The sequence below is a fragment of the Mixophyes fleayi genome, chromosome 11 (genome assembly GCF_038048845.1).
Source record: "Mixophyes fleayi isolate aMixFle1 chromosome 11, aMixFle1.hap1, whole genome shotgun sequence".
Taxonomy (NCBI): Eukaryota; Metazoa; Chordata; class Amphibia; order Anura; family Limnodynastidae; genus Mixophyes; species Mixophyes fleayi.
In genome coordinates, this window is record NC_134412.1 from 39,183,038 (window position 1) to 39,255,126 (window position 72,089).

Consider the following 72,089-nt stretch of genomic DNA (forward strand, 5'->3'; position numbering starts at 1 on the left):
CCCATCCCAACGCCCTCCCTCTAAAATTGGATAGCAAGTACTTTCTTATATTGGTTGTCCAAAAGATTGGGTATGGAGGGAAAATAGAATAAGCAGAATTTTACAAGTTCACTAAATTGTCTTATGTCCCAATCGAAGATAGGTGGTGGGGATTCAAAAACAAAAGAGGAGTCAGCAGTCTTGGCAACATAAGATGATGGGGTAACGGGAACCTTGGGGAGGGATTTGGACTGAGAACAAGGGTTGGCAGGAGACGAGTCCCTGACTGGGACGACAGGAGGACTCACTAAATTGTCCTTAGATGGAGTGAGAAAATTTGGCTCGGGCTGAGCACATATCTCTAGGGGTTCAAGCAGGATACACTCGGCAGAAGACGGCCCAGGTTGGATGCACGACTTGGAAGGAGGCTGGTATTGGGCACACAACTTTGAAGGAGGCCCGGACTGGGCACACAACTTTGAACGAGGCCCGGACTGGGCACACGACTTGGAAGGAGGCCCGGGCTGGGCACACGACTTGGACTGGACATCACTGTGAGAATCCTCAGAGCAGACAGCACTAAGTGGTAACTCCAGCTGGTCGACATGGAGTGGCAACTCGGGCTGAACCACATGGGGTGGCAATTTGGGCTGAACCGCATGGGAAGTTTCTGAAGTGGACTGGAGGGGCAGGGCCCTCTCTGGAGCAGGCTGTAAGGGCAGCGCCCCCTCTGGAGTGGGCTGTAAGGGCAGTGCCCACTCTGGAGCAGGCAATGTCCCTGGAGTGGAGGTAGAGGTTGATGCGACAGAGCTGGAAGCAGAGGCTGTCATCTTAGTTCTTGGTTAATTGAAATTTTGTACAAACATTATTAAGAAGTGCTGTTTGCACTGATTCAGCAGAATTTGAATTGGGAGAAACATAATTTGACTGTTTCCTGGGTGGATCCATTTCTGGCCAAGCGTTTCTTGATTTCCCTTTATCGCAAGATACAGTCTCTGGAGGATGCACTGTAGTAATGACTTTCTCCCTGGGAAAATGATTTGTCACTGCAGCACTGGTATTGGAGCAAGAAATACTAGTAACGGAGACAGGAAGGTGTTTAAGCACCATAATTAACAAAGAAAGGACTTAAGAACTTTGAGAGCGGAGTTGGAGAATGTCCACTAGAAGCATCTGGAAGAGGGGAATTTCAGAAGAAATGGTAGCCATGGTCTCTGGACGTTGAATTCTGAGTAATTAAACCAACACCCTGGGAATCCTGAAACAAGGGTGGAAAGCATGCAATGGCAGGTTAAATTTTATGGCCAGTTCATACTGTCAGGATTCCCAATATAAAAATCAGTAATAAAACGTAAGTGGGAAAAAATGTTTTTTATTTAACATAGGTACACAGGTACTTATAATAAATGGAAAGGCATGTAAGTTCATCAGAGTAGGGCCGTTATAGCAAGGAAATGACACAAAGTGTACAATAGTCTGTGGACTGATACACAGGAGATACTGAAGACAGGGTGCGGACTGTGAGTGCTGACATAACAAAGCCAAGTCAGGGTTCACATGAAGAGATGCCAAAACGAAGGGACACGCAGAGGTCAAAACCAAGAAGTCAAACAAGATACCACAGGAGAACCAGCAGAGGTCAAGGCAACAGATGAACTGGCAAAAGCTGCTGGGACAGGCAGATTTATATAGGCCAGGAACAGGTGCTAAGCATCCTGGAAAAATGAGCTTAGCTCTGACAGGTAGGAGAAATGTCCAAATACCACAGTGGCCCCTTTGGTACTGCAAGCTGGATACCTATAAAGTAAAAAATCCAACATAGCTCTTGGCAGACAGGAGCTGTAGGAGGCAGATCATGACACAGTCTATCGACATACTATACTTGCCAGCTATGCTGGAACTATATGATGTCATAAAGGATACCTCACAATGGAATTCTGTCATTGGTCAATCGACATAACAGAAATATAACTTTAAATTATAGTTATAGATGATACATATGCAGTCTATATAAGTATACTGTACTTGGCAACTTTGCTGGAACCATGTGATTTCATAAAAACTTATACCTCACAATAGAACTCTGTCATTGTTCATTTTAAGTGACAGAAGTCTGTGCTTCAAGTATAGTGGTAGAAGATAGTTGTTCAGTTTTTAAGTTTACTTTACTTGCCAGCTATGCTGGAACCATATTATATCTAAAGACTTATATCTCACTAGGGAAATCTGTCATTGGTCAATTTACATTACAGAAATTTGAGGTTAAATTATAGTAGTAGAAGCTAGATAATGCAGTCTTAAAGCCTACTGCATTTGCCAGCTTTACTGGAAACATATGTTACACATTGCGCCAGCTAACATGCATTTTAGGCACTGTTCTTACCTGTTACCCTTGGTTCTCACTCCATGCATTCACTTGTTAGTCTGAACTGACCATGCGCACACCTCTTTTTTTCAAAACTTCCTACATTGTCTTGATTGGCTAATTGTCTGTCAGCTCTGTCTATTTAAAGCACCTGCTTCTTTACTAAATTGCCAGATCTTCAGGTCTCCTTACCTGTTAGGACGCTGTTCTCTCTGGCTCCTTTCTGCACATCGGTATCCTGTGTTACCTGTTCCACGATTAAGACCTGTGGTATTATTACAAGAACCTTGTGCCTCATCATTGTTCCCATCCTCAAGCTATTCACTTTCCAGGGATCTCAGTGCATCAGTTCTTTGCAGTTCACCACCTCTCAGTTGGTATCCTGTGAAGCCTGTTCCACGATCAAGACCTGCGGTATTCTTGCAGGAACCTCGTGCCTCATAATCAGTCATGTTCTCAGCTATTCGCTTTCTAAAGACCTTAACACTTCGGTTCACTGCCATACACCTAAACCTCTGCATTTATCATCCAGCAGTCCTGCTCCTCTCCATGGTTCTATCTCACCCTGCTCTAATCCCCCTTAGAGGACCGCGACTTGTGGCTAGAGAGCATATTCCCTTGCGGGGATCCCTGGTGAATACCTCTCTACTGTTGGACTCCGCACCTCTCTGGGGGTAAATCTATCTAGAGCAGGGCTTCGAGGCCTATTCCAAACTCAGGCTTCATTACAGTAAGATCTGGCCAAACTAGGAATGGACCCAGATCGGGAACTGTCTGCTAAAGACATGTTGCAACATCTGGTCGGTCATAGTGAACGTCAGAATACTACTCTCTGCAAACTGCCTTATCGGTCGCCCGATTGCCCAGACACCACCGGTTTCCGAGCCCAGTGAAGTTGTCCAGACTATATCCTCCTCATCTCTACGTTTACCTACTCCTCAAAAGTTTGATGGTGACCCTAAACTTTGTGAAGGGTTTTTGAACGAATGTTCAATTCAGTTTGAGCTACCACCACAAAATTTTCCCACTGATCGCACTAAAGTGGCTTACATAATATCGCTCCTACAATTCAAAAAAGAAGAAGAAAAATTTGACCAAAAAAGCACCTAAGGTATGAGCAATTGGTTACTTTAATACAATTAACTTTATTAGTATTCATTAAAAATCATATCGCTCCTCTCTGGACAATCTCTGGCGTGGGCTTCCCCTCTGTGAGAGAGGAAAGATTCTTTATTGCAAGATTGTGCTGTATTTACTGCTACCTTTCAAAAAAATTTCGATGAGCCATGGCATGTTTCCTCAGCCACCTCAAGTCTACTCAGACTCCGACAGGGTTCCCATACTGTTACTCAATACGTTATCCAGTTCTGTACACCTTCATCTGAGCTGCAATGGAATAATGAAGCCCTCATGGAAACATTCTGGCAAGGCTGGCTGATTAAAATAAAGATATTTTAGCTTCACAGGAACTACCTACTACTCTAGACGCTCTGATCTCATTGTGCCACAGAGTTGACATCCGAGGTTGAGAGAGGGCTTCAGAGAAAGAACCTTCTCAGCAGAATCCTATGTTAACGGTCACCCAGAGCCTACCCTCTAATGCCACAGAGGAGCCTTACGGATCAGAAACCCTGGCCCACTTGAATTGTCAGCTGTGGATTTTATTACCAGGAGTTTGGGCCTGCTAGGACTTGTGCTTGGAGGTAACCTGCTGGGGACTTTGTTGGGGAGTGTTTACTTGCACTGGTGATTTTCTGACACTTGATATATTTGGTGGGGCAACAAGTTTCTCTTTGGGGAGCACTGTTGTATAATACTATAAGTGTGTGCACTTTGTTTAATAAAAGGGATTATTATTTCTTTCCTGTCTCCTTACCTGTGCAACCTGTGAACCTAGAAGACCGGTTATCTAGTGAGCTTTGGTTCCAACCCCGGTGTTCTCACAACCATTCATTGTACATGTTTTCTTGCTACATTCTCCCAGGAATTCCCCCAGGGGGGGAGTTGGTAGTTTATCTCGTGTCTGCCATATCCAAGGTCGTAGGCACAGCTTCTTGCAAACAACAAGCTAATAATGAATAACTTCTACAAACTAGCTGCATTTAAGCTGTCTTTAAGCTGTATAAGAACAAAATGGCTGAAAGGTGACAAGATTGCGTCAGCTCAGCAGAATCACATTTCTCAGAGTGTAGAAGCATGTTGTACTTGCCAGCTATGCTGTAACCATATGATGTCATAAAGACGTATAGCTCTCTAGTGAATTCTGTCATTGGTCAATTTACATGATAGTAATATGAATTTAAAGTGAAGTAGTAGAATGTAGTTGTGCGTGCTATAAGCATAGTGTACTTGCCAGTTATGCTGAAACTATATGATGATATAAGGACTTAAAACTCACTAGTTAATTCTGCCATTAGTCAGTTTACAGAACAGAAATATGAATTTAAAGGATTGTATTAGAAGATAGTTGTGGAGTCTATATGCATACTGTACTTGGAAGCTTTATTGGAACCATATGATGCCATAAAGTCTTTTACCACACAAGGTAATGCTGTGATTGGTCAATTTGCATGCAAGAACAATTAGTTTAAAGTATATTAGTAGAAGACTCTTGCGCTGTCTATAAACAAACTGGTCTTGGCTGCTTTGATGGAACCATATGATGTCATAAAGTCATATACCTCACAAGGAAAATCTGTCTTTGGTCAATTCACATTTCAGAAATATGAATTTAAAGGACTGTATTAGAAGATAGTTGTGCAGTATATATGCATACTGTACTTGGAAGCTTTCCTGGAACCATATGATGTCATAAAGTCTTGTTCTACACAAGGGATTTTTGCGATTTTCAATTTACATGGCAGAAATATGAATTTAAACTAAGGTAGTACATGATAGTTGTGCAGTCTATAAGCCTACTGTACCTTGCAGCTTTACTGGAACTTTATTATGTCATTATGACTTTTACCTCCGTAGTGATTTCTGTCATTGGTCAATTTACATGACAAATATCTGTGTTTTGGGTATAGTAGAAGAAGAGAGTTGAGCAGTCTTTAAGCAAACTGGTCTTGGCAGCTTTGCTGGAACCATATGATATCATAAAGACTTATACCTCGCAAATTAAATCTGTCTTTGTTCAATTTACAGGACAGATATATGAGTTTAAATTATAGTAGTAAACGATAGCTGTGTAGTGTATATGCATATTGTACTTGAAAGCATTCCTGGAACCATATGATATCATTAAGCCTTATTCCACGCAAGGGGTTTCTGTGATTGGTTAATTTACATGGCAAAAATATGATTTTAATATAAAGTAGTAGAAGATATGTGTGAAGTATACAAGCCTCCTGTACTTGTCAGATTTATTGGAACCATATGATATCATAAAAACTTTTACTTCACTAGAAAATTCTGTGATTGGTCAATTTACATGGCAGAAATATGAGTTTAAAGTATAGTAGTGGAAGATTCTTGTGCAGTCTATCAGCATATTGGTCTTGGCTGCTTTGCTGCAACCATATGATGTCATAAAGACTTATACCTCACTATGTAAAATCTGTAATTGGTCATTTTACATGACAGAGACCTGTGTATCAAGTATAGTATGAGATAATACTTGTGCAGTCTATAATCATAGTGTACTTGAAAGCTTTCCTGGATATGATATCATAAAGCCTTATTCCACTCAAGGGATTACTGCGATTGGTCATTTTACATGGTATAAATATGAATTTAAATTTAAGTAGTAGAAGATTGTTGGGCAGTCTATAAAAATAATGAACTTTTCAGCTATGCTGGAACTATATGATGACATAAAAAAGGATACCTTGCAATGGAATTCTGTCATTGGTCATTTTACATGACAGAAATATGAGTTTAAATTATAGCTGTAAAAGATAGGTGTGCAGGATGGACCGCAAACCGTTGGTACTGGAATACTGGGTCCAAACCTCAGAACAGGAAACGGATTAGATTTAGATCTAATCTGTAGGTCACAGGATAAAAAGCAGGGAAGAAGTTGTCAAAGCAGGATCTCGAAGCAATTGATGAGGACCAGTTCACACTAGTTTAAGGTATCAGTGATCAGAAGGTCAGATTGAACAATAATGATACATTTCAGTACAAACCAGTGCTGTTTTATACAGTTTTGGACAGAGCCTAGCAGGGGGTAAGCCAGCCCCCTGATCTCTTTGCTGGCCCCAAGAAGTCGTGAGTTCTTTTTAGTATCAGGATGCAATATATTTCCCAAAACATGGATTTAAATTTAAATTTTATACTTAACAAAATGTATATTTATCCGTGATATCCTACATCACGTGCTGCATACAATGTTCAGACAGGTTCTAACACAATGGACAAAAGACACTCAGGAACAACAGTAACGACCTTCGGTGGTGTATTTAGATTAGAAAGAACATGTTGGTTACTCATATGAATAGACTTAATTAGCCTTAATGAGGACTTCCTCTCGAAGCTACACAACGGACTTCCTCAACAAATGCTTATTGCTTATACAAAGTGCCACACAATATAGTAAAATCAGTACATTGCAATGATATAAATAAGTACCCTGCACCATTTCTTTTAAATAAATGTAAACCATAAGTTATTTATAAGTAATTCAGCCACAATATGTATGCAGTCTTTAAGTATACTGTGCTTGGCAGCTTTACTGGAACCATATGATGTTATAAAGACCTTGACCTCACAAAGTAATTCTGTGATTGGTCAACTTATATGGCAGAAATATGAGTCTAAAGTATAATAGTAGAAGACTGTTGTGCAGTCTATAAGCATAGTGGTCTTGGCCGCTTTGTTGGAAACATTTGATGTCATAAAGACATATACCTCACATGGAAAATCTGTCATTGGTCAATTTACATGGCAGAAATCTGTGTTTCTAGTATAGTATGACCTAATACTAGTGCAGTCTATACAGTGTTGGACTGGGGCATGAGGGGCTCACTGGGGGACTGCAATGGTAGGGGCCCAACAGAGGGGGTGTGGTCAATCACCATAGAGGCGAGACCAGACACTAGAGGGGAAGTGGTCAGTCCATGAAGGGCATAGCTAACATAGTCCTTAGATCAGGACAAAGTCTTGCTCCACTAGAATCAGAACAGTTGGCAGACTGTCCTGCTCTCTCCTACCTGTTCTTGCAGCGTTCACTACGTTTCGTTGGTTAAAATCTAGTCAAGCCCAGGTGTTCCAGTTGTGCATTTAGATAGATGAGAGATTATATATATATAAATATATATATATATATATATATATATATATATATATATATATATATATTAGTAATAATAATGGAACAAATAAATGTTCATTTTACGCCACACAGTAGTGCCCCAGTTCAATTTATGCCACATTGTTCAATTTATGCCACAATTCATATTATGTCACACAGTAATGCCCCCAATGCATATGCCACATAGTAATGTCCCCAAACAACTACCCCCATTTCACTTATAATAAGCACCCCTCTGCTCTCATCACATTTTGCTTATAATAAGCCCACTCTGCTCTCGCCCCATTTTGCTTATAATAAGCCCCTTGCTCTCACCCCATTTTGCTTATAATAAGCCCCCCTGCTCTCACCCCATTTTGTTTATAAGCGCCCCTGTCCTCACCCCCATTACATTGCCACAAGCACCATTGCCCGCCCACACACACACTACTTACTTACCTTGTTGTGCTTCCTGCACTGCCCACATGGGAAGGCACCTGTCACATGGTGCGTGTCCCATGTGACTCCTGGATGGAATACGCTACGCATGGGGGGGGAAGAAGGAAGTTGGCCGCTGCACGCCCGCTGGCCCCCTTGGTTGGGGGGGGATCCATCCCTCCCTCTTCATAAAGGGTGTGTGGTCTTAAAGCGTCGGGGCCCACCGGGGGGTCAGTCTGACGCTGAGTCTATAAGCATACTGTACTTGCCAGCTATGCTGTAACATATAATGTCCTAAAGACTTAGAGCTCACTAGGGAATTCTGTCATTGGTCAATTTACATGACAGAAATATGAATTTAAAGTAAAGTAGTAGATTATAGTTGTGTATTCTAGAAGCATACTGTACTTCCCAGCTATGATGGAACTGTATGATGACATAAAAACTCACTAAGGAATTCTGCCATTAGTCAGTTTACAGGACAGTAATATGAGATTAAACGATTATAGTAGAAGATAGCTGTGGAGTCTAAATGCATACTGTACGTGGAAGTTTTCCTGGAACCATATGATGTTATAAAGTCTTATTCGACACAAGGGATTTATGCGATTGGTCAAGTTACATGGCAGCAATATGAATTTAAAGTAACTTAGTACAAGATAGTTGTGGAGTCTATATGCTTACTGTACTTGGCAGCTTTACTGGAACTATCGTGAATATTGAATAATCCTCTGCAGTAGGAGAATTCCAAAATGTATATAAGTGAGATAAAATAGGTCAGCTGGATTTGGTTAAAGAACTTATATTTATCAATAATCAATTTCTAAACATACTTAATATGTGTAGTGTCAAATATCAAGTAAGGGTGCTCTCCCATTAGTACATGGTTCAATGTGTACAAAAGAGAGAAGATGACAATAAAGGTGAGTATAACTTGTTACTGTGACTAGTTTTGAAAATCAAAAAAATAAACACACATTATACAAACTAACTTTTATTAGTAATCATTTAAATTCCTAAAAAGTAAAATATAAAATAATAAAAGAAAATGTGAAAGTTTAGGGGTGTATTATCACTATCAAAATGAATTACGATTATAGGCTCAATATCGTTGTACGATACAAATAGCAATAAGAAAACCCTAATTTTACATCACTGCTCTTATAGGTATAAGGGGCACATCAGTATAAAATGTTGTAGAATTGTAACAAAGATTTATACAATTGTTGCACATATTTATCACTGATAAGTAACATTACACTGCTAAATAAAGGAGTTCTATGATAAGCGTTAGCTATTCAGCACTCGCTTCAGACTCCTATTGTGGGTGTAAATGAATGAATTTCTATCATCAATCTGATCCCATTAATGTGATGCCCTTTAAATGCAATGTATTCCTGATTGGAGCTTAGTAAGCTGCAAATTCTATGTATATATTTTGTGATCACATTTGCAGACCCTCAGAGATCCTTAAAGAGCTCCAGACAGTAAGTATCAATCTGTAATAGCAGTATTGGGCAGATGTCATAAAAAATATTGCATTGTTAGCACAGATGTATCATGACTCTTAGAAAATCGTGTTTATGTTGTAGTCAAAATATGTCTTGATATCCATCTAACACATTAACAGGCATAACCCATAGCATTCATATACATATACAAAATGCCTGATAATGCAATCAGTAAGCAAATCTATGTTGTCTGTGTATTGTTTAGACAGTTAACCCTCTGTGTGTATATATATATATATATATATATATATATATATATATATATATATATATATACTGATATTCATCAGGTGACTTTAATTATGAAAGAACATCCTCTCATTTCAAAATCACTCCCTTTTATTGTTTTAATACATGATGAGTGACTTAATCACATTCCTTTAAGTAGGCATGTGTAAAGATCACATACCCTATTGTTCAACCTCAAATATGCCGCATGCTGAGAAAAATATATTGTGTAAGGATTTCCCTGTGATTGTGAATTACAAATTCACATACACGGCAATGCTTACTACCGTCTGAGGCTAAACGGTATAGCAGCGGGTGAAAATTGAATGTGGGAGCTAATAGTCTCCCATAAATTAAATAAATTGTGCCCTTAAAATCTGAACCAGCTTCCATAGATTAAATAGCTTCTACTAATAGTATTAAAATATTGAGTATCTAAGCATCCAAAAGCTTGATATATTATTTGGCAGGATTAAGAGCAGGGCAGAATTAAATATCGGGTAGAGTGTATTCTAAGTAAATCCTCCTTAGCTGCTTGTTTCACATGTTTCTCTAAAAACCGCTAAATGCTTCATCTTAGAGGCAACCCGTTCCTCTTCCGGGCAGACTTTTTAAACTAACACTGACCAATGGGCATTAATTTCCTTAGATTGACACTTGTCAACCCCAATAAATTATTGTTCAGAGATCTCATACCGCTGTATGGTAAATGGAATTATTATAAAAGGAAAGTTGCATATTCTCTCCAATAATAATTAGATTTATTTGATGGCAATCGAATAAAATAATTTTTTTAAACATATAGAAACCGTTGTACTTCCTACACTGTTCACATGATTTGGATGTAAATACCCTCAAATTAAAGCTGAAAGTCTGCAGATAAAGCACATCTTGTTAGTTTCATTTCAAATCCATTGTGGTGGTGTATAGAGCCCAAAATATGAGAATTGTCGATGTCCTAATATTTATGGACCTGACTGTATATATATATATATATATATATATATATATATATAACGTAAGTGATTTAAAATTGTATAATCTTATTAAAAGGAATTAGGTGAAAAGTGGTGATAAAAAGTGAAAAACCTAGAAATACTAGTTCTGGATTATGATTATAACATGAAATAGTGGAATTACATAAACAAGTAAAAATAGTGAAAATATTGATAGTGCTTGTAACTAATGAAAATGTCAAGGTGATTAATAGAGTGAAATAAGATATATAGTGAGTGAACATGTAACAGGATAAACAAGTCCAAATCATAATGTAATTGATTTATTACTGAAACAAATAAATATTTCATTACGGTAAATTCTGCTAAGCAGCCAATCATTTTCAAAGAAAGAAAGAGAAATTAATATTCCCATTAATACCATTTGAAGACATGGCATTTAAGAGAAAAAGAAATGTACTTTCTTTCTTCAGCATTTCTTGCACTAAATTACCTGCTTGGTTACCTAAATTCTCATGATTCCAAATGCTTTCACTCCTTTAGGATCTGCAGCATGTGCTTTCAAGAAATGATTCACCACTGAAGTTAAAAGTTTCAGATATAGTTTGTCTCTCTTGGCCTTCTTAATATTACCTATTTGTTCCAGAATTTTTCTTTTTAAAGGCCTTGTTGTCATGCCTATGTAGTTTTATTACAAGGACAGATGAGGCAATAGATGACTTGATTAGTGTTTCAAGTAATATAATCTACAATATTCCTCTTGTGACCAAATTTGTCTTTAAAATCTGTTGAGTTGATCATATATGTACAGCATTTACAGCTCCCACATTTGTAGGATCCCTGCTTTTTATATGGGTTTGTCAATTTAGTGGTCAAGTGATTATGTACTAAAATGTCCTTCAAATTTCTAGTTCTTCTACATCTCATTGAGATATGTTCACTTAGTATGTCTTTGAGATCGCTGCCTGATTGTTAAATGTGAAAATTTCTTTGCATATATTCCGGATAGTATGCCATTGTTGGCAATAAGTTCCTACAAATCGGATCTCCCTGTTGTCCTTTATTTTTTTCTGCATATAAAGTAGACTATCCCTACTCTTATATTTTGCACTTTATATGCTTTTTTGATTAATGTGCGACAATAGCCTCTGTCTTCCAATCTTTGTGAGAGTTCATTGGCTCTTTTCTCGAATGTTGTATCATTAGAACAGTTTCTGCGCATCCTAAGGAATTCTACCTTCGGTAATGCTTTAATGGTTGAGCTTAAGTGAAAGCTCTGACTATGAAGTAAACTATTTGTTGCTGTATCCTTTTGATACTGATCTTATTGATCTTATCATCTTATCCACTGTAATTGTGATAGATAAATCAAGAAAAGTGATCGTCGTGTTACAAACTTTATAGGTAAATTTCAAATTAAAGATATTGTTATTAAGGAGGCCTATAAACTCTTCTAATAGCAGTTGGTCCATCCCAAAGCATGAAAATATCGTCTATATATCTGATCCACAATTTCACACATTCTGTGAATTTTACATTCTCATCCTTGAAGGTACTTTGGTCCTCCCACCAACCCAAATACAAATGATCATATGTGGGGGCACAAGTTGTGCCCATCGCTGTTCCTTTTATTTGCATATGAAACTGATCATTGAAAACAAAATAATTATTGTTCATGTCAGTATCATGATTTACCTTCAAAAAATGTTTCATCGCCTCTTTCCAATATTGTGTTGTATACTGGTATACAGCGTTTCTACATCGCATTTTACCAAGAGAGTTCCTGTGTTAACTGTGATTCCTTCTAATTTTTCAGAACTTCTGAAGTGTCTCTAACATAAGAGGGAAGTGCCATCACATAATCTCTTAGATACCTATCAATGAATATGCTCGCTCTTTCAGTGAGATTCCCTATCCCGGATAGGATTGGTCTTCATGGTTGATTGATTTTATTTTTGTGGAACTTGGGTAATAGATAGAAGGTGGAAATCCTTGGGTTTTTCACCCATAAAAATTCCTTTTCACCCTTTAATATGCCAGAAATATATGCCCTTTCAATTAATCTCTGGTATTTGATTAAGAGATTGCTGGTTGGATTGAAAAGACGTTTCTTATAGCATTTGGTGTCATTTAGTTGTCACATTGCTTCATTAGGTACATAGTTTTTTCCCATATGACTACATTACCACCCTTATCTGATGGTTTCACCAGCACTTCCTTAACATTTTTAATCTCTTTGATGGCTCGAGTCTCTCCTTTAGTAAGATTGTGTTTTAATATATGATATAGAGCAGGGGTTGGCAACCTTTTTCTATCAGAGTGCCGGCTAAAATCTAGTGAAGCCCAGGTGTGCCAGTTGGGTGTGATTTTATATATATATATATATATATATATATATATATATACACACACACACATACACACATACATACATACATACATACATACATACATACATACAGGGCTGCCTAGAGAAATTCATGGCCCCAGTACAGCAACTTCATGTCCCCCCCCCTTATAGTCAAGCATTGCACGGCAGCGCAACATTTTTTTACCATGCAAGTGATCGTACAATTGGGGGAGTGGCAGTGCATCATTTGGGGCGTGTCTAGCAGGTGAAAAGCACCAGGCCATCCTCTTACAGAAAAATGCATTACTCACACATGCCCCCTTGCTCAGCAGCTTTGCTCACATATGTCCCCTCTGCCTACATGCTTAAATCACACGTGCCTCCCTCTGCCCACATGCTTTAATCACACTTGCCCCCCCTCTGCCCAGCACCTTTAGTCACACATGCCCCCTCTCCAGCACACCTTCTTCTTACCTTATTCTCCATTGCACAGCATGGGAAGATATCCAGCAGCCCGCCGAGTACCATGTGACCACTGCAGTCACATGACCTGGTGTCTGAAGATACCTGAGCTGAAGGGGATTTAGCCACTACCGATCCCCCCTGCACTCAATAAAAAAAAAAAAAAAAGTACTTTTAAAATATTTTTTTTTTTTTCAAAGATAGGTCTTCAGTGGGGACTCGGGCCACCAAGCAGGCCCGGGCAATTTGTAGCCGCCCTCTTCCCTCTCGGATATATATATATATATATATATATATATATATATATATGTATATACAAGTTAACCCGTGCATGATACTCATGCATTCTAGTCAAATCAAGCTACTTAAGGTGTTAAAAAGGTTCTTGTCATGCATTTGGGCCATAGCCCAGGCCTCAACCACCAACCACTCCCCACTGTCACCCCCGGCAACCACCAACCACTCCCAACTGTCACTTCTCCTTCAAGAAATATATATATATTTTTTTTAAATCTTTATAAACACTTTTAACAATTAACAAATTAAATGAACAAATTAAAAACATCTTAGTATACCAAATTTCAGCCCTTTCTGAATTTTTTTTTCCACACACACTAAGAATTTAGTACGTCAGTGTATAACTCCGCCCAGCAGGTGGCACTGCAGCTTGGTTTTATTTTTTCCACACACAGACAGACTAACACACGCCACTAGACATTTATATTATAGATATATATATCTATATGTTTATGTCTCATTTTATGAGGCTAATATCATATTAACAGTAAGGGACCAGCAAAAGAATGTTATGCCGCACAGTAGTGCCCCAGTTCACATCATACCTCATAATTGTGTCCCCAATTCATCTTATGCCTCATAGTTGTGCCCACAATTTATACTTTGCCACAGTTGCCCCCAGAAACTCATAGTATGCCACAGTTGCCCCCAGAAACACATAGTATGCCACAGTTGCCCCCAGAAACACATAGTATGCAACAGTTGCACCCAGAAACACATAGTATGCCACAGTTGCCCTCACAAATACATAGTATGCCAGTTGCCCCCAGAAACGCATAGTATGCCACAGTTGCCCCCAGAAACACATAGTATGCCACAGTTGCCCCCACAAATACATAGTATGCCACAGTTGCCCCCAGAAATACAAAGTATGCCACAGTTGCCCCCAGAAATATATAGCATGCCACAGTTGCCCCCACAAATATATAGCATGCCACAGTTGCCCCCACAAATACATAGTATGTCAAGTATATGTGCCCCTCAATTTGCTGCTCTTACTTACCTTTGTAGACTCGTCTTTCTCCAGAAACCTGGGTGGGAGCTGCTTCAGTAAAGCAGCCGTTGATGGCCGGAACGGAGCCACGGTTGCCCCCAGAAACTCATAGTATGCCACAGTTGCCCCCAGAAACACATAGTATGCCACAGTTGCCCCCAGAAACACATAGTATGCCACAGTTGCCCCCAGAAACACATAGTATGCCACAGTTGCCCTCACAAATACATAGTATGCCAGTTGCCCCCAGAAATACAAAGTATGCCACAGTTGCCCCCAGAAATACAAAGTATGCCACAGTTGCCCCCAGAAATATATGGCATGCCACAGTTGCCTCCAGAAACACATAGTATGCCACAGTTGCCCCCAGAAATGTATAGCATGCCACAGTTGCCCCCACAAATACATAGTATGTCAAGTATATGTGCCCCTCAATTTGCTGCTCTTACTTACCTTTGTAGACTCGTCTTTATCCAGAAACCTGGGTGGGAGCTGCTTCAGAAAAGCAGCCGTTGATGGCCGAAACGGAGTTTCTGCGCATGCGCAGAAGCTCCGTTTCGGCCATCACTGGCTGCTTTGCTGACTGAAGCAGCTTCACTGTGGCATACTTCGTTAATGAAACAGCTTCAGTTAAGCAGCCGGTGATGGCCGAAACGGAGCTTCTGCGCATGCGCAGAAGCTCCGTTTCGGCCATCATCGGCTGCTTTACTGAAGCAGCTTCAGCGTCTGCGTACCAGACAAAAGTGGTCGGCGTGCCACGTCTGGCACGTGTGCCGGGGGTTGCCGACCCCTGATATAGAGGTATCATTAACAAGATCATCCAGTTCATTGGACAGTAACCAGACTTGTACTTGAGGGCTTAGACTGAAGTCTGGGAAAAAGTTAGATTTTTTCTTGCACAGTGGTCTTTGATGTAATAGTATTCCCTGAATAATGTCATCCTTAGAGTCACATTCTAATTCCTTCAGTACTATGAGGGCACATTGTTCTTCTACTGTGCTGAAGTTAATATCATTTTGAGAATCTCTAAAGGTATCAATATTATTCTCCATATTTTGACTCTTGAAAAATTTATGACGTATTAAATTCCTGGCATATAGAAAAAGATCCTTCTCCAAATCAAAACAATCAAAATTATTTGTGGGTGAGAACACAAATCCACGGCTGAGGACATGAATACATGTTCTTTGTCTGGCAGGTTGATGATCTCATGTTTAGCATTATTCATATTCTGCACCTGTAGGATCTCCTACATGTTGGGGTGAGTGATGCTGCCAGTTTCGCTAGCTACTTGCTGTCTCTCTTGCCTCTCCGTATTTTATTTTTGCTTTTTTCTGCTCCTGTACTGGGGATTTTGCTCTAAAAAAATTCTCCTTATGTCGGTTTGATGGATATTATCTATTCTGCTTCTTAAATATGATCTCATGTCCAAATCCTCCTTTTCCTAAGATTCAATGTCAGAAGTTCTATAATTCATACTTTCCCTGCCCCTCTAGACTTCAAATGTGTCCACTTGAAAACTTTATTCTGTAAATAATCTGATTTGTCTCTTTCAAACTTATTTCTTTTACATTCCATAATGGTCTTTTCTGCTTGATCCAACACGTTTCTGTATTTGTTTACTAAGCTTATCAATTTTTATGGTGTACTGTTGTAATACTATCGTATCATGCCTGATAATTATATTAATTAAATCAGTTGAGCGTTTAATCAATGTGTTCTCCCATTCTGATTTTAATTCCGGAGAAGCTAACTCAAATGCCGGATACAGTCTGGGCCTTTGACCTCTGGGAATCATATTTTGTTTCAAATAATTCAAAAAAGTTGCTTATTCCACCACATTTTGGATTGTTTAAATAAACATTGTTTTAATTTAAATCAATCATTTTGCCAGACATTAGACTTTGTCAGGTGCCGTCTCCGCGCTCTCCGCAGACACCGTAGACAGACATCTCTCCGTAATCCACGTCCTGTTGCCTAGCAGCAGAACTCTATCTCTGCTCACCTGTCTACAGCCAGCATGTCTAAACCGCCTAAATCTCCCTAACCCAATCAGGAGGCACATTAGGGTATATAAGGCAGTCTCTGACACATGTCTAATGCCAGAGTATTGGTTCTTCCAGCTCCAGCATGGTTGTTCCTGTGTTACTCCTGTGTATTGACTTCTTGGCTATTGTTTGACTTCTCTTCCGGATCATCCCTTGTTCTTTGCTGCCCGCACTGGTTTTGACCCTTGGACTGTTCCTGACTACGATTTGCCTTCTCTCCGTTGCACTGTGCTCCACTGGTTTCGACTCGGCCTGTTTGACTACTCTCCATTCACTGCACTGGTAACTATCTGGGAGAACCGCGACCTGCGCATCACATGCAGCAAAGCCCAAACCTCCTTGCAGGGGTCCCTGGCGAACACCGGTGGTGCGTTACACTCCGCGCCTCTCAGTTTAGTTGTGCTAATACCAGTCAGTGATATTCCTAGTGAAAGGTGTGACAGACTTGGGGTGTTCAGAGTCCTGACACCATTTCTCTTGCCTTTTAATTTATGTCAAAATTTAGCATTATAAATTCATAAATGTCTTGAAATCTGAATAAATAGTCGTGCAGGGTATAAGCAACAAAATGTAGGAATGTTCTGTGCTGGTGGGACAGAAAAGTGGACAGCCCAGCCCTAAAGTACTAATCGTGAATATTGAATAAACCTCCGGACTAGTAGAATTTCAAAATGTATATAAGTGAGATAAGATAGGTCAGCTGGATATTGGTTAAAGAAATTCTATTTATCAATAATACATTTCTAAACATAATAATTATGTGTAGTGTCAAATATCAAGTAAGGGTGCTCTCCTGTTAAAAACAAAACACTGGAGAGAGTGTCCTCCTATTAGTACATGGTTCAATGTGTACAAATGAGAGAAGAAAAGAAACACTAACTGATGGGGGCACACCTTGACAAATAATGAAAATATCACCGATGACAATAAAGGTGACTATAACTTGTAACTGCGCCCTAGGTATGAAAAATAAAAAAATAAACACTCATTATAAAAAATAACTTTTATTAGTATTAATTTAAAATCCTAAAAAGTGAAATATAAAATAATAAAATAAAATGTGAAGGTTCAGGGGTGTATTATCACTATCAAAATAAACTATGATTATTGGCTCAATATTGTTGTACGATACAAATAGCAATAAGTAAACCCTAATTCCTAATTTTACATCACTGCTCTTATAGGTCTAACTGCTTTCTTATTGTTACTCTGCAACAGGACAGACGTGTCCTGCCTGCTCTCCATCGGAGCCCAGCTTGGAACCCCTCTGGGCCCCGCATTCCACCACGGAGATGCCTGCCTCTTCTTCCAAGCTCCACTGCTGACGACTCAGGTACTATGCCTCACTTCCTCCGGGGACCTTTCACGTGATGCCTGAACCCAGCTGCCGCCTTCTCACGCTGCCGACTCCCGCTGCTCCTGTTCCCGCTCTACCCATCTGACTACTCGCCTGCCGCCTGACCTTCACTGCTACTTGCTGCCTCCACGTTGTGGGTCAGTGTTGGCAAGGGCTGCAAGTGCCGGATCGTATGGACCTCTATGACCGCGGCTTCCTCCCTCGACGTTGCGGACCTGAGCTGCTGCTCCACCGCCAGTCTTCCGGCTGCTGTGCCTCCTGTCCCCCTTTCCGATCCATCGCTGCTGCTCAACGCTGATCTCTCTGACTCCCTCCCGTGTGCGGTCCATGTCTCCCGCTGCTCCGTCTCCTGAGATCTCCGACTACAACTTATGACTCCCAGCTGCCGCCAACCACCACAAACCGCCGCCTTGGCCTTCAATCTACCGGGCCTCTACTTTCCAGCCTCCACTAACCGCATGGCCTCTCATCCTGAGGTGCGCTTCCTGGGCGTTCCTGGGTCTTTTTGCCTTGCCTGCCGGCCGCCGCCACTACTGCCTACTCTAGCCCGTGGCTTGGGCCTCTCAGCTGCTTCCGGTTTCCTGCTCAGTTCGGCTGTTCCTGCTTTGTCTCCGGCCAAGCTGCCACCACTGCAGGCCCGCACTTCCTACTCCTGAGGGTCGGCCCTCCATCTCCACTTACTGCTCAGCCGAATCTGTGGCCTGCTGTCTTCTGACGCCTCAGCTGCCTGCCGCCATCTCGTCTCCCGCTGCCTGCAACCTCTGCCTGTGCCCGCTGCCTCGTCTCCCGCCGCGTGATCCACGCACATTGGACTGGCACTCACTCCATGGTCTCTCACACTGCTCTGACTCACAGGCACCATCTCTGCGACCTACCGGACCTCTGCATAACCAGATCCTGATCGCTGGTCCCTCCGGACGGCTACATGGACTATCTGCTGTGACCGGCCCTGCACTCCACCTCCCTGGGCTCTGGACTCTGGTCTCTCCAACCTGGACTCTCCTACCTCGCACCTGGTACCAGCTCTCTGTAGCCCTCATTTACTTCTCCTATACTTTCATTTTGCATTTACCAGAATTCTTAATCTTTTTACTTCATTTTAATTCTATTTTTGTACTATAACCTATTTTATCTTATTGTTTTCCACTTTATTTTAATTTATTGCACTGTATCTTTATTTGCTCTTTATTTTACTTCATCTGCACCCATTTTGATTTCACTGCACTGTGTTTTATTGCATTTCACATTGTCTTTGCCTCTACCTTTGGTTCTTGCACTGTACAATGCCGCCAAGTACATTTCATATACCTATCCTCTCCCCCAGCCCCCGTCTCTTGCCCAACTCACACTACCCCGCCTCTCGCCCTCCCCCTCGCTCTACCACCCCTGATAGTTTCATCCGCATCTCCCCTGCTCCCTCCCTCCCTTTCTCATGTGCCCTCTGGAACTCCAGGTCTGTCCGCAACAAACTATCCTCCGTCTATGACCTCTTCATTTCCAACTCTCTTAATCTTCTTGCCATCACTGAAACCTGGCTTACTTCTTCTGACACTGCCTCTCCTGCTGCTCTCTCCTATGGGGGCCTCTCCTTCACCCACTCCACCAGGCCGGATGAGCGTCCTTGTGGTGGAGTGGGCCTCCTCCTGTCCACTAAATGCACTTTTCGGGTAATTCCCACCTTACCTTCCCTCTCCTTCTCCTCCTTCAAAGTTCACTCCATCCGTCTCTTCTCCCCTATCCACCTCCGTGTCTCTGTCATCTACCGTCCCCCGGGCCCCACGTCCCTCTTCCTTGACAACTTCGCTGCCTGGCTCCCCCATCACCTCGCCTCTGACCTCCCCTCCATCATACTTGGTGACTTCAATATCCCCATTGACAACCTTTCTGACCCCGCCACCATCAAACTTCTCTCCCTCTCCACCTCTCTAGGCCTCACCCAGTGGACCTCCTCCCCCACCCACTGTCTTGGTCACTCCCTTGACCTTGTATTCTCTTATCTCTGTGATCTCTCTGACTTCTCTAACTCCCCCTTCCCACTCTCTGACCACCATCTTCTCTCCTTCACTCTGTCCTCCTCCCCCACTCCCGCCTCGCCTAAAGCAACCCTCACCAGGCGCAACCTTGATGCTATTGACCCTACCGCCTTCTCCTCCTCTCTCGAAACTCTCCTTTCACCCCTCCCCTCCCTGGCCTGTCCTGACCAGGCGTCCTCTCTCTACAACCTCTCCCTCTTTACTGCCCTTGATGCAGTCGCCCCGGCCTCTGCTATCCGCCGACGTCACCTCATTCCTCAACCCTGGCACTCCAAACTCAGCCGCTTCCTCCAAAGGTGCTCTCGCACTGCTGAACGCCTCTGGAGGAAATCTCGCTCCCTGGCGGATTTCCTTTACTATAAATTCATCCTCTCCTCTTTCTGCTCCGCCCTCTCCCTCGCTAAACAATCCTTTTTCAAGTCCCTCATTTCTTCTCAATTCTCCAACCCCCGCCGCCTCTTTGCCACCTTCAACTCCCTCCTCTCTCCCCCCCCGCCTGTCCCGCCCTCCCTCTCCGCTACCGACTTTGCCACCTTTTTCTCCGACAAAATTGAGGCCATCAGACTGAACACCTCCACCTCCCCCTCTCCCGCCACTTTCACCGCCTCACCTCCCTCCAACGACCAACTCTGGTGCTCCTTTCGTCCCACAACAGGGGACGAAGTTCGCTCCCTCATCCTTTCCTCTCCTCCCTCTACCTGTCCTCTTGATCCCATCCCCTCCCACCTCCTTCGCTCTCTTTCTCCCACCGTCTGCTCTCACCTCGCACACCTCTTCAACTTATCTCTCCCCTCCGTTGTTGTCCCCTCCTCCTTCAAACATGCTCTTATCTCTCCTATCCTTAAAAAACCCAATCTTGACCCCACCTCTCTTGCTAATTATCGCCCTATCTCACTTCTCCCCTATGCCTCCAAATTACTCGAGCAGATTGTCTGCAGCCGCCTCGCCAGTCACCTCACTGACTTTTCCCTCCTTGACCCCCTCCAATCGGGCTACCGTCATCTCCACTCCACTGAAACTGCCCTGGCCAAGGTTACTGATGACCTCCTATCGGCCAAATCCAAGGTGTACTTCTCCCTACTTATCCTCCTCGATCTCTCCGCAGCCTTTGACACGGTAGACCACCCCCTCCTGCTGCAAACTCTTCTCTCTCTCGGCCTCTCTGGATCTGTCCATACCTGGTTCACCTCTTACCTCGCTAACCGCTCCTTATCTGTATCCACATCCGGATCGTCCTCCCCCCTCACCCTCCCCCTGTTGGTGTCCCGCAGGGCTCTGTTCTTGGCCCTCTATTCTTTTCACTCTATACTTCCTCCCTTGGTACTCTCATCTCCTCCTATGGTCTTCAGTATCACCTGTATGCTGACGACATTCAACTCTACATCTCTTCTCCTGACCTCTCTTCCGCCGTCCACTCTCGCGTGTCTGACTGCCTCACCGCCATCTCCTCCTGGATGTCCGCGCGCTTTCTCAAAATCAATATCTCTAAAACGGAACTCATTGTCTTTCCTCCGTCCAGACTCCCTTCCAACCACGTCCTCTCTATTGTTGTCAACAATACCACCATCTCCTCTGTCACCCAACTCCGCTGCCTGGGGGTCACCCTCGACTCCTCTCTCTCTTTTGCCCCCCACATTCATTCCCTTGCCCAAGCCTGTCGCTTCCAACTACGCAACATCGCCCGCATCCATCCCTTTCTCTCTCAGGATGCCACTAAGACCATCATACACGCACTCATCATCTCCCGTCTGGATTACTGCAACCTCCTCCTCACCGGCCTCCCCCACTCCCATCTCTCCCCCCTCCGCTCTGTACTCAATGCGGCCGCCAGACTCATCTTCCTCTCACGCCGCTCCTCATCTGCCTCTCCTCTCTGCCTCGCCTTACACTGGCTTCCCTTCCCCTACAGAATCCTTTTCAAGCTCCTCACCACCACCTACAAGGCTCTCTCCCACTCTACTGCCCCCTACATCTCTAACCTCCTCTCCACTCTGTTAGGTTTCAAGATTACCTTAGTCAGTATTTACGCCGGCCTTCCTAGGGCGCGGAGTTTAACGGCCCTCCCGGTCTTCTCCAAGAACCGCCGCAAGGCAGGGTGGGTTTTGCTGCCGGAGAACCGCAGGTCGCGGCCCCCAGGTTTAGCCTACTGACGTAAGGAAAGAGTTCTATGAGATGGACATGTAGAGGCACGGTCAGATCCACAGGGAAATTGATAAGTGGAATCACTAACCGTATATTCAGAAGGTAGTAGTCTGGAGTAGAAACTGGTGGCGTGCAGGAATCAATCCGCTGTTCAGCCCCAGGAGCAGAAGCGTAGTCCAGAATAGCCGGTTCGGTACACAGAGATCCGTCCGTTATGCAGTACCAGGGATAAGGCAGAAGAGTAGTCTGGAGTATAGCCGGTTCGGTACACAGAGATCCGTCCGTTATGCAGTACCAGGGATAAGGGAGAAGAGTAGTCTGGAGTATAGCCGGTTCGGTACACAGAGATCCGTCCGTTTGTGCAGTACCAGGGATAAAGCAGGAGAGTGGTCTTGGATATAGCCAGTTCGGTACACAGGAATCAGAAGAAACAAGGGAGAACACCAGGGAGACCAAAGCACAGGAAATGCAGCCAGATACAGGTAACACGTTGCTCTGACACAGACAGTGTGTCAGAGCAGCCCTGAAATAGGATTTTGAATTCCCCGCCCAGATCAGCTGACCTGTCGCCGGGACCTACCCGGAAGTGCGGCAGCTCGGAGCAAAGAATCGGCGCTGACATAGGTAAGTGCCGTTACAGTACCCCCCCCCCATTAAGGATGGCCACCGGACAGCCTATAAGGTTTCTGAGGAAATTTGGTATGGAACCTCTTTAACAGTACTGGAGCATGTAGATCACGTGCCGGAATCTATGAACGCTCCTCTGGTCCATAACCTTTCCAATCAACCAGAAATTGTAGAGAACCTCTGGAAATGCGAGAGTTTAGGATTTCCTTAACCTCAAATTCATGATCTTTTGTAGAGACAGCGGCAGGAGGTCTCTTGGAAGAGGCAAATTTATTAATGACAAGTGGCTTGAGGAGGGAAATGTGAAATACGTGGGGAATCTTCAAGGTAGGAGGCAATTTTAATCTAAAAGCTACTGGATTGATAATTTCCAAGATCTTGAAGGGTCCAATAAAACGGGGAGCGAATTTCCTAGAAGGAACCAACAGGCAAAGGTTCCGCGTAGATAGCCATACCTTATCGCCAGGAGAGAGTAATGGGGAAGGTCTTCTTCTCTTATCAAACGCCTTTTTGCTGATGGCAGTGGCGTGAAGCAGGTTACGTTTGATCATATCCCACCTGGACGAGAAGTTTGACCACATGGAATCTACAGCAGGAATTCCGGATGTAGGCAAATCATTAAAAGGAGGAACTCTTGGATGAAACCCTTGGAGAGCAAAAAAGGGGGAAACCGATGTAGAGTCATGAGAATTATTATTGTGAGCAAATTCTGCCGAAGGTAACAAATCAACCCAGTCATCATGTTTGGCTGAAATGAAGCATCTGAGGAATTTTTCGAGCTCTTGACTAGTCCTCTCCGTGAGACCATTACTTTGGGGGTGGTATGCAGAGGAAAAATTCAGTTTGATTCCACAAACACGCGAAAAGGCTCTCCAAAATCTTGCAACAAACTGGGTTCCACGGTCTGAAACGATAACCTCTGGACAACCATGGAGGCGGAATATTTCCCTTATAAAAAGTTGTGCCAGCACCGGAGCAGATGGGAGGCCTTTTAAAGGTACGAAATGAGCAGCCCGAAAGAAACGATCTGTGACTACCCAAACCATGGAAAAACCTCTTGAAGGGGGTAAATCAGTGATAAAGTCCATGGAGAGATGACTCCAAGGACGGTCCGGAATGGGTAAAGGCTGTAACAACCCATAGGAGGGTTGTCGAGGCACCTTATTCTGAGCACAGGTGGAACAAGCCGTAATAAAACTCCCGAACATCAGAGTGGATAGATGGCCACCAATAATTACGGGAAACGAAATCCAAAGTCTTCTTGATCCCGGCATGACCAGAAAACCGAGAGGCGTGAGCCCACTTGAGGAGTCTGGACCGAAGACGAGGAGAAACAAAGGTCTTTCCATGAGGAATCACTAGATGAGCAGGGGTGGTGGCCAGTATACATTTTGGACCCAAGATGGGTCTAGGAATATCCTCTACAGCATCCGTGGCATCAAAGGATCGCGAGAGAGCATCCGCTTTCTTATTCTTAGATCCTGGTCTAAAGGTGATGATCATATAAAAACGGGAGAAAAACAAGGACCATCTGGCTTGCAGAGGGTTTAAACAAGAAGCCGTTTGCAAATATAGAAGGTTCTTATGATCTGTAAAAACCGTGATAGGAAATCTAGCTCCTTCCAAATGATGTCTCCACGCTTCTAAGGCTAATTTGATGGCTAGGAGTTCCCTATCTCCGATGCCATAATTTTTCTCAGCAACAGAAAGTTTACGGGAAAAAAAACCACACGGAGACAATCTTCCAGAGGAGTCCTTCTGTGACAAGATAGCCCCCACTCCCACGGAGGATGCATCGACCTCAAGAAAAAAAAGGAAAGGTAGGATCCGGTTGATGAAGGATAGGAGCTGTCGTGAATGCTTCCTTTAGGGAAGAGAAGTGTTTTTCTGCCTCAGGAGGCCAAAGTTTAGTTTTGCTAGCTTTCTTAGTTAGTGCAGTAATGGGTGCGATCACTGAAGAAAAGCCTTTGATGAAATGACAATAATAATTGGCGAAGCCTATGAAACGTTGGATCGCTTTCAGACCTATCGGCTGAGGCCATTCGGAAACTGCCTTTACTTTCTCGGGATCCATGCACAGTCCAGACCCAGAGATCACGTGTCCAAGAAAGGGAAGATGACCTTTTTCGAAGATACATTTATCCAAATTACAGAACAGCTGATGTAAACAAAGCACCAAGGAAACATGATGGTGATGCAATACGATGTCAGGAGAGAATATCAGGATATCATCCAGGTAAATCACCACGAAGTGGTAGAGAAAATCTTGAAAAATTTTGTTAATGAAGTTTTGAAATACTGCGGGGGCATTACATAACCCAAAGGGCATAACTAAATATTCAAGTGTCCATCATGGGTATTGAACGCAGTTTTCCATTCATCCCCTCGTTTAACACAGATCAAATTCAGGTCCAGTTTGGAAAAAATAACAGCCCCTTTTATTCTATCAAATAGCTCTGAGATCAATGGTAACGGGTACGTGCCGTTACACACTCACACTCCCGCCCGCTCTCTGCGCTCAGCCAATGATCGCCGCCTCTCCTCCACTCTTATCACCTCTTCCCACGCCAGAATCCAAGACTTTTCCCGCGCAGCCCCCCTTCACTGGAATGACCTCCCTCGTTCCATCCGCCTCTCTCCTTCTCTGTGCTCATTCAAACGTGCACTGAAAACCCACCTCTTCCTTAAAGCCTACCAACCACCAGCATAACCCCTTCTTCTCCTCCACCTGCGCTCTCCCTCGCCTCATCTGACTCCCCTTGTGCCTGTTCTGTTTTCCCTCCCTTAGGATGTAAGCTCACATGAGCAGGGCCCTCTTCCCTCCTGTCTCCCTACCTGTTCTTCTGCTCCGTGTTTATTGCTTTACTTGTCTGGAGTTCTGAAGTACTGGTATTTTGTTTATTGTTTTGTACTGTTTCACCCTGTATAGTGTACTGTTTGTATGGTGTACGGCGCTGCGGAAATCTTGTGGCACCTAACAAATAAAAGATAATAATAATAATAATAGGTACAAGGGGCACATCAGTATAAAATTTTGTAGCATTGTAACGAAGATTGATTCAATTGTTGCACATATGTATCACTGTTATGTTACATTACACTGCTAAAGGAGTTCTATGATAAGTGTTAGTAGCAGCACTCGCTGCAGACTCCTATTGTGGGTGTAAATGAATTAATTTCTATCATCAATCTGATCCCATTAATTTGATGCCCTTTAAATGACACAAAAGAAAATCTGAAACTTTTAACTTCAGTGGCAAATCATTTCTTAAAAGCACATGATGCAAATCCTACAGGAGTGAAAGTCTTCGGAATCATGAGGATTCATTTTGATAACGGAGGAGGTAATTTAGTGCAAGAAATGCTGAAGAAAGAAAGTAAATTTCTTTTTCTCTTAAATGCCATGTCTCCTAATGGTCCTAATGATAATATTAATTTATCTTCCTTTCTTTGAAAATTATTGGCTGCTTAACATAATTTGCCATAAAGAAATATATATTTGTTTCAGTAATAAATAAATTACTTTATGATTTGGACTTTTGTTTATCCCTTTACATGTTCACTCACTATATATCTTATTTCCCTTTATTAATCACCTTGATATTTTCAATAGTTAAATTAAGAAGTGGAAGTTGCTCAATCAATTTATAGGCTATAGCAGGTGCTTGAAAGGGTGGGGTTATCCTGAAAGGAACAAACACACAGAGAGATCCCCCAGCACACTGCTATAGCCAGCAACAGATCTGCCATTTCTACTGTAGATAAAAATGCAAAAGTCTTAGTTGCACACATTTGCAAATGTATGTTAAAGCCACCCGACACTCCACGGTGCTTTTGCTAATAGGGTTGTCCTAACTCTAAACAATGAGAGTCCCATATATTTGGGCCATACATATGTGTTTTTAAATTGAGAGCTAACTTACCAAAGAGGGCCCCCAAAAGCCTCCAAATAGCAATCCAATGCCAGCACTCCCCCTCAGCTACTGACACAATTTGGATTGCTATTTGTATCGTACAACGATATTGAGCCTATAATCTTAAATATTTATGATAGTGATAATACACCCCTGAACCGTCACATTTTCTTTTATTATTTTATATTTCACCTTTTAGGATTTTAAATGAACACTAATAAAAGTTTTAATGTGTGTTTATTTTTTTTACATTTTTAGACCCTAGGGAGCAGTTACAAGTTATAGTCACCTTTATTGTCATCGGTGATAGTTTCATTATTTGTCAAGGCCTCCATCAGTTAATGTTTCTTTTCTTCTCTCTTTTGTACATGTGGAACTATATGATGTCATAAATACTTTTACCTCACTAGTGAATTCTGTCATTGATCAATTTACATGACAGAAATCTGAATTTAAAATAAAGTTGTAAAAGACCGTTGTGCAGTCTAAAAATATAGTATACTTGCCAAATATGTTGGAACCATATGATGTCATAAAGACTTATTCCACACAAGGGAAAATAAACACTTATTCCACCCTCGCCAACTCTACTGCGCCCTACATCTCCACCCTCCTCTTTATTCATGCTCCATCCCGCCCTCCCCGTTCTGCCTCTGACCGTCGCCTCTCTTCCCCCCTTATAACCTCCTCCCACGCGCGTATCCAAGACTTCGCCCGCGCTGCCCCCCTCCACTGGAACAAGCTCCCTCCCTCCATCAAAACTTCCCCTAATCTGTCCAGTTTCAAACGGGCCCTAAAAACCCACCTTTTTCTTAAAGCCTTTCTGTCTCCCACTTATCTTCTGCCTCCGTCCCCCTACTCTCCCTCTCTCCCCTGCGTCTCTCTGTCTGTCCACCTCTCCCCTTAGATTGTATGCTCCTCTGAGCAGGGCCATCTCTCCTCCTGTTTCCACCACTTCTAACTCTGCTCTCCAGCTACTTAGCCCTCCTCCTCGAGGGTCCTCAACCCCACGTCCACTCTTGCTCCCTCCTCCCCCCTGGGGGTCTCCCTGTCTTCCGCGCCCTCCTTCTTGGGCCCCGTCGTTTGCTGATCCTCCCTCCCCCTTCCCCGCCCTCTCTAGCTGTGCATTGAGCTTACTGAGTTACTGTGCTTACTGTTTACTGTACTGTGCTGTCTCCCATTGTATTGTAATTTTGTTTGTCCCTGTACGGCGCTGCGGACGCCTTGTGGCGCCTTATAAATAAAAATTTATAATAATAATAATAACAAGGGAATACCGTCTCTGGTCAATTTACATGACAGAAATCTGATTTTAAAGTAAAGTTGTAGAAGATAGTTGTGCAGTATATAAGTATTCTGTAAAAGAAAAAAAGACGCGCTTCTTTAAATTAATGAAATGTGTACAAGTGAATAAAATCATTTGAGACGGCAGCCAAGGACAAATAAGACCAATATGCAAGTGCAAATAAAAGAAAAATGTTGTCAGGCGCTCAGAAACAAATAATATATAAAGGCATCTCCTTGACGCTGGCAGGTGAGCTTAACCCCAATATAGCTATATTGTGCACACAATTTTCCTTTATGTATATGCTGACACAGTGATTTTTTTATATATTGTTTGTTTCTGAGCGCCGGACAACATTTTTCTTTTATTTGCGCTTAGAAATATACTATACTTGGCAGGTTTTCGGGAATCATATGATGTCATGAAGTCTTATATGAGTTTAAAGCATAGTAGTAGAAGATAGTTTTGCTGTCTCTAAGCATATTGTTCTTGGAAGCTTTGCTGGAACCACATGATCTCATAAATGCTTATACCTCACAGGGAACTCTGGCAATGATCAATTTACATTAAAGAAATCTGATTTAAAGTAAAGTTGTAGAAGATAGTTGTGCAGTCTATTAGTATACTGTATTTGCCAGCTATACTGGGACAATATGATGTCATAAAGACTTATAACACACAAGGCAATTCTGCCATCATTCATTATATGTGACAGAAATCTGGTTTAAAGTTTTGTATTTTGAAGCTCTCCTGAAATCATATGATGTCATAAAGACTTATTCCACAGAAGGGAATTCTATCACTGGCCAATTTACATGACAGAAAGCTGATTTTAAATTAAAGTGGTAGAAGATATTTGTGCAGTCTATATGCATACACTGTACTTGCCATTTATGCTGGAACCATGTGATGTCATAAAGACTTATACCTTAAAACGGAATACTGTCATTGGTCAACTTTCATGATATAAATACAAATTTAAAGTATAGTAGAAGAAGATAGTTGTGAAGTCTATATGCATATTATTATTATTATTATTATTACTACTATTATCATAGATTTGTAAGGTGCCACAGTGCTCTGCAGCACTGTCCAGTAGGGAAAACAGGACATGTATAAAACAAGGACATGCAAGGCAGACAAAATAAATGCAGACATGAAAACAAAGGATGTTGTATGGCCTTGGTGCAAAGAATAAAAACTAGAGGTGTACCTATGTCTTATAACCATATGACTTACAGACATGGACCTTCTGTACAATTTATTTTAACAATGCACATGTGGTGGTGTAATAGTATATAACACAGCTATAGCAATAGCAGCCTAAATAGACATTCATAAACAATATCCCATATGAGTATATATAGCATCTGATGAAGATCTTAAATAGTTCAGTACTTTTTACATGGATATATATCGGTATAGATGCAAAAAATATGGGTTGATGAAAAAGGCAAGTGGTGTATCATAAGCCTCAATGTCCCGCTGATAGTTCTGCAAATAAATACTAATTGTAGTTGAAAGATCTGTTTTCAGTGGTAGTCGAATTATATGGCATACAACATTATTTGATCACCAAAGGAAGGTTAGAACTCCTCTCCATATACCCCTTTTTCCCTCACGGCAGCATCCTCACATATTCACCTACAGGGGGCGCAGATTCTCAAAATTCCTATTGCTACTAATGAAAACAACGGGTATAGATGACCCTGCTAATTAGAGAGCTTACATTGTGAGTGGAAGAGGGCACAGTTGAAACAAGAGGGGCAAGTGTGGCTTAGAGTGGAGATTGGGACAGCTGTGAGGGTGTATTAGTGTGAATAGTACCCCAGGGATAAGATAATCTTAAAAAATACAGATGGGTTTTTAGAGAACGTCTATAAACTTAAAGGCTGTGGGAAAGCCTGATTGGGCGTGGTAGGAAATTCCAATGGGGTGGGAATAAGTGGGGAGCAGCATGGGAGAAGTCTTGAAGGCGCAAGTGAGAGGTGGTTACCAGTGACGCGACAAGACATAGGTCAGAGATAGATTTAAGAGGGCGGGAGGGAGAGTATTTTGATATGATTTGATATGTATGAAGGGGTGGTGTTGCTGGGGGCTTCGTATGTGAGGGTGAGTAATTAGAATTGGATTCTGGAGGACACAAGGAACTAGTGTAGGGATTTGCAAAGTGGTGTAGCAGATGTGGAGCGATGAGAGAGGAAGATGAGTCTTGCAGCAGCATTTAGGATGGATTGAAGTGTGGATATATGTGTGACGGGAATTCCGGATAGTAGGAGGTTGCAGTAGTCAAGGCGGGAAATGATGAGAGAATGGATAAGAGTTCTGGTCACATATTGAGTAAGAAAATGGCATATTCTGGCAATGTTTTTAAGGTGCAATTCACATGACTGGAAGAGAGTCTGGATGTGAGGAATAAAGCAGAAGGTAGAGTCAAATGGGACACCAAGGCACCGAGCTTGGGAGACTATGGAAATTCTGGTGTTATTGACAGTGAGGTAGATTTGAGGGGAGGAGGTGATTTTGGCAGAAGGGAAGATATTGAGCTCTGTTTTGGATATGTGGAGCTAAAGGTAGCATTAGGAAATGCGTGTGAGAGACAGCTGAAAGACAGTTGGTTACACAAGAAGGAGAGAGGTCAGGGGAAGAGCATCAGCATAGAGGTGGTACTAGAGGCCCAGGGGGCGAATTAGTGCTCTAAGAGAAGAGGTGTACAATGAAAAAAGTAAAGGGCCATGAACAGAGCCTTGTGGGACCCCAACAGATAGTGGGAGTGGAGTGGATGATGTGTCAAAGGTGGAAACACTAATGGAGCGATTCAAAAGGTAGAAAGAGAACCAAGAAAGAACTGTGTCAGGAAGGCCAATTGAGTGAAGGGTTTGTAGGAGAAGGAGGTGATCAACAGTGTCAAAAGCAACAGAGAGGTCCAGGAGAATGACCATTAGACTTTGCAGTAAGTAGGTCATCGATCACTTTTGTGAGAGCACTTTCAGTGGAAAGTGGGGACGGATTGTAGAGAATGGAGTGAAAAGAGAGAAAGTGAGACAGGCATTTTACACTAATCATTCAAGTAGTTTGGAGTCAAAGGGGAGAAAAGAAATAGAGTGGCAGTTGGAGAGAGAGATTAGATTGCGAGATGGTTTCTTTAGAATCGGTGTGATGAGTGCATGTTTAAAGGAGGATAGAAATGTGTCAGCGGAGAGAGACAGGTTGATGAGATAGATGAGTGTAGAGACTTCGTCTTCAGTTACTGGAGAAAATGAATTAAGAGTGGATTAGGGACAGTAGGTGAAGGTGGGTAGAGTGGGTGGAATGGGTGGAATTTGGCATGAGGACATATCTTGTTGAATGATGAAAATTTTTTCTTTGAAGTAGGTGGCAAAATTGTAGGTTGTGAGGGAGGAATGGGGAGGAGGTTCAGGTGGGCAGAGAAGTGAGTTGAAAGTGGCAAAGAGGCTACATGGGTTAGAAAAATAGGTGGATATTAGGGATTTCAAGAATGTTTGTTTAGCAATAGAAATGGCAGTGCTGTAAGATGAAAGGATGAATTTATAATGCAGGAAATCGAGATAGGAATAAGATTTCCTCCAGTGGCACTTTTGCAGATAGCGGGTCTGTTTGGTGTGCCATGGTTGGGGTTTGGATCGTTGTAGACTGTATGTGGTAGCTGGAGCTGCATTGTCTAGGGCTGAAGTGAGTATTTTGTTGTAAAAAGAGGCTGCCTGATTATGGCAGGACAATGCAGACATAGCAGAATGTAGTTGTTTTAGTGAAGATGAGAAGCGTATTTTACTTGGAAGCTTTGCTGAAACCATATGAATTCATAAAGGCTTATACCTCATAGGAGAACTCTGTAATTGTAAAACAAAATGTAACAGAATCAATAGGCGAACTGACACCTGCACCTTTGGGTAGAGTAGTGTCAAGCTAGACAGACACGAGGATCTGAATCTTACCCACGGTTTGAGATAGTAAGAACAGGCCAGAAGGATGGATCCCACTGGAGAACCTTCAGCGAAAGATATGCTCCAACACTTGGTGGGAAGAGTGGAGCAACAGGAAGCCATGCAACGTCAGTTATTGCAGTGTTTACTAGTCCTGGTGGCTCATCTAGACACCCTACAGGCTGCTCAGTCCACATCTTCTGCTCTGACTGCTGCTGAACCCAGTGTTCCGCAGGCATTTGCATCTGTTTCTTCGACTCTCAGCACCTACCAAATTCGACAGTGACCCTATGACCTGCCGCGTTTTTTTGAACCAGTGTTCAATTCCATTTGAACTCCAGCCCCACAATTTCCCTACCGACAAGCCAGAGGTCGCCTATATAATATCCTTGTTAACCGAACAAGTTTGGGCCTCCTCCTGTGGGAGAAGAATGACTCTTTACTTAGCAATATTGCTGCTTATCAGCTTTCTGAAAAGTTTTTGACGAACCTGGACGTTTCACCTAGGCAGCAGCTAGTATCCTTAGGTTCCAACAAGGTACTCATTCTGTGGCACAATACATCATTGAATTCCATACCTTCTCGTCTGAGCTACAGTGGAATAATGATACTCTAGCGGCCACATCCTGGCAGAGTCTATCCGATTGGGTGAAAGATGTTTTGGCCTCCCAGGAGTTACCATCCACCCTGGATTTCCTTATTTCCTTGTGTAGTTGGGTAGATCTCTGGTTCTGAGAAAGATCTGCTAAAAAGGAGCCCTCTCGCCGGACTACTGTCCAGTTGGCTTCCCGTTTCCAAAATGTCACCTTCTCGGACGAACCAATGCAACTTGGTTGTGTTTGTTTAACTCCTCAAGAATGAAAGAGGAGGCATAGAAGGACCTCTGCATTTATTGTGCCGAGTCGGGTCACTTCCTCAACTCATGTCCAAAAAGGTCGGGAAACGCAAAGCCCTAACCTGCTCTGGGGAGGTCAGGCTGGGAATCCTCCCCCAGTACTCGGATTTGCTCCATTCCTGTTTCATTGCGGGGTGCCTCTGCTACTTTTCACTCCTCTGCTCTCTTGGATTCTGGCGCAGTCGGGAACTTTATTTCCCACTCGTTGATAACTCAGTGGTCCCTGCCTACGTTCCCTTTGAAGACTCCTGTTGTCATCACCGTCTTTGATGGTTCCCTTCTCACCAACGGTATTGTTTACCAGCAAACCAAACTCATCATTCCTCAAATAGGCTCTACATTCTGAACAAATTTCTTTCCTTGTTCAGGCCCAAACCACTACACCACTTAGTCTGGGTCTACCCTGGCTACAGCTAAATTCCCCACAAGTGAATTGGAGCCACTCGCAAATTCTGTCCACGGTTGCTACTTGCCAATCATCAAATGACGATGATGATAATGACCGGTCAGAGCTTCTACCACCTCATTGTCCCTGGGACTGCCGTATTGACCTTCTTCCAGGCAAAACTCCTCTGAGGTGTCATGTTTATCCTCTTTCTCTACCAGAGACACAAACCATGGCTGACTACATTAAGGAGAATCTTTAACGTGGCTTTATTAGACCTTCTGTCTCTCCAGCAGGGGTCTTTTTTGTGACGAAAAAGGACGGGTCCATGTGACCCTCTATTGATTACCTTGGTTTGACTGTGCTTACTATTAAGAATCTGATTGTGGAGTCCAATTCGTCTCCAAATTATGGCGAGCTCTGTGAAAATTTTTCAACATCCAACTAAACTTCTCATCATCTTTTCATCCGCAAAGTGTTGAACATTGTGTGATATTTTTAAGTTTGATGTTGTAATAAATTGTTTTTATATAAAGTAATACTGAGCCTGCAATATATATGCTGGTTATTTTTATTTTGATATTTGACATCTGTTCAGTCCATGCTTGGTGGAAGAAAGAATGGATTTAATTATTCAAAAAACCTAGTGACTAATGTCCCAGAATCAGTGAAGAAATTGAAACTAGGATGGACAAGACAACAATTTAGCACCTTAAAATCAATGATGAATGGCCTTTACAGTGGCCAGAATTAAACATTATTGAAAATGTATCGGGAGATCTCAAACATGAAGTACATACAAGAAAACCAAAGAATTTTTCTGAGTTAGAAGAGTTCTGCCAGGAAGAGTGGATACAATTCCTAAAGCAAAAATAGAAAAGAACCAATTGGAAATTGTGATTTCTGCAAATATGGGTGCTGGCTGACAGGGTGCCAAAACCTTTGCATATGCCACATTCATTGTTTTGTTTTTAATCTGTTAAATTCAGCAAATGAATAGTAATTGTGCCTTTGCATTCTGCAAAGGTTGTATAACTATCTTTTCACTTACAAATTCCCAGACATGTGCATCTACTTTATTTAACATATCTATCTTCAATATTACTGTTAGTTGAGCTCAATCTAGGGTTTGGAGGGACATATTAAAGAAATACAAATAAAAGTAATTCAGTATCACAATCAGCTTAACATTTATTCTTCATTTTAGGACAATGTTTTTTTTTAAGAACCTACTATTGTTGGTAAACGTTAAAGGTTTTCAAGTGTTCACGTCAAATCACCCCTCTTCCTTTCACAACTCAACTTACAATATTCAGTTTGTAGTAAAAATCTGTTGCTGCACAATAAAGTGTCTACAGTACAGTCCCTAAAGCACACTTAGCTGAAAAGAGGAATGCGACTGTCTCTTTAAGGAACGAGTGGGGAGGAGTTACTGTCTGCAGATAACAAAGGCAATGCCATCCCCTTTAAGAACCCTAAGTTAAAGGGATGTTAAGGCCGCTGGAATGAAACTCTATGGGGGATGGGAAGATGCTAAAGATGGCTGAGCTTTTGCAAGCGAGGTTTACTTCAGTTGGCTGAAAGTTTGCAGGAGCGGACCGGCCTAGAGAGGACACACCGGCCTTGGTGTTGTGAGCGGCGCCGGAAGGTAAAATAATCCTTGTAACGTGGGGAGACTGGAGACCCTACACGAACGGCATGAGCTGGGGTTGCGTGACAAAGACCCCTTACGTATGGGAGGATAAGGGGACGACAATGAGCTGGTGTGATTATGGGCGGCAGTAAAGCCGGGACCCTAGGCCGTCAGGGAAACTAAGGCTGTGCAGCTCCTTGTGATGTGTGGCTGGGGAGGGAGTTGGTGAAGCTTTGTGTGATTGTTAAGAGATTCACTGTGATTGGGACTGTGTGTAAAGAAAATAAGATATTTATGTGTGAGATGTTACTGAGGCTCGGGCACTTCAAGTGGACTTGCAATATGGCAGGGTCTGGTGGCAGGGGCTGGTGTCACAGGAGTGGTAGCAGAAAGGCTGCCATAGTAGCCCAGTAATATCTATTTAAGAAAAATACTTTTTTACCAGTGCAAAACCTATAATGGTTTACATGTGTGTATGCATATGATTTTTCTTTATTATATTTTTTTTTAATGTAAATATGGTGAAAAACAGGAGTTTGTACCAAGTGGGTTGCAACCTGTAAATGGTTCCCTCATACCACAGATGTATTTGATGCATTTACCACTATTAAAACTTGGTATGCAGATTTATTAGCATTTGTATGCTGTAAGGACAGGTTATATTAGCCGTGTGGTTCCATAGTTGTCTCACATGCTGTGTTTATATGCACAAAAAATATCAATTACGGTGATTAGCACAAAATAGCAATGTCAGTGATTAAAACCATAATATTTGATGCTACAATGACATCACATGGCTAATTGAATCAGCCCCCAAAAATGAGTTGGTATGGTAGCACTAGGAACAACGTTTACAAGTGTTTAAAAAAAAATAAAAATGCATGTAATGTGCAATTGGCAAGGTGGGGGGGGTGTATGTATCTGAAAACAGCTGTATCCTCCTTGGGCAAGCTGCTTTCATGATTCAGAATTTATGTATTATACGTAATATATTTCTACATCTTTCTACTAAGTTTGGCTTGGAAATGTCACCTGTATTATTGCTATTCCATGAGCGCTGTAGTGATTACATATTTTACTTGTATAAATGTTAATCGCACTAGTGTCTTTTGCACGGTGAGAAAAATTTAGCGTGATTTTGGTGAGCAGGAAAATGAGCAGAGATTCCTTACTGTAATTGGTTATGTCCAGTGGAATATCGTTCTGAATTGAATTCCAACCTTAAAATAAATAAAAATTATACTTAATTGAAACTACATTTATTTCAGTATAAGCAAAATATTTTAACAATCTCTTTTCTTAAATTGCTTCCTAAGAAAAGCGTAGAAAGCATTTCTATAACAAGAGTGTAGTGTTCTGGTAATCTCTGTTCAGTTTGCAGTCCATTTGGTCTCTAAGAGGGAATACCACCGACTCTGACCCAGAGAGAGGCAAGACCCAGGCCAGCACAGAACCTGTCAATAAATTGGACACTTTTTTTTAAATGAATTGGCAATGAAGCATTTTTTGCAATAATGTTATAAATATATATCTCTCTAGAATGTAGGCAAATTACTAAATAAATTACTGTAAGAGGACCAACTTTATCGACACTGGAAGTGTGCACCATGGGTCTGTTCGCTAGGCTAGGGTATGACTTGGATTGTGGCCTGCTTCTCTTATTTTATCATAACCTTACCTACTTTAACTTAATCAGTCTTCTACGTTCCATATATCCTGCAGTGTCCCCTATAAATAAGACTAGCAAACTACTTTGCCTCACTAACCTTTCTTTGACAAATTTCTTAGATTGTCTAATAACAATTTAATTTATATTTGACTTAACAATTCATTGATTTGCTACTAATGCTGTATTTTACTTACAACTAACTCCCTGACCAAATGATGCAGAATATGTAACCTGATGGTATGTGGTCCAGTTGCTAGGCCCATTATATAATTTTCACCACTCTTTGGGGGGTTTGTATCCAAAGAAATGTGAAGACTCTAGTTCTTCAGTTGTGCTCTTTCTGAGCATTGTCTGATAATTTGTTTTAAAAAAGTTTTCATGCCACCTTAAGCTTCCTCCATTATGAACCTGGGATTATAAATAGATTATAAACCCTGGCTTGCATAAACTATGAAATTGAGCACAAGCTGTTCCAGTATAGCTTTCTGTGCACTTCACAAGACGTTGCATACTAGCAATGTTAAGGAAGGATTTGGTGCCCAAGCACTGCTCTTGCCGTGGCACAAAGACTGACCATTTTGATACAACATGACCTTCCTATTTAAATGAGTTCTACCTGTTCTATGCTTGATAAACTGCACAAGGAAAAAAAAAAGCATCTATATGTTGCCACATCCAGAATTGAGTGGAATTTTCACCCCAGCCAAAGGGAAGTGATGCAGGGTATTTGTAAATTGCTGCGCCCCTTTGGTGTGTCCATTTATTATTAGATGTAATTATGGCATTTACATCATTTGATCCACTGCCAATGCTGTCTGTAGAATGACACTATTGGTGGAACCTGTAGCCACAGACGCATCCACTTCTATCAGGCGATGCAAACCAGCATTTCTTTATTTTTCATTTCTTTTGTGATTCAAGATGCTATTATCCATTTTGTTTGTTCAGTGCAATGCTGTTACCAAGGCTGCAATGTAATACATTGTATAGTGGGCAGAGATACTTGGGGACACCAATTTTCTTCGTAGGCACGACCCTTTCAGGTTACCCTCTCCTGTGCTGAAGGAGAAATCGGTGCTTACATTGTGAAACTGTTTCCTTTTTTGTTTTTGTTTGTTTTAGTAGTTACAGTCATAGCAGCTATATTAAAATCTCCCCTGAAGATTGATTTTACATAGGGACCTTGAAGTTATAGGAGGTCCCTCTGGAGGAATGTCATAGGTACAAAACTTGTGGTTTAAAATAAGTATATGATATTGCTTCTTCAAACTGCTGTCTAAGTGAAGCTACCAAAAAGAAAGTAAAAAATAAAATTACTAAATTTCTCAAACCAACACGCACAAATTGATGAATTTCTTTAAATATAAACAAAACTGAACTTGTACACAATGGGGAAAAAAATGTAAGTACCATCCCTCGTTTTCACTTATGTACTCTGCAGTGGTATATAACTGATATAAAGTGGATAGAGCAAATCGCCACTGGTATCCGGTTCATCACTCATTTACTAATAGAATTTTAAATAGTTTCACAACAGCTTCTTTTTAAGCAGAAATTTGGGGGGTTGTACACCAGGAATGTGAAGCGCAGTTTTTATTTTTAAAGTTTTTTTTGTTTTTTTTTTTAATTGTGAGTATGTATGCATATGTGTGTATAAATGCATCAATACAAGATAATCATTCCAACAGCAAAAATGCACTACATGGCCGAAGGTATGTGGTCACCTCTTCTGATTAGTGTTTGGTCATTTCAGGCCCCCCAAAGCATATAGCCATACTGTATCCATAGTCAAACTTTTAAAGCAGAATGGGTCATATTGAAGAGCTTAGTGGCCGTGTCATAAGATGCCTCCTGTCCAAGTCAGTTTGTGAAATTTCTACCTTGGACAACTTTAAGTTATGTTATTGTGAAGTTCAAATGTCTAGGAGCAGCAAAAGCACAGCCACAAAGCGGTAGGACACACGAGTCCATAGAACGGGACTGATGAGCTCATAAAAATAGCCTGTCCTTGAATGCAACACTAGCTGCAGAGTTCCAAGCTGCCTCTGGAAGCAACTTAAGCACAAGAACCGTTTGTTGGTTGCTTCATGGATTGGGTTTCCATGTCAGAGCAGCCACAGACAAGCCTCAGATCACAATGCCAAATGTTGACTTTAATGGTGTAAGGCACACTGCCATAGGACTTTGTTGGTGTGGAAATGCGTTCTCTGGAGTGATTTACCATGTGTCGCCATCGAGCAGTCTAACAAATGAATCTAGGTTTGGTGGATGCCATGACAATGCTTCCTACCCGAATGCGTACTGCCAGCTGTAACGTTTGGAGGAGAAATAGTGGTCTGGGGCTATTTTTCATGGTTTGGCCTGGGCCCCTTCATTCCGTTGAAGGAAAACGTTAGTGCTGCAGCATACAGTGGCAATTTAGAGAATTGTGTGCTTCCAACTTTGTGGCAACAGTTTTGGGAAAACCCTTTCCTATTTGTGCATGACACTGACCGCATACATAAAGCGAGGTCCATCAAAATGGTTTTCCCCAGTTTTTTTATGGAAGAACTTATAGGGTCTGCACAGAGCCCTGACCTCAACCCCATCAAACACCTTTGGGATGAATTAGAATGCCGACTTTGAGCCAGGATTGAATGCCCAACCTTACTAATGCTTTTGTAGCTGAATGGATGCTAATCCCCGCAGCCACGTTCCAAAATCTAGTGAAAGCCTTTCCAGTAGAGTGGAGGCTGTTTATGACAGCAAAGGGGAGACCAACTGTGACTGGATGGCTTATTTCGCCACCCAATCTGCAGGGGAAGGAAGGAATGGAGAGAGTTCTTCCTGCAGTTTATCTGGGGTTTTCTCTCACTTCACTGTCAGTGTTGGTCACAGAATACAGCAGGTAATAGTCTTAGTCAGTATCTTCATGCAGTAATGTTTTATTGCTTAAGAGTCCTGACAAGAAATTTTCCATTCTAGCTTGAAGTACTAGTGAACATCCAGATGTACAGATGGAATAATACCATAACATGGTCAAAAAGGGCTCTTTATACAGATTCTGAGACATGTTGGCAGGGGTAACCCACCCCCCTTTCCAAGCTGCACCACACTTCTGAGATATTATATTGAATGTTTACTATCCGTATCTAATATTGCATTTATCACAATTTAACTTGCCAAAATTCACATCAATCTGTGACTTCCTAAATTACTTGCTAGGTTGCATTATTCAGACAGGTTCTAGGATACAGGATGGAAAACTACACAGGAACGAAAGGTAACGACCTCCTGCTAGACATTCATACTAAATATATGTTTGTCATTCCTGAGATGAAAAAACTTAATTAACATTATTAGCCTGGCTTCAGAAGTTACAAAAACAGATTTCCTCCTACACGGCATAAAGCCTCAGAAATCAATACATTCCAATACAAAAGTACAACACATTTTCAAAAACCAGTACATGTACGTAGGAAACCGCCTTTAAGCTGATTGAAGGAACACTGTACGGTGTCTTGGTTCAACTTGTAATTTTGGTTTAATGGTGCTTTACAATCTAAAAAAGGATATATGATCTTAAGTGGTTGATGTCTCTCAAACAGATTCTCATTATTTCTCCTATTACTAAGCTATAGCTTTAAAGGTAATGTATATTTGCGTCTGCCTTGGGTAACCACCAGTTTGTGATTTAAAGCTGAATTGCCATCTTATTGTTAAATATAACTTGCCTGCTCTTTATCTTCCTGGGGGCAGCTTTATGTAGCTGTTTTTACCAGGGATTTATAGTTTGTCTCGCAGCTCCAAGAAGTGGAAGGGGCTGTTTGTGCCACAATTGCAGGTTTTGATAGTTCTATAATTACAAAAAGGGGAGTCACAGGAGAAATGCATAGTGCAGCCCCAAGAGCTCTGGGGAGGGAAGGAACAGGTGAGTAATATTTAATAATTTGGTGGTGATGCAGCTAAGTTTTCATTATGTTTTTTTGTTTTTTTTCTTAAAGTCACATTTGCAGCATAAAGTTTTTCTTTGGCTTTTTCCCCACAAAGCCATGAGAAGCTGTTACAAACATCAGCGCCGACCATAATTATTCACAATGAAATGTCTACATTTCATACTCTTGTCAATCTTGTTTCTGGCAATATCCAAGGCACTAGACCAGGCCTGGCCAACTTGTGGCTCTCCAGGTTGGCCAGCGTGTCCCAGCATGCCTTGCCAGCTAATGGCTGGCTATCTGATGGCAGAACATGCTGGGGCTTGTAGTTTCACAACGCCCAGAGAGCCACAGGTTGCCCAGGTTTGCACTAAACCTTATTCACATTATGAATTGCACATATGAACATCTGTTGAGGTTTAGTAGCATCTGTCCGCAACATGGTTTCGCAATATTGTAACTTCTAGCCTGATTTACTCCCTTAACGAGGACCTGTCAATTTGTACTGCACATCAATGTAAGTGGTTATCTCCTGCAAAGGAGAGGTTTGACTTAATATCATTTGCACACACTCAAATTGATAATGTGTATAGACTTTTTTATGCAATATTATGAATTCCAAGTTGCTGTGGTATTAAATACTGCAGGTGGGCCACATAGCAAGTCTTAAGTAAATCTAATGGGGTGTGAGGTTATCTTGCTGATTTGCTGAGAAGCTTCATGGGATTAAGCCACTTATCTGTGCGTAGAAAAGCTAGATCTGTTCAATTTTGTTCTCTAATTGTAAATGTATCCTGGCTATGGTCAAGTGGTAGGATCAATCAACGTTTTCTAACGCCGACTACACACAATTTGGTATATGTTCTCCTAACAAATCCGTTTATTAACCTGCTTCTGATTGGTCACTGTACAATTTAAGTTGGGCTGGCAGCTTTGGGGCAAGATGCAGAGTTGGACCCAAATGCTTAAAAAAACAAAATGCTAAAAAGCCCATAAAAATAGCGTATTTTTACACATATTCTGAAAATGCATCTAGTTCTGTACCAGTAACTAGGTTTAAGTCAAGTGTACTTACACCCAACCAGTTCATAAGCACTTTTTTTTTCTTTCTTTCCCTACCCAAAATTTGTTTTGATAGCGAAAAATGCATTTGCGATTTCATTGGTTTTTAAATTTCAAAAAAGCTTTTAAATTACCAGGTATAATCTTTCTATTTATGTACTAATGAAAGTAGCAAAACATTCATTCTAAAGTACGCCCACAAAATCTTATAATAAAGACACGCGCATCGAAGAAAGCTTCAGAGGTGGATACTCATTTGGCCAATCAGGAGTGGCTAGTTGGTGCTGACGATTGCTCTCACTAGTATATATTTGAACCAGCTCTCGGGCATCCGCAAGTGATATGGTTACTGACAACAGGCATATCTGTATTTCCGTTCAGGTCTGCCTCAGTCAGTTTGCAGTTAAACGAACAAACCCTTAATATACTCTTAACAGTGCTGGCACACCCCTTCCCTCCCCGTTCCACTTCTCCAGGTGTCAGATCTGCATGTGGACATTGGTGTATGTGTTTTTGTTTTGTTTTTTTGTGGCATGAGCAATACAAATTAATGTATTAATAAAAGGGTATATGCCCAATTTTGCTTGAGTCACTGGGGCATATTCAAATAGCCACGTTACTTTGCGAGTAACGTGACGTTAAAAGTATTACTGTTATTAAGGTAATTCTAACTGGGATTTCAGAGCTGCGAGCAGAAAGCCGGCGTTAAAGGTACCGTAATAAAGGTAATTATGCACACAATAACGGTAATAGTGCGCAAGCTGTATTACTTTTGACAGTAACACGGGCAATTGAATATGCCCCACTCTATCTCTAACCTGACATACTTACTGCAGTAAGTAATGGTGGCTGTGTGAGCTGTCATTGATAGCCCAAGGGTCTCATGTAGTAGCAGGAACTGAATTGCTCTGTTTCAGTCCTTTCAAAGGACCTTTGAGCAGTTAATGATTGTAATCTGCATTCACAAATAAGCAAAGATGTGTGAAGCCCTCCAACTCTCAGCAGCAGAGTCTGCTGGTTAACTTGTTGAGTGATGACATCACCTGGAATGTGTGGTTTGTGCTCCAATAACAGTGGGGGTTAAGGTTGCACCTCCACTGCCGCTAAAAATTAAATCTGGTCTTGCCTAGATTTAATAGCATTTTACACATACTTGCAGACTCTCACAGAATGTTTGGAAGGCTCCTGAATTCCCACAGACCATTCTCCTGCATCCCTACCCATTTCCTAGTAAAGTGGGGGATAGGGGGGTTGCGCCTCCATGATATGATCGGCACCTTGGCCCTGCAGCATAATTGCATACCATAACTCACTTCACCTCTCCTCTGGGATTTCTCAGAGAGAGAGAAAAAAAATAAACAGTCAAGTACTAGTGGTATAATGGTGCCATACCATATGCATGTAAGGTGCATTAAAATATACACATATAAAACTTGGGCACTATAGCTGTGATAAACCTTAAAGTACACGTTTGGTATCCTCGTGTGTGTATATATATATGTCCCCTTTTTTTTTGAACTGTGAGGGTGCCTGTTTGGTTTACGTTTGTTTATCACATAATACTAAAAAAACAAACAAAATACATATTTAATGAACCCATTAGATTTGCTGTTTTACATTAATGCTCATTGATTTTCTTTTTTTTATTCTTTTAGGTATTTTGATGTAAACAGGAGCAGCTAAAAACTTGAGCATGACAAAAAATCTCCCGGATGCTCAACTTGCAATGCTCAGCAGCATAGAGAATGAAGAAGGTGGTGATAATTTGAAGCCATGCCATAAAAACACTGAAGGTTGCACAAAGCCATTACTTTATAGTTCTAGTTGTCAGATGGTCGTGAGTACTTCCGTACAAAGCCTTCATGATGGAATGGCCATGAAGGTAGGAAACTTGCAAAAGTTAGAAGTTCCAGCCCATCCAATTTTAACAGTAAAAGAGGAGATTGATGACATAGAATGCTACAAGGAGGAACCTGTGTCTAGGATGGAACTTGAGTGTGGAATCTGTTCTGAAAAATTTCAGTATGTCTCGGAACTTATGTTTCATGAGCAAATCCATAATGCTCTCAATCGCTTTGAGTGCCAGCTTTGCGGCCGGCAGTTTCAGAGCACTTCCAATTTGAAGGACCATTATAATGTACACACAGGTGAACGTCCTTATAAATGTGAATTATGTGCCAAAGCCTTCACGCAGTCGTCCTCTTTATTAACCCATAAACGTACTCATACAGAGGAAAAACCGTATAAGTGTGAAGTATGTGGAAGACTCTTTAAAGATGCATCTAACTTTATAAAACATAGGCGTCTTCATGGACAGACTCAAGATCTAGCCAATCAAGCAGAAGGGAGAGGTCCATTCCTGTCTGAAAAGCCATATGGTTGTTCATATTGTGAAAAAGCCTTTAAGCGTACTTCAGATTTGAAAGACCATGAGCGTGTCCACACGGGGGAGCGACCATACCGTTGTAGGATATGTCAGAAGTGTTTTACTCAGTCTTCAGTGTTGACTGGGCACATGCGTATTCACACTGGAGAGAGGCCATTTCACTGCAATGTCTGTGGCAAAACCTTTAACAATTCTTCCAATTTTAAGAAGCACCAACGTACGCATTCAGTGCAGGATATACTTACAAAAGTTGAAATGGATGATGGGTTTTCTGACATAAAACAACCACTTCGAAGTAAAAATGGCATGGGGCTTTCAAAGGGCATTGGTTCGCTCTTTTATAATAATAATAATAATATGAGCAGAAACTGTCCTAAAACATTGCCTATTTTGAGAGTAAATGATGAAGATTGCAAATTTATATTGGAAAAGCAAATCGCTGAAGGAAATGGAGATAATTTGAGTGTAGGTGGTTTGCAACCTCCATGTGCGGGAATGACCACAGATAATATGAAAGAGAAAAAATATTCTGACATAACAGAGATCAAGACGAAGCCAGTGGTGCTGTATCGGAATGCTGTGCTAAAAGCTTCTGAGTGTTCTATCTCAAATGTTGAAACTAAAGGACATACGTTTAAAGATGATTTAGAGAATTGCATTAAGCCAAAGTTGTCAAGGTCTCCTGCATATGAATATAACATCGCCACTTCTGAAGCTGAAATCATGAACGGTGGTTATACAAAAGGTGAACATGAAATATATGTGGAAATATCTGATGATTCTACTGATGAGGAAGAGGAGGAGTATGAGGATGATGACTCTGTCAATCATGCAAAATGTTCATTTCAATGCCAGGTTCAAGATCCTAAGACTGCAATGGAAGTAAAATTGAAATATCTCCATTCTGCAGATAAGGTTATAAGCCCTGCTGAACAATTGTTACAACATGATGCTGAAAACGGTCAAGTAAAGATAAAAGCTGATGAAATTTGCAATGTTACGGACTTGACAGAACCAGAAGACATACTATTGGAAAGGACCATGGAATGTTGGGACTCCCACATGGATAACTCTGATGACCAAGATGATTCACAGTTTTTGGAAATGGAAGTTAAACCCTATATTTGTTTTGTATGTTCTAAGCGTTTTAAAAGGGCTACTGACCTAAAGGAGCATTTGCGGGTACACACGGGTGAAAGGCCATTTGTGTGCCAAGTTTGTGGCAAAGGATTTACACAGTCATCGGCTCTCTCTAGTCATCAACGAATTCATACCGGTGAAAAACCCTTTCAGTGTGATGTGTGTTATAAAAGGTTTAATAATTCTTCTAACTTCTCTAAACATAAGAGAGTACACACGGGAGAGCGTCCTCATAACTGCCCGCTATGTGGAAAGAGCTTTCAGGAGAAGCGCAGGGTTAAGCGACATTTGAAAGCTGTTCACCACATTCAGGAGTGAGCCACTCTATTTAGATGCTTACTGACAAATCCACAATGATGTATCATTTAGAAAACTTTATTATGAACTATTTTTAGTAATTTTAGTTGATTTTTCTTACAAGAAATAGCTTTAAACCTACACTAAACTTACATTGCATCAGTGTTACTGTCAAACTATTAAACTTTAGCCAAGGTGTCACACAAATTATTTTCTAAACAAATGCTCAGTTTGACGGATTCAATATCTGATATGCGAAACATGGGATAATAATCTGTCATTGTTGGGTAAGCATAAACAAATTGCGCACATTTGTTTTTGTTGGTCAGATCTGCCCTTTTTACAGGTAACCCAGTTTGGGTTTTTTTTGTTTTTTCTTGTAAATAAAATTAATAAGACAATTTTAGCATAAAGTATGCATGCATATAGACCAAACCTATAACTTAAAAGATCAATTGTCAAAGAAATTAGTTACTAATGAAATTTAGTAGATAGAAAGAACTAATAAGTATGTTTTAATTTGGAGGTTGAATAATGATATTTCACAATTTGAAAGGTGGGGGGTATACCTGCCCACTCAGTATTTCCCTCTTTTCTTCAAAGGCAAATTTTTGCCTAGCACAGCTACGTTAACAGTATGCCGTCTCTGAAATGTTACAAGAATGTACATGTATGTGTTTGTTTGTTTTTTTGGTTTTTTTGTTACATTTTTGTTTTTAGCACACAAAGTTTCGGATAGGACATAGCTCTGTCACTATCTTTTCTAACACTTCCCCTGTCCCTAGGTTCTAATTTTGGGAGAAGCACTAAGGGTTTGAGAGATGGAGGAAGGATTAGAAATTGGGGGTGGGGAGAGCGGATCTAAAATGCTATTAAACCACAAATTTGCATTTGTCTTAATTTTTGACGTCACTCTGCGGAGAGCAACAGATTTGATCAGGTTTAAAATTATGAAAAAAAAAAGTCCACACAAGTACAGCGGTCAATGTGGCACAGTTTGTAGTGTTCAACTATACCATGTATTATGTAGGTTTCTGTACCGTACTCATAGGTATTTTAGTATATGCAATTCTTAAAATATATTTTTGAAGCTGGCATTGCAGGAAGAAAATAGTTTGTTCATAAATAACACATTGTATTACCTATCTTGACAGTGTACACACTATTTGGGGTAAGCAATATTTTGCACTACAGTAATGTTGGTGCTTTTGCTATTAAACTATGAATACTTTTCATGTTTGTTCCTTTAGCAGTTTGACACATTTCAGATGTAGCCATTAAAATCCTGGCATGCAGACCTGTATAAATGGGAATGTGCAGAAAAGGCTTGGGGGAAGTGTTTATTTTGCACACCATTATATGCCCATTTTAAAGGAAAATAAACATTGTGGTTTACTTTTGTGATCTTTCATTTGTAATAGGATTTAATGATTACATTGGAATTAACTTTTTAATATCTTTATTTTAGTTGTTTAACTGTTTTTAGCACTGCCAGGGTGATGACGGGCATTTCAAAAATACTCTTTCTCCATCTTTCAGAAAGCTAAGCTATTCCTTTATTCATTGGCATTGCCATATTGATGGCTTTTGGTTACCAGGTTTGATGTCATTGCAATTGTAAGTGCCTCTCTCTGCCATAAGGAGAACTTATAACAACCTGTGACCGTTGATTATGTCATTTTCTCGATTCATTTGTGCATTTTAGCAGTAGTGTTTACAATGCCATTCTTGATGATGCAGTCTAAACAATGTATCAAATGCTAAGAAGCACATTTTTATGTTTTTATTCATTTTAGTAAATAAGCTACCCTGGACTCATTGAACATGTACTCATGCTGCATTGCCAAACTTCTTGATTTGTCTAACTTATTGAAATGTACTAGTAAACAATAACTACTCCTTCTATTAATTATTTTCAAATATGCTAAGAATTGTATTTTGTAAAACAAACATTGTTTCAAACACTATTTTAAGGCTGGATAATTCCAGTCACCTGGCAATTGAGATACTCTTACCCTTCTGTGCTGCTGTCTCTCTGAACACTGTTCAGAGAGGTCTACCTGTTGTAATGGCTGTAACTCCAACCTACAGTTTTAGAATATGCTTTATGCACTTCTTTATTTGTCTGCAACTGAGATCATGAGCAGAATTTCCCTGTAAGAGTACTGCCCTCATTCCAGCAATGGCACATTGTTACAGTAATGTGCTGGGGAATCCTGAAGTCCAGGAACCAATTCTAATGGCTCCAGGTCAATGAACACTGGAGGGTGAGGAGTCAGATTACAGTCTTGTCTGGGGGAGAGGGTACAGATGATATTCTATACAAAAGTACATTAAAATGTGTGTACTTCATTATGTTGTCATCTTGATAATGACTCTAATGATAGTTTTAGCCTATGTTTAACCTGATTGTATGAGGAAGTAGCATTGCATAATGTATTTGTTTGAGATGTAAAATATTTGACCAATTATATGCTGACTATTAAGTACAATGTTGTGTTCCTTGCCATAGTGCATCTCGACATCCATAAAATTACTTTTGAGGTTCTGCAAAATTGCTAGTCCCTAAATTGGGAGAATTTTGTACAAGTTTGTATTTATTTCCAATATTCATTGTTTTGCCAGAAGCCCAATAGAAAGGAGCATATGTGGTCTGTTCTCAATTTAGTGCATTTAAAAAAAATATCTGTCATGGATGCTTCTATAAAGAAGAGTTGTATCAATGTTGAGTTTTCTTTGCACTACGTGGATGTTTTAGTGTCACTTCTGGGCACCTTCAAGGATAAATAAGATCATTTGTTGACAAGTGTATACCACTATTTACATTTCTTTAAAAAAAAAAAAAAAATAGTGCAAAACTGGTCAACCAATACTATTGGTCAGTAAGGACTACTTTTTAGAATTTGTGTTCATTTGGTAATAACTGTAGTGCTGTCACACATGGGGCAAGTGGTCAGTGATACATTGAGTGAAGTGCCCTTACTATTACCGTATAAAGACTCAAGCACGCAGACCCAATGCCTTCTGAGTCACAGAAGAGATTTATATCCTTAATATTAGGGGTTAATTATACGTTATAATACGAAGTTGTCCTAATGAACACTGAAGTGTTGATGTTAAACTTAAATGTTCATGCAGATACCACTTACAGGATATTGTAAATGCTGAAACATGCTTCGCTGCTTGTATCCAGATAACAAGAGAGACCATATTGTGCTCTATGGAAATGTAATTGTTTTATTTAAGTCACTGTAAAATAACTTTTGTAATGTGAGTTGACAAACTCTCATCTGCAATCTCATTTAAAAGCCCCACTGATTCTGTTTTGATCTTTTGCTTATTATACAATACTGCTTTAATAGCCATGTATTGAATGTGAACGTAAAACTGACCATATTGTCTAGATTCTTTTTCATTTATGTGTGATATATTATGTCCTGCTAGAAACCAGGTATCCAGAAAAGCAAAAACCTAAAATAATTAATAATTGTTTGGTGATGAAAAGAAGATAATATATTCACCCACAATCAAAGTGCTCGCAAACCTATGCTCTCTCCAGAATTCTCTGAAAGCACCAGCAAAAGAAAGCAATTTAAAAAGGCTGCTTGAGAAAGGGGTGCTTCATGTATAAAGATGATCAGGAAGCAACAAGTTATCATGGCATGGAAGTGTTATTGTATTACAGACAAGCCGTAAGCAAAAAAACAAAACAAAAACAAAATACCAATATGCTAAATCAAATTGAAAACCTGTTGCATATAATGGTAGTCCACCAAAACAATGCAGGTAGACGTCAAAGGGACTAAGAAAAAGTTTGTTGATCTTTATCATAACAATAGTTTGTAATATGTGTTAGCTGCATGTGAACCTAAAAGAAACTTGGAAGCGATTTAGAACACCAATGCTATGACAATAAAAATTGCTTATAATGTCATTGATGTCCATTACATAAATAGCCCAAGTTCTTCCAAGAGGTTAAGGGACTGTTTGCAAAAATACAGAGAACAAGTGCTAGAAAAACAAACTCCCATAGAACGGTGACCTAGAAAAGGAAATCAATCATATTTTGTCAAAATACAAAATGTATACAATAAAAAAATATAGATTACCTTACATTATTTATTAATATGTAATTAAAAAATTGCTTAAGTTCTTCCTTTCCTACCACATCAATTTGGGAACTGCATCCAATAATTGTACTTTGTTGACATCCATCATATCTATTATATGAATACAGTGACTTTTCCCACAGTCACTGAGGAGCGGTGCCAATTAACTCTGGGCAGGAAGAGGGGGGGGGGTGATTTCACAGGGCAAGGGGTAGCTCTATTAAGCAGGAAGTGAACAAGCCGTTCTTGAAGTTGATGTGTTGGAAACAGGAAAAATGGGCAGATGTAAAGATCTCAGCGAATTTGACTAGGGAGAAATTGTGATTGCTAGACAACTGAGCATCTTCAAAACAGCAGGTCTTGTGGGGTGTTCCTGGTATACAAGGGTTAGTACCTCCAAAAGTGGTCCAAGGAAGGACAGCCAGTGATGGGGTCATGGGCGCCAAAGGCTCATTGAGGCGCGTGGGGAGTTTAGTTAAGCCCGTCTGGTGGAATCCCACAGAAGAGCTACTGTAGCAAAAATTGCTGAAAAAGTTAGTGCTGGCTATGGTAGAAAGGTGTGAGAAGACACACTAACGCAGCTTACTGTATATGTGGCTGTGTAGGTGCAGACTGGTCAGAGTGCTCATGCTGAACCCTGCCCACTGCGGGAAGTACCTACAGTGGGCAAGTGAATGCCCCAGAACTGGACCATGGGAGCAATGGTAGAAAGGGGCCTGACTTGATGAATCACGTTTTCTTCTACATAATGTGGACAATCAGGTGCGTCAGGGGAAGAGATGGTATCAGGATGCACTATGGGAAGAATGCTGCAAGGCGGTGAAGACTGATGCTCTGGGCAAATTTCTGCTTGGAAACCTTGAAATTAATGTGGCTGTGACACGTACCACTCACTGAAACATTGTTGCAAACAAAGTACACCCTTCATGGCAACAATATACCCTGCTGGCAGTGGCCTCCTTTAGCAGGATAATGTGCTCTGCCCAACTTCAAAAATTGTACAGGAATGGTTTGAGGAACATGACAAAGAGCTCAAGGTGTTGACTTGGCCTCCAAGTTCCCCAGATCTCAATCTAATCGAGTATCTGTGGGATGTGCTGGAAAACAATTGCTAGCAAGAGTGATTTGCCCAAAAGGGGTGGTGAGAAGTATAAAGTGGGTGTCCAAACTTTTGCATATGTGACATTCACTTTTATTTTTGTTCATTTTGTGAAATTCAGAAAATAATGCACAATTACTATTTTAACCCATTCATTGCTGGGGTATTTTTTTTTATTTTTTTTTTTATTTTTTTTTTACCCCTGTGATGAGCCTCACATTCTGATTTTCAATATGTCATTTTTTTTCTGAGCAGTATCTGCACAAATCATACCATTTTTTATAACCCAAGTTCAGAACACACAGTAGTTTCTGAAAGGTAGCATAATAGCAGGAAATGATGCATTTTTCATTTATTTACTTAAAAAAAAAAAAAAAAAAAAAGTCAGTCCTTCCCTGTCCATTCTTCCTAAATACTTGCAGGTCTCCCAATAAGAATGGTATCTTATTTGTATGGTTTGACTTCCTTAAACTGCTGGTAACTCCTAAGCTGTTGCCATTTTAATATAGCAAAGTACATTGTAAAGGTTGCAGAAACACACATGGTGGAGAAGGCATAGCCTTTAGGAAATTAGACAACATATCAAATACATTTTTGGGGGGGAAGGAGTATATCAATTACCTTTCTGAATAGCTACTTGTCTCTTAACAAGATTGGTATTCCATTTGTATCTTTTGCCTTTCCATAAAGGGGTTTCATTAGTACAAATATGCACCTACCGTATATACTCGAGTATAAGCCGAGTTTTTCAGCACAATTTTTGTGCTGAAAAAGCCCCCCCTCGGCTTATACTCGAGTGATGCTTTAAGCCCACAATGCAGGGCCGTAAGGAGGGTGGTGCCTGCCTCCATAGCTTCAGCCCGCTTAAGGGCTGAAGAGAAAGTGAAGGAAAATATTAACGGAGAAGAGTTTGGTGCTTGCCGTTAGTGCCGCAGTGGAACGCACGTGCGTTCCACAGACAGGAAGCTCGGCACTTGCAATGCAAGTGCCGAACTTCCTGTCTGTGGAACGCACATGCGTTCCACTGCAGAGGTTAGTAAAAGATCTCTCTCTCATGCAGTTTGTATAACTCGAACTAATTCCTGCTCACATTTGAAAACGCTGAGTAGATAATGAAATGTATAGCTACATCTACCTATTTCCTGGACATCCTTAAACCGCTGATAATAGCAACATGTTTTCATGGGGACCTGCGACATAAGGCACATACGCTTCCCCACATGGCTTCTTCATGTCAGCCAGCATCATTGGTATGAATTTTTAAGCAGCATCTGCATTTTGTTCACTAGTACTGAAGTCCTTTTGTTTATAAGCAGCCTTGTATGGAGCTCTAGAACATTTCTGTACAAGTGCAGATCATGAAGGTTACAGTTTTATTTCCTATAAATTGATATTCTAAGTATTTGTTTACTCTGCCTGACTTGTCCTGAAGTTTTGGAGTTGTATGCTCTTCTGAATAGTGTACCACAGTGTCTTAAAAAGTGTTAGTGTTATTTGATGTTAGTGTCAGTCTCTCCTGCAAACACAGTGGAGGTGGATCAGCAGACAAGTTTTTTTTATTAAAGAAATTTACCAGTAGCTGCTGCATTTCCCACCCTAGGCTTATACTCGAGTCAATAAGTTTTCCCAGTTTTTTGTGGTAAAATTAGGTGCCTTTGCTTATATTCGGGTCGACTTATACTCGAGTATATAGGGTATTTTGTTTTTTTTTTTTTACATATGTGTAGTAAAAAGGAAATCCTTTTTTTTCTATTTTATGAGGACAGTTTTTCCTCTTTCAAGAGTGGGTATCTCAGCATATTACATTAAGTTTATGCAAAGAGTCAATATTTGCAGTGTTGACCCTTCTTTTTGAAGACCTCTGCAAATTGCCCTAGCATGCTGTCAATCAACTTCTGGGCAACATACTGACTGATGGCTGCCCATTCTTGCCTAATCAATGCTTGGAGTTTGCCAGATTTTGCTGGTTTTTGTTTGAGGGTTGACCACAAGTTCTCAATGGGATTAAGGTCTGGGGAGTTTCCTGGCCATGGACCCAAAATTTCGATGTTTTGATCCCTGAGCCACTTGGTTATCTCTTTTGCCTTATGGGAAGGTGCTCCATCATGCTGGAAAAGGCATTGCTCGTCACCAAACTGTTTTTGCATGGTTGGAAGAAGTTGCCCTTGGTTGAGAAGCAACCCTACACATGAATGGTCTCAGGATGCTTTACTTTTGGCATGACACAGGTCTGATGGTAGCGCTCCCCTTTCTTTCTCCGGACAAGTGGTTTTCAAGATGCCCCAAACAATCTGAAAGGGGATTCATCAGAGAAAATGACTTTATCCCAGTTCTCAGCAGTCCAATCCTTCTACCTTTTGCAGAATATCTGTCTGTCCCTGATGTTTTTCCTGGAGAAAAGTGGCTTCTTTGCTGGCCTTCTTCCCACCAGGCCATCCTCCGAAAGCCTTCGCTTTACTGTACGGGCAGATGCACTAACACCTGGCTGCTGCCTTTCCTGGCAAACTCGGCACTGGTGGGCCCCGATCTCGCAGCTGAATCAACTTTAGGAGACTGTCCTGGCGCTTGCTGGAAGTTCTTGGGTGCCCTGAAGCCTTCTTCACAACTATTGAACCTCTCTCCTTGAAGTTCTTGATGATCTGATAAATGGTTGATTTAGGTGCAATCTTACTAGCAGTAATCTACGTGCCTGTGAAGCCCTTTTTGTGCAAAGCAATGATGACTGCATGTGTTTCCTTGCAGGTATCCATGATTGATTAACAGAGGAAGAACAATAAATTCAAGCACCACCCTCCTTTTAAAGTTTCCAGTCTGCTGTTCTAACTTAATCAGCATGACGGAGTGATCTCCAGCCTTGTCCTCATCAACACTTTCACCTGTGCTAACGAGAGAATCACTGACTGGATGTTGGCTGTTCCTTTTGTGGCAGGGCTGAAATGCAGTGTAAATGTTTTTGGGATAAAGTTCATTGTCATGGCAAGGAGGGACTTTGAAATTGCAACTCATCTGATCACTTCATGACAGTCTGGAGTATATGCAATGTTATGTTCATTTTATCACTTACCAATTAACATTGTCCAATCCGATTATTGTTCCAACGACAAAAATATTTAATTGCAAAATATAGCAGGGTTTACAACAAGCTATCATAAAGCATAAAAGATATTGCAGTAAAGCAGAAAAGTAAAAAAAACAGAATACATTACATTTTTCGCTAGTGCTTCATCTGGGCCCAGGTCCATGTAGTCTGCAGTCAGGAAGGTAGAGAAGAATTGCCTAGGGAAGCTTGCTTATATGCAGCTTCAGATTACAAAAAAACACTACTGATATCACTGTACACAAATAACACAGAGATCTTCATTGGTTCAGGTCAGTCCAGTATAATGCAAATCAGAGGTCAGTTCAAAGGATTCTTCTGATAAGGTGTGGCTAGCTCGCTCCAACAGCTGAGCACATGATGTACCTAAGGGAACTGACCTATTCCCTTTTTTTTACAAACCTATTTGCATTCCAAGCACAATTTAATTTTGAGCATTAATTCTTTATCTTCCCTAACTAGCAATCGGTTCGTGATTAGTAGCGGATTCCTAATGGTAATGTACAGATCATAATGACACTAAACTTGATACATTGCCTATATCCTGAGCCTTAGATACTTTTTTAATATAATATCATTTATATATAAATAATCTCTAATACATTTTACTAATAAATGTGGATTTTAACCTTAATAAATGTGTACTATTTACAAGTGTAGGGGCTGTAAATGTGTGTGTTATTAATCTGGGATTGTGTAATAACACGTGGCATACTAATTGCAATCGCATGGCAAAACAATATTCATTTTAGTTTTCGTCATCCAATTATTTGAGTTTCACAGGCCACCCTTTGATAGTGCACACAACTGTCGCCTTAAAATTTTATAGCAGGATCTTAGTAGTACGTTTCATTTTTCTGTAATGTATGTCCCCCTTACGTATGACCAGACTGTCTATGGATATTGGTCAGGTTACCATAAAAGAGTCACAATTCTAGAAACCATTTTTTCCTACGGAACATATACCTTTGGAGCTCAGAGTTAACTTTTTCTATGCTCTTCACCCACATATGTAATCCATTATCTGAAAGAATACAAGGTACAATAAAATGTTACATCAATATAGCATGTCCATCTGTCCGAGGCATGTCTTAAAGCTTATGACATTTAAACACTAAATTTTCACCAACAGCATCATCCTGTGTTTATTAACATAATCTTATCTATGTTTTCCTACAGCTTTTAGTTAAATACACTCTAATAACATCAATAGGTTTTTAATCAAAACTTGGAGGGCAGGCTCTTGTCTGTTCATTCTGTCCTGTCTCCTAATACTCTAAGTTTCTTTGTACGTTACACAGTGATCGACCTGCCGAATATTGGGAGACTTCAAACTAAAGGACCTAGCTGTATTGCCTTTCACCTACTAGCCTCCCACCCCATAATTTGAGTACCTCAGAAATATTTAGTGGAAAGAGAACTAGTTCTATGTAGTTTTAGTCTGAGGCACGTGAGAGCACATCTAGCATCCAGTTTGGTCTAAAACCCACCAAAGAATGATAATCATTCTCATGGATGCCCAATCAAGTCCAAAATATTACTGGACTGGCAGCACTGTATGCACCTCTCTTCAACTATGGGGCCACAGTACTTAAAGACACAATATTCTTCAGCCACTAGCCCCTCACACTGTCTCCGAGCTCCAAAGTTAGCAAAACTTTTTTTCAGCCGATTAGAATAGTGTAATTGGCTGGCCCGATTGTGCTACCAACTTCTCCTTTATTCCCACATCCTCAGTATCACTACCTGAACCAGTATCCATCACCTGATCACCATTGAAATAACTGACTGTCCTAGAGAGAGAATAAGGATGAGAGAAACACTGGAAAGGGAAAAACAGGAAAACCGTTCCATTATAGGTAACAGTATTTGCAAAGTCCTTGGCTCAGCTGTTATTAGCTGCGATCTTGAGTCTCCCAGCACAGATTCACGAGTGTCGTTCTCAGCTGTAATTTGAACCGTCTTTGGTTGTTGACTCCTCTGCAGTGAGTGGAATGGGTCCAAGTGTCTCAATGCTACTCCTAGGGATGTGATGCTGGTCGTCAACACTTGGTACCTGTCTGTCAAACAATTCGAGCATAGGAAATGACAGTCCATAACATACTCTCCCAGTTCCACATCATAACAGCTAGTGTAACATATCGGGAGACAGTGTTTCGAACATCTTTTGTTGCTGTCTCACTAGTTGCTTTTATTTACCAGATCTTGAACAGTCTCTCCATTATAAACTCCTCTCAGCGAAAGTCAAAGGTATTTCAAAAGGTTACAGGTTAAAAGGCGGTCTAGGAGTGATTCTGATAGTGGGGGAGATAGTGGCCAAAGCTTCCAGCCACTCCACTCTAGTTTCAACTATCACTCTATTCAATTCCTTCTAGATAGTACTGTTTACTCTTTATCAGCCACAAGCCATTGGGAAAATAGAGTATATAACTTACTATGACTGCTCATACGTTTGTTACGTTCTGGATGCACTTGGTCTAGATTGGCAACGATCTAGCAAGGCGCAGAGTCTAACGGCCCCTGGTTTTCGTCAAGAACCTCTGCAAGGTGGGATGGATTTAGCTGCTAGGGAACTGCTGGTCGCGGTCCTTGGTTTGGCCCCTAGACGCGAGCGAGATAGGTGAAACTGACAATACAAGGAGTAGAAGTAGATACCTTTGAGAGGGTTGTGGTATTCACTAGTGAGCAGGTACGGACCAGCAGAACGGAGCAGGCGGAGTGCTGGATGCGGACCGGAGGTATGCAAGGTGGATGACAGGTGGGGGGTTGCGTAGTCAAGCTGGTTGGAACACAGTTCAGATAACCGTGGTGCAATGGAGGGAGCATGAGAGCCTTTGGTTAAACGAGCCAGGTCGGTACACGGTTCAGATGCAGAGACCTCATGGAGGAATAATACAGAACTCGAAGCAGAACGCCACAGCGAGCAGCTAAAGAGAGCTCCAGGAGCACAAGAGTAGTCAGGAGGATAACCTGTTGATTTGACACGGGTATGATGTCGGATCCTCCCTTTATTTCGGATTCCCCACCACAGGGTCACACGATGTTCCTAATCGCAACCCAGGCTAGCAGCTGACAGGTGCCGGAGGAAATACAGGAGAACGCTCTTACAACACTGTACTCCTTATCTAAAAATGATTACCAGTAAGAGTGAATACCCCTGTCACTTTCTATATAACTCTAAGGATACCATATCTACTAACAAAAATCCTAAGTATGATACAGCAATATACACATTTGGAAGAACCTTTTTCCAGTTATAAATTACATCAGTACACCAGTTTATACTTGAGAATCCTGCAAGGTGACAATTCAATGAAGTTGATTTTGTTTTACTTGAAAAAAATCATCTGTAGGAGGGGTATGGGATAGTTCTATTGGTATTGTCTTTCTGACATTTTTCCTCACTCAAGTAATACAGGACAATACCTTCCTACTAGCTTGAGAAGAAAAGTCTGGTGCACACCAGTATACTCTTACCAGCTCAAACATACCTTCTCTACCCAGATGAGTCAGACCATGTGCTGCCTCAGCTAGGCCTGGAAGATACCCTCTGGGAGCAACAGCTGAGCTCGTCCATCTCTCCAGAAGACTCCTGACCACATCCCTTCGCATTCCAGTTCACTTTTTCCTGCAGGGAACACAAACCTTATATTTTGACTAATTCTTGTGTGTTCACAATTTAGAAAAAAAACAAAAAACATTGATTTATGGGTTGTCATATTTAAACCTGCTGCCCACTTGACCGCTTTGTCCGCCCTGTTATTAAAGTCATGTACAGTCGTGTGTAGGCTTTAAATTAAATAACAGCTACTTCATTTGGTAACTGTCACAAGTCTTTGTAATGTGAGTGTGCTACTCATGTCCTGCTATTGTCATAAAAGTTCCTCTGTCACCTCAATATTGCCCTCTATCCTGGAAAAGTACTCAAAACCAATGTATATCAACTGATTTACACTCTGCTAACTTATATGCCATTCTCGATCCCACAAGTTCAGCTACCTGGTTAAGTGAGCAGGCGCAATGGGGTCAGTTTTTATAGTACCCTCATCATTTTTAACGATATCCAGTACATGTCTGTCTGACTATATGACTTGAATCATATTTTCATAACAAAACTGCTTAAAATCAGCAGCTTTTATAAGCATAACAACACAACCTTTAGCTACCTTCGTGACTATGTCGGTGTAGTATGTGTACCCCTAATTCTGTCCATTGTCAAAAATCTCTTAGCCCTGTGGGTGAGACAATATCTCAATTATTGGACCTTTTGGGACAGTGTCTACGTATTTTTTACCTCTTTATAAGAAAAAACTGAGGTCTTGACAGTGTAAAGAACGGGAAATAAGACTGTAAAAAAATAAGAATGAAATGACTTGCAGAAAAGGAGATTTAAAGCAAAATGACAGCTAGATTGGGCACTATGGGAAATTGGCTCTCAACTATTTCACTAATCTCCTTTAAATCTTAATTTTTCTATGACCCCTCCCCCATTCTTTTTAAACCTAACAGGGAGTTACATTACCCATCCAATTCAGTGTCTTCCATCATTAGTTCATAAGGAACCCGATATCTCTGATCACAATAATTATACAACCTGTGATGGACTTGTGGCTATAACAGTGAAATGTAGAATTAACCCTTGTGACTCATACTCCATATCTCCCATGTGTATCTTCCTGGAATACATAAAAAGCACCATTAGAAGCAGAGTATATACACACTTCATTTTAAGTAATAAATCCCAGCCAAATACGTTATCATGAGCCACTCTAGAAGAAGAGAGTGTGTTACAATGAACCAATGTTAAATTGTCTTTTAAGGAAAAATTTTATATTTGTCTTGCAATCCCCATAATTGCTAAATATATTTCTCTCTGGCTGTCCTTGTCTAAAGAAGAGAGAAAACAAAGTTTAGTTAGTATCAGAAAACAAAACATTTTAATTTCTTTACTTTAAATCCTTATCAACCAGCAACAAACAAACAAAACTCAGACTGTATACATTCCTTAGTGGCAACTGTTTCTTATGCAAAATAGTTCCCTAGCAACTGTTATCTTTAGTCTTTTTGTATTGTTCTAACTCTACAGCCTCATTGCAGCCAGGGTCAATTAGCTAAAACCATTTGTCTCTACAAAATAGATATCTCTCACCTACTAATAGTACATACATAAGAAATACAAAAGGAAATACATTTAAGTTATTCATTTTCCTTTTGAACAGTTACACAATTAATACAGAATATTAGTTACATTTGCTATTTTTATAAGTTTTGGGTTTTTTTTTATTCGGTTTATACTTTTCCCCGCTTGCACTCACTTTTCTTCGCTCGGCAATGCTACTTTCCGCTGCGCACCTGCTATCCTGCCACATGCTCCCTTACTGTTGCCACAGTTTTTACAAACATTTTTGTTTTATCTCTAACCGTACTCCCTACCTCTTGATCAACATTACTAACCATGGGAAAGGGTTTCACACATTCATCGGTCATCTTGACCCACTGATCACAGTATGCCATTGCATACTTGCCTTTACTGTATGCCTTTACATACCTAACTTTACTGTATGTCACATACAATCTATTCACAAACAGTGCTTGTGTGGAAACAGAATCCTCAACGTTTCGCAGCACAAAACTCACACGAGATTTGTGGTGGTCATGGACGAATTCCGTAAGCTGCGTCCACTCCCTTCTCAACTGAGTACAACGTAACACCTCATGCGATGCCAAACGTACATAGCGAGGACCACCTAACACAAACTGGGAGAACAAAAATATCAACCTTGCAATATCCTGGCTTTCCAGCACACCTGTTTGAGTACTTTAGAACTGTGAGAACTGAATATTGAGGAGCAATATTAAGCAAACAAACCACATTTAAATTGCAAAATGACATGAAAAAGATTTCTTATTTTTGTCTTGTCACTAGGTTTTAACTAGCACTCCTTGGATTACACAAAGCGGATATTGGGTTTGGCAACACTAGATGATAGAAAGGCATAGAACTATTTGCGTTCCTACTTGTATATGACGCGTCTTCCACCCTTTGTTGAGAAACCGAAATCCGTAGGTTTTGTGAATCTTCCAGGAGCGTGATTACCCCCAAATTTGTTAAGTTAATTTTATCTCTTACCAATAAACATTCTCCAATGCGATATTTAATTGCAAAATATAGCAGGATTTACAGCAAGCCATCAGAACGCATAAAAGATATTACACTAAAGCAGGAAAGTATAAAAACTAGGGATGAGCGGGCTCGGATATCTGAAATCCGAGCCCATCCGAACCTTGCCGATCCGAGCCGAATCCGAGACAGATCTGGGTATTCCTGCCAATTGCAAAACTGAAAGCGAGGCTCCGAGTCATAATCCCGTTGTCGGATCTTGCGATACTCGGATTCTATAAATTTCCCGCTGGCCGCCGCCATCTTCACTCAGGCATTGATCAGGGTAGAGGGAGGTTGTTTTAGGTGGTCCTCTGCCCTGCTATATCCTGTGCTGTGCTGTGCTGTGCTCAGTCCAGTGGTGCTGTGTCCTGTGCTCTGTCCTGAGTTCAGTGGTGCTGCTGGGTCCTGTGCTGTGTCCTGTTCACTTCAGTCCAGTGGTGCTGTGTCCTGTGCTCTGTCCTTCTGAGTTCAGTGGTGCTGCTGGGTCCTGTGCTGTGTCCTGTTCAGTCGACTGGTGCTGTGTCCTGTGCTCTGTGCTTCTAAGGGCATAGTTATTTCCCCATTATTCCCAAGTGTTTAAAAAAATAAAAAGTTATTAAAAAAAATACAAAAAACTAATTTAATTTTTTTTTAATTACAAAAAAATTTGCACAACCAATCCTGCAGTATAAGCCCATTGGTACTGCAATATTACCAAGTTCACACATTCAGCAGTAAAAGTCCAGTGGTACTGCAATATTACAAAGTTCACACATTCTGCAGTATCAGTCCAGTGGTGCTGTGTCCTGTGCTCTGTCCTGCTGAGTTCAGTGGTGCTGCTGGGTCCTGTGCTGTGTCCTGTTCAGTCCAGTGGTGCTGTGTCCTGTGCTCTGTGCTTCTAAGGGCATAGTTATTTCCCCATTATTCCCAAGTTTTTAAAAAATAAAAAAAAAGTTATAAAAAAATAATTATAACCAAATTTGCAAAACCAATCCAGCAGTATAAGTCCATTGGTACTGCAATATTACCAAGTTCACACATTCTGTAGTATCTTGTGCTACATATAATGGAGACCAAAAATTTGGAGGATAAAGTAGGGAAAGATCAAGACCCACTTCCTCCTAATGCTGAAGCTGCTGCCACTAGTCATGACATAGACGATGAAATGCCATCAACGTCGTCTTCCAAGCCCGATGCCCAATCTCCTAGTACAGGGCATGTAAAATCCAAAAAGCCCAAGTTAAGTAAAAGTAGCAAAAAGAGAAACTTAAAATCATCTGCGGAGAAACGTAAATTTGCCAATATGCCATTTACGACACGGAGTGGCAAGGAACGGCTTAGGCCCTGGCCCGTGTTCATGACTAGTGGTTCAGCTTCACCCAAGGATCTTAGCCCTCCTCCTCCTCCCCCCCCCCCACAAAAAATTGAAGAGAGTTATGGTGTCAGCAACAAAACGGCAAACAACTCGGCCTTCTAAAGAGAAATTATCACAAATCCCCAAGGCGAGTCCAAGGCTGTTGGTGGTTGCAAAGCCTGACCTTCCCATCACTGTACGGGAAGAGGTGACTCCTTCCACCATTTGCAGCACGCCCTCTGCATATGCTGGAAGAATCACCCACAGTCCAGTTACAGATTTGGCTAATGAAGGTGTGAATGTTGTACACCGGGAGGAGGATATTGATGTAACTGGGGGTGAGGAGGATGTTGATGATTATGATGCAGACAGATACCAAATTGCCTTTCTCAATTTCTATTTATATTCTAGATTATATAACGGATGAATAGTTTTCTATTTTACTCCTAGTGGAGAGGGGATCTGATGCAGACAGATACCAAACTGCCTTTGTCCATTTCTTTGTATATTTAAATTTCTAGTTCTACAGTCTATGCAGGCTGCTTTTTTTATATTCAACTACAAGTGTATGGTGGGGGGGGGGGCATAGATACTAGCCACCAAAAAAACGTGGTCTATTTAATTGAACTTTCTAGCTCCACAGTTTGTGCAGCCTGCTTTTTTTATCTTCAAAGTATTTACAAGCCTTGCAATCTAAATTAACAAGAGGTAGTGACGTGCTAGAACTCCACCCTCTATATGCTGCAGAGGATGGAGGAGCATCAAAAGGCCATTCAAGCCTACACAGCCACCTACGACATAGGAAACCCTCATTTTCTTCCACATCTATGGCTGCGAGGAAAAAGCTCAGTTTTCCTAAAAGAGGCGCTGGCGGGGATGCTGATAACATCTGGTCCGGACTAAAGGACCTGCCAACCATTGCAGACATGTCTACTGTCGCTGCATTGGATGCTGTCACAATTGAAAAAATGGTGGAGGATTACTTTGCTGACACCATCCAAGTAGACATGTCAGACAGTCCATATTGTTACTGGCAGGAAAAAAAAGCCAGTTTGGAAGCCCCTGTACAAACTGGCTCTATTTTACCTGAGTTGTCCCCCCTCCAGTGTGTACTCGGAAAGAGTTTTTAGTGCAGCGGGTAACCTGGTCAGTGAGCGGCGAAGGAGGTTGCTTCCTCACAATGTTTACTACCGCGGCCACTCCACTGTGCAGTCCATTTAGGTGTATCAGATATTAAACAACGGTGACAGTTGATGCCCAATTTTTTTAATTATATTGTTGGCGCTGTAAAAAATTGTGTTCCGGGCACACCACACTACGCAGTCCATACCCTTTTTTGGTGGAATTCTGACCCGTGGAGGGTTTTTTATTATATTGTGGCCTCGGTACCAAATTGTGTACCGGGGCCACCACACGACGCAGTCAAGAAAGATAGATGCGTATCATAGATAAAGTACATTCAGTGTTGTGGGGCAAATTGAAAAATATTCAAAATGCACTGTCATTATCAAAAACAAGAGGTTTTGACACGCTGAAACTCCAACATGTATATGATGGAGGATGGAGGAGCAGCCGTATGTGCAGTGTAATGCAGACCTGTTGAAGGTTTTCTATATATTATATTGTGGTGCCCAGTGCCCACTACTCTACGCAGTGCAAATACTATTTTTGGGGGTAATTCAGACCTGTTGAAGGTTTTCTATATATTTTATTGTGGTGCCCACTACTCTACGCAGTCCAGATACTATTTTTGGGTGTAATTCAGACCTGTTGAAGGTTTTCTATATATTTTATTGTGGTGGCCAGTGGCCAGTGGCCAGTCCTCTATGCAGTGCAGATACTATTTTTGGGTGTAATTCAGACCTGTTGAAGGTTTTCTCTATATTTTTTATTGTGGTGGCCAGTGGCCAGTCCTCTACGCAGTCCAGATACTATTTTTGGGTGTAATTCAGACCTGTTGAAGGTTTTCTATATATTTTATTGTGGTGGCCAGTGGCCAGTGGCCAGTCCTCTATGCAGTGCAGATACTATTTTTGGGTGTAATTCAGACCTGTTGAAGGTTTTCTATATATTTTATTGTGGTGCCCAGTGCCCACTACTCTACGCAGTGCAGATACTATTTTTGGGTGTAATTCAGACCAGTTGATGGGTTTTTAATTATATTGTGGGGAACACTCCTCTACGCAGTCCAGAAAGATACCTCGTTGCAACGTTTTGTACTAAAAAAAATAAAAAATTGTGAGGTGTTAGGTGTTCAGAATAGCCTTTAAATTAGTGGAAATGATTGTTATTGAATGTTATTGAGGTTAATAATAGCGTAGGAGTGAAAATAAGCCCAAAAACTTGATTTTTACACTTTTTATTTTTTTTAAAAAAAAAATCCGAAACCAAAACCTTAAATCCGAACCAAAACCTTTCGGCAGGTGTTTTGCGAAACAAATCCGAACCCAAAACATCGCGAAAATCCGGATCCAAAACACAAAACACGAGACCTCAAAAGTCGCCGGTGCACATCCCTAATAAAAACCCCAATACATTACATTTTTCGCTAGCGCTCCACCTGGGCCCAGGTCCATGTAGTCTGCAATCAGGAAGGTAGAGAACAATGGCCCAGGGAAGCTTGCTTATATGCAGCTTCCATTTACAAAAAACACTGATGATGTCACTATGTACATAGATAACACTTAGAGAGGTCTTCATTGGTCCAGGGTTCAGGTCAGTCCAGTATATTGCAAATCAGAGGTCAGTTCAAAGGATTCTTCTGATAACGGGTGGCCAGCTCACTCCAATAGCTGAGCACATGTGCTAAAGGGAACTGACTTAATCCCTTTTTTTTTAATCAACCTATCTGCATTCCAAGCACAATATCATTTTGAGCATTAATACTTTATCTTCCATAACTAGCGGTCGCAGGAAGCGATTGCTTCACGGATAGTAGCGGATTCTTGATGGTAATGTGCAGATCAAAATGACACTAAACTTAAATAATCTCGAATACATTTTACTAATAAATAAATGTGTATTGAAACCTTAATAAATGTGTATTATTTACAAGTGTAAGTGCGAATGTGTCTGTTATTAATCCGTGCGATTGCGTCCTAACACATGGCGTACTAATCACAATCGCACAGTAAAACAATATTAATTTAGTTTTCTTCATGCAATTATTTGACTTTCACAGCAAATTTCCATCTTAAAAACCAAGGCAGCAGACAAAATTTTTGTCCATAACTGTAGTATTGAGTATCTGCACTTCCTATAGAGATGTTATTAATGGCTGCCGAGATTTGGGAAAGACTGAGGAGGAGGCGGGTTCCAACCTTCCAAGGTAACAGAAATGCAGAATATATTCCCAGTGTGCCTGAAAATGTAGCCACAATTTCTAATCTCTCTGTAATACGACAAAGTTCTTGTGCAAATGAGCAAGTAAAGAATCTACGGTGGAATAGTCTTTAACACAGGCGATGGCAGGCGGTGAGCGGCACGTGGGTAGACCCAGCTTTACCCCACTTTCACGGATACTGCCTTAATCCTCTGGTCCTTAGAGCATTTTATACATGAGGTTTTGTCCTAGTTAGGGTAACATTTTCATGCGCCTTGGGAATATAGTCTGTAATTCTAAATGAATGTCTTCAATTATTTCTGGACTAGAGGGAGGGAGAATAATGCTCTGAAGGGGTCTTCCACTTATTTCTGGTATTTTTACACGGCAATGCCTATGGGGCCCTAGTGCGCATATTGTGCCATCACGACATGCACACACACGTGACCAAGTGAGGCTGCATCGGGTCTCAAGCTGCAGCACTAGAAGAAAAACTGCTGATCACAGTGGGCAGTGATTGGTGGGGTTTATTGTAAACCCTTAACTGCAGAGTGGGACTCTCCCTTTTAAAGCCATCGGCTTAACATGCAGATATGTAATGTTTTACATTTGTACCCTGCAAACAAAATTAGAACAAATAACAATGGGTGCTAAGTATGTCTAATGTTTTATGAATTTGAGAGCTGCTGCTAAAATAGGTTTTCTGATATCTTAAACTATTAAAGGCAGAAAAAACAATAAGATATTGGCTGTTCTCAAAAGTCTACTATTAGGGGAACTTTCTAAAATATTTTAACAAAAAAATATATAGTTCAGAAACCTATTTAATACTATAAAAAAAATCAGACAGCTTAAAGAACTTATAAAATCATGTGCTTAATTAGGTCCCAAAATGTTAGGGATCATTATACTTTTGGAACAGAAGTCCCTCTGGTTAATTAGCTTTTAAATATAGCCAATATAAAAGTCTCATCATTCCTGGAGTATAGAATTATTCTCCACATATTCACCGGAACAGGTAGTTGTTTGGTACACCAAAGTTAGATAGCAGCCAAAAAAGTATCTAGTGTATGTTGGAAGCTGTCCAAGTAAGAAATAAGTACAATTTCCTAGATACGCTTCAGTACAAATGCACCACTTTTTTCAAAAGGAGTGAACAGAGTCTGATCCAACTATTTAAATGTGTTGTACGTGTTAAGACTAACGGCTACTTAGATAAACTTTTAGAACAAGACAGGATTGAGGTTGTCACTTATAGCAGCCACCTTTCCCATGGAACTGGTTATATTCTAAGGTACTCAGATCCCCCAGGACTTCACTCTAGAGTAGTCAAAGTTTATCAGTGGTAACCGTAGCGCAAGGTGGAGTGCAACTGGAATTCAGGAGATACGTACCAGAGACAGTCCAAAGGTCATGGGTCAAATGTGAGCAGGATAACCATCCAGAAGTCAGGGCAGGTTGCAAACGCAGGAAATCCAATAGACAAGCAGAGGTCTGGGGCAATCAGCATTCAATCAGGGTCCAAAAACAAGCGAAGGATAACAATAGTATCAACATGAATTGAGTTAATAATGCAGAATATCCACAGAACAGAGCTGGTCAGCAAATGTGCAGCGGACAGGGAGGCTAAGCCCTGCCTTATAAACACAAGGGCCAATGAATAGAGTAGAACCACAGGGGTGCCAATCAGCCTCAGGAGGCTAATAAATTTACATAAATTGTGCATGCACCCGGCTGCCCACACTTGCCAGGACGGGGCGCTGATTAGGTGAGTGTCCCAGCCGTTGTCCTGGTGATGGCCAGGACGACTAGACCGGAAGTGATATCCAGGCTGTTACCATGACAACCGGACGTGGTCTGATGACGGGGTGAGTGAGCCACTGCAGTTCCTAACAGTACAATCATATACTATATTTATTTATACAAGTTACTAATTTATAATTTGTATATTATCAGTGGAATTAGACATGCTTGTATCAAATTAGTAAAAGACAAGTGTACTGTTTGCGAAAGTTGCATCAAAATGTTAAAGAACGAAACTGTGTAGTATGTCAAAGTCATTAGATGCCTAACATCGCTTGGTATGCTTCAGCATACCAAGTCATTTTGGACAATACTATGCTTCCAACTTTGTGGCAACAGTTTGGGGAAGGCCCTTTTCTATTCCAACATGGCTGTTGGACTACAAAGGATTACAAAGATATGGTTTAGTGTGGAAGAACTTGACTGGCCCGCACAGAGCCCTGAACTCAACCCATTGAACACTTTTGGGATGAACTGGAACGGAGATTGCGAGTAACATGTCAGAAACTTACCTGTCCACTCTCCAGCGCCGTCCGCTCTCTGCTGTCGAAAGTCGCGCTACCGGGTATCGGCAGTCACATGACCACAAACTCAGGGCGGGGATTTTGAACTTGCTGAGCTATTTAAACTTCACTCTGACACTCGGTGAGTGTCAGAGCAACTTGTATGCTTACTGGCTCCAGATTCCTCGTGGATACTTGTTATGTTTTGTTACCTGACCTGATTCCCGTATACCAATGCTGACTATTCTGATTCTCCTGTGTTTGTGTACCGACCCGGCTTGCTGATGATCCTTCGCTGATATTTTGTGCTCTCGACCCGGCGAGTCTGACCATGTATCTGCCTGCTGTTTTGGGCTTCTGCCGTCTGATCGTGTACCGAACCTGGAATGGCTTCACGCTGAGACTGCTTCCTGATTCTGTGCCGTGCCGCCCGATTGTGTACCAGATCTCGTCTGACTACGAGTGCCCTACTCTCTACCTTCTATTTCTATTCATTCATCTCATCCGCAAGTGCTACATCCAGAGGCAAGCCAGGGGACAGCGACCTGCGAGCTCCCGGCAGCTAAGTCCATCCCGCCTTGCGCCGGTTTTTGGTGAACGCCGGGGAGTTCATTAGACTCCACACCACTGGTCAGCCAGCGCCAATCTAGATTAGCACTAGGATCTAGTCAAATCCGTAACAGTTTGCTCTGACCATGGATCAAGCGGACAATCCCTCTCCAAGCGATCTTTTAGAATACCTGGTAGGAAGAGTGGAGAAGCAAGAAGCAAATCAAGAGCAGCTTCTAAAATTTCTCCACAGCCTATCTGTTCCAAAGCAGCTATCGGTATTCTGCGCCTACCACAGGAAATTAAGTCTGTGGGACAGTATGCTGTTCAACTTAGAACAATAGAGTCAGAACTTCATTGGAATAACAAGGTCCTCGTGGCTACCTTCTGGCAAAGTCTGTCAGATCGTATAAAGGATGAGCTGGTTTCACGGGTGTTCCCCAAGACCCTAGATGACATGATCTCGTTCTGTGTCAAGATTGATCTGCGTTTTAAGGAACATAATTCTAAGAAAGAGCAGTCTCGTCGCAGTCTGATTCGTCTGCCCACAATATTCAGGCGCCAGGATTCCCTCTTGAAGAGTCTATGTAATTAGGAAAAACTCGTCTGATGGCTGAAGAGAGGGAGAGGAGTTTTCGGAACAGATTGTGCTTCTACTGTGGGGAGAGCGGTCACATCCTAGGGACCTGTCCTAAGCGTCCGGGAAATGACGAGGCCTAATGAGTTCGGGAGAGATATCGTTGGGCCTTCCTGGTCAGAATCTCTTCACTCACCCATGTAAAGACAGCCTTGCTCTTCCCATTATCTTACGGATAGGGTCCTCCACTATTTCCCTGACTGCGGAGCAGTGGGTAATTTCATCAACGGCTGCTTTGGTGAAGCAATAGCCATTTCCACCCAACCTCTGGAGCAATCTGTCTCTCTTATGACCATAGATGGGAGTAAGATTTCTGAGGGACCCATCTTGCTTCGTACAGCCCCTATAACCCATCAGATTGGTATACTACACCATGAGGCTATTTCCTTCCTAGTGATCCAGAGAACTACCAATCCAGTCATTCTAGGGCTTCCCTGGTTACGCCTCCACTCCCCCACTTTGGACTGGCAGTCTGCCCATATATTATCCTGGGGGCAGCATTGCAAACCCATTCCCAGGGGTCGTGTATACCCTCTATCCATTCCCGAATCCGAAGCTGTGTCAGAGTATATTCAAGAGAATTTAAAGAGGGGCTTTATTCGTAAATCTTCCTCTCCTGTTGGTGCAGGGTTCTTTTTTGTAAAAATGAAAGACAGGGGTCTTCGCCCTTGCATTCATAACAGAGGTCTTAATGCCATCACAGTAAAAAATCGATACCCACTGCCCCTGATTTCTTTGATCGCATTAAAGGAGCTACCATCTTCTCCAAGCTTGATCTCAGAGGGGCGTATAATTTCATATGAATAAAGGAGGAGGAGGAGTGTAAAACAGCCTTTAACACTCGAGATGGCCATTTTGAGTATCTGGTCATGCCCTTTGGGCTATGTAACGCTCTGGCAGTATTCCAAGGCTTTATGAATGAACTCTTCCGAGATCTTCTCTATCAATTTGTGGTCATTTACTTAGACGACATCCTCATATTTTCTAAAGACTTGTTATACCATCAACAACATGTGACAGAGTTTCTGTCTCGTCTTAGGGAGAATTGATTATTCTGTAAATTGGAGAAATGCACTTTTGAACAAAAGAAGTTACCCTTCTTGGGTTATATCATTTCGGGGACCATACTCCAGATGGATCCGACCAAGTTAAGAGCCATACTTGATTAGCCCCAACCCTGTGGTCTTAAATCCACTCAGCGTTTTCTGGGATTCTCCAACTATTATCGCCAGTTTATAAAAGGATACTCCTCCCTGGTAGCACCCATCACAGCATTAACTCGTAAAACAGCCAACACCAAGATATGTTCGCCTGAGGCTATTGAGGATTTTAAGACATTTAAGTCTCTTTTCTGCTTGGTGCCCATTCTTCAACAGCCTGACTGTCAACACCCCTTCTTTCTTGAAGTGGATGTGTCATCTGTAGGTATTGGAGCCGATCTGTCACAACGGGATTCCTCTGGTAAACTCCACCCGTGTGGGTTCTTCTCTCGTCACCTGTTACCAGCTGAAAATAATTATGGAATAGGCGATACGGAACTCCTGGCCATTAAATTAGCTCTTTCTGCATTGAGACATCTCTTGGAGGGTGCACACTTTCCTATAACCATTTATACAGATCATAAAAATCTGTTATATCTATGTTCAGCCCATTGTTTAAATCCACGGCAAGCAAGATGGTCCTTATTTCTCTCTCTGTCCCAGTGGTATTATCCTGCAGTCCGCAGATCATCTCCTCCGCTGTCCCAGTGGTATTATCCTGCAGTCCGCAGATCATCACCTCCGCTGTCCCAGTGGTATTATCCTGCAGTCCTCGGATCATCTCCTCCCCTGTCCCAGTGGTAACATCCTGCAGACCGCAGATCAACTTCTCTACCATTCCAGTGATATCACTGGAGATCAGATCATCACTCAAACTCACCTATTCAGTGATAATCTTCAGCAGCAGCAGACCGACCGACCGAGTACTTGCTTTCAGCCTCTGCCATCTCGTTGTCTGTTTCCTGCTGAACTCGCTAAATACTCCCTGGAGGGCCGTGACCTGCGTAGTGGAAGCAGCCAAATCCATACCTTCTCGCGAGGGTCCCTGGTGAAGACCAGCCGCTACATTAGACTCCGCACCTCTAGTAAGAGTAACATTAAATTTGGTAGATCAGGGTCCGAGAGTCCTAGACGCTCGTGACAATATATTTGTACGGTCCCCAGAGGTTTACTCTGACATACTATTGCTGATATTAGGAAAAAAATGTTTTTGTTTTTTTTCCATACCAATAGCTTTCTTTACACTAGAGAAAAGTACACATATTCGTTAACACCAATAAACGAGCAATATGACAACACATTTAAGGACCTATTTCTAGCAGCAAAAGTGTTAACATATTTGTATCTATGGATAGATATATAACCCTCTCTTCAATGCAATTACATGGATAGCAAGGTTGAAAAAAAAGAGAGGTCTATTACATTTAACCTATTAAGTTCTTGCTCTGTTGATCCAAAGGTAAAAAAAAACCAGTGCAACTGTGGTCAGTATAACCTAAGTACAGAAAAAAAAATCCTCCCTGACCTTATAAATGGTAATCTCACTCCAGTAAACCTTTTTAATGATTATAGCTAGAATTACCATTTCTTGTAAAAAGGCCTATAGTTCACTTTTAAATCCGGTTCATGAATTGGACATCCCTTGGTAAATAATTCCATAGTCTGACTACCCTTACATTGAAGAAGTCATTCTTATGCAGATAATGAAACTATCTTCCAGTTGAAGTAGATGCCCCTTGTTACATTACACTTTAATTTACTGCTTACGGTATATATATACATCAGAGGTGTGGTGCAGTTTAAAAATGGTACCTCAATATGACAGTCTTGCACTTCAGATTTCAACCCTGGAACCCGGTTGTAATGACCGTCTCAGATTACAGTGTGGTATCTAGTTCTGTTGCTTATGGCTCTACCCAATCTCCATACATAGCATTCAAAGTGCAGTTGGACAATTATATTTTGTGTTAAATGTATTATGTTGCTTCTTTGCATAAAAGTTACTGTGGGAACATTCATAGAAAAGTGTATTTTTGTGTTCTTATTTCGCTTCATTTACCTAAAGATGCACCTAAAACAAAGTTATAACAATTTGTTATGTGGAACATAATTTTTTTTCTTTTATATTTTTTATAAACAAATATATTGCAGACCATGTACTACCAAGATCACATTTTTGCCTTCTCTTGAAAACGAATCAATTTGGTACAGTATATTCCTTCATGAATACATACAGAAAAGGGGCTTCTCCTCATACTTTTATTGGACATTTCTTGTTGACAGACATAAGACATAGGGTAGATGATCCTGCACATGAGAGCTTACATTCTAAAACGATAGGTCATTGAGGCAAAAGGAGCAATTGGGAACAATAAGCATAGTGGGGTACACTATGCTGTAGAGGTTTGCAAAATACTGAGGCCATGAGGGTGCAGTGGCTTAGGTAGTACAGAGTCTTGGAGGGTCTAGATGGTACAGAGGCCTATTTGGGCAGCATCCAAGATGGTGCTTAGCCTATGTAGTGTAGAAGTCCGGATGTTGACAAGGGAGGTATGACAGTGGCAATGTAATTAGGAATGCAATGAGTGGTAAAACAACAGCAAGGCAAAAGTATGGAAAAGCAATGTTTTGGTAGAGCAATACCAAGGGAATGCAGTAGATAAACATACAGTTAGGAGCAGTAAATACAAAAGAAATGGGAAAATATTGGGAGGGGGAATTTAGTGGCAGGAGAGCAGGGAAGAGATGAACAGGAGTCAGGTGGTGATAATGTAGAGGTGAGAGAGCCTGCAAAATGCAGAAGTACCAAGTGAAAGGGTAGGGGCCAGAGAGAGAGAGCAGCAGTTGAGCAGCTGGATGATGAGATGATTGAATATACAGGGTGGGTCTG

The 72,089-nt window shown here is 41.2% G+C and overlaps 1 protein-coding gene across 1 annotated transcript; it reads left to right on the top strand.

Moving 5' to 3' along the window:
* The first annotated feature begins 34,892 nt into the window (after positions 1 to 34,892).
* Positions 34,893 to 48,273, top strand: LOC142107905 (uncharacterized). Its single transcript, XM_075191559.1, has 2 exons — positions 34,893 to 35,091; positions 43,377 to 48,273. The coding sequence occupies exon 2, from the start codon at positions 43,415 to 43,417 to the stop codon at positions 45,563 to 45,565; it is 2,151 nt and encodes a 716-aa protein (XP_075047660.1). The 5' UTR covers positions 34,893 to 35,091; positions 43,377 to 43,414; the 3' UTR covers positions 45,566 to 48,273.
* The last annotated feature ends 23,816 nt before the right edge of the window (positions 48,274 to 72,089 follow it).

Coding starts and splice junctions, on each gene's coding strand:
- LOC142107905 (XM_075191559.1), top strand. CDS start 43,415: ATGACAAAAAATCTCCCGGATGCTCAACTTGCAATGCTCAGCAGCATA.